Consider the following 72,089-nt stretch of genomic DNA (forward strand, 5'->3'; position numbering starts at 1 on the left):
AGTTATGTCTTTCTTCCGTTCTATTTCTCTTCTTTGGGGGAGCTGGATAAGGATGGTGTTGCATTGCTGAAACGGGTTCAGAAGTTCTCTAGGGCTCAGGACATTGGGGATCGTGCTGCTGCTCATATTTTCACCATGATAGGCTTTGCTATAACTAGAGGAGTGGGGGACCAGATTGTATCTCAGCTTCCCACTAATTATTTATAAAATGTTTGACTTTGCTAGCATTTGATTCATAGTAATAATAATAATAATAATAATAATAATAATAATAATAATAATAATAATAATAATAATAATAATAATAATAATAATAATAATAATAATAATAATAATAATAATAATATTTTGGTAAATAGAAAGATTTTATTAACCAAACCATATAGAGTACAAACAACAAGAAACAGGCCTAAGCCAAAGCATTGCAAACAAGAAGCAACAAACTGCACTTAAAACCATAGGAAACAAAGAACGACAATTAACTAGTACAAAAGTTCTGTTATTTTCCTTCGGTAATATCCTGATATGAGCAGTGATTTGAATCGTGTGCAGAATATGATGCCAAGTCCGAAAACACTTCTGAAATCTCCTTTGGTTTCTTTCCTTCCAAATCTCATACGTTGTAATACTACTGAGACTGATGCAAATCAGAATTTTTATTCTAATGGTTCTGATAGTATAAAACTCCAGCACTCTAGGGTTCGAATTTCTCTTGATATTCAACCATTTTAGGACACCTCTCCATGCTGTACTCGAAAAAACACAGGAAAAAAAGAGATGATCTTGAGATTCATTCTCTTTTCCACAAAGAATACAGGTTTGATCACACACAAACCTTATCTTTAGCAAGTTATCACAGGTTGTTAATCTTCCCAAAATAGTCAACCAAGTGTTGAAAACACATTTAGGCAGAGCATGATTATTGCAAATCATTCTCTTCCATCCAACCTTCATTGAATCACCTCTAAGATCATTATATTATTATGTGGATGGAGAAAGTATCACAGTACAAGACATTCAATCCATCAGAAAAGTTAAGAATAGTGTGCATTGCACTGAAATTTTCCGCACCACCCAAGAAGCTTGAGAAGGGGCATGCACGGATATATCTAAAATTATTATTTGACCTTTTCTTAATAAAATATTTGAAAGATATATTTCTTCTCATAAAGAAAATACATAATTAATAAATCTTGAATATACTCATTTAATTGCAATTATATCATGCTACGTATTACATACTTTATATGTTTAATATGCTAATTTGACCAAAATATCAAATAAATAAAATTTTCATTTGATATACCTATTTGACTAAAATATTACCAAAATCATTTAAGAAAAATATAATTTTCGTATTCGATATTCCAATATTTTTTTTCATACATAAACAATTTATAAAAAATGATACGGAGTAGAAGATTAAAATGAAATAAAATAGATATATATATTTAGGAAAATGTTTTTGGCGAGAATTACATCAGAAAGTGACATGTGTTATTCCTGGTGTCTGCTTTATTATAATGTACTCCCTCCATATTTTTTCTGGTCGTATTTTTTTAGGAGTTATAATTCTAAATGCTAAATGCAGCCTGGTTTTACTTGACGCAACCCTTTTTTCTTTCATTTGTTTCATTCTGAAAAAAACATAACCCCTACTTTTATTGTTTTCTCTCAACCCTTTCCCCTATTATTTTTGTTCACGTAAACTTGATTTTTTTTAGTGTAACGTGTACGTGATAAAATTAGAATACGTATTTGGATTGACATGGACGATTTTTTTGACTTGAAAGACCTTGGAATTGAGGTAATATCCGTTTTTTCTGTTTTTTTCGGGTCACTTCATGTAACTTATATGAAATCTACACTTCTATTTTGTACAGATTGAACAAAACATAATTAGCTATTTCATATAGATTGAACATAGTGGAACTAACTATTTCGTACAGATTGAACAAAATAGAGTTAACTATTTCATACAGATTGAACAAAATATAGTTAATTATTTCATACAGATTGAACATAACATAGTTAATTATTTCATATACATTGGACGAAGTAGTGTACCCTATTTCACTCATAATACATGTAATAATATACAAGATTTCTGATTTTTTTACAGGGGTGCGCCAAAGTGATTTAAGGTTGCGTTTAGCAACCGTATTTCCTTACCAAGGTTTTGAATATGAAAAATATTCTTTTACATATACAAAAATTATGTTGTGCAGAACTGTAAAAATTATTCCAAAGAAAACAAAGCAAAGTGATATTACCAGGTTTAATTCGTATAGATATAGGTATCTTTCTAGTGTAATCTTTTTGAATATTTAAATGTTGCATTGTGAATAAAATTGATTAACATTTTTAAACACTCTTGATAAAAGAAGTTTAGCGCAATTAAGTTCTCCCTTTTTTCAGATTGTATAACTAGTTTTGTTACATCACTAGTTGTTGGTCGGCGCGCTAACGCGCGCCGTCCCCCAAGTTAGCCAAAAAAAATTGTGAAATTATTATTGTCATAATATAGTAATTACAATTTGATATATTTTCCAGAGTATTAATATTACTATATTATTAATATAGTACTTTCCATAGCGGGAGCACACAACACATTGACAATGTAAGCTTTTCGCTTTCTTCTTCGCAAAACGACACAGTTTTGAAAACGTATAAGACACTAAAGGGAGTGTCATCCTAGTCAAAATCCTAGTCAAAATAAATATAGAAAACACAGGACTATCCTCTTCCGAAGCTGCCATCCCTACTTGACAAGAGGAAACATATATGAAACCCTGAAAAAATGTTTACAAACAAAAATATGTCAGTATAGTTCAGTTAAACTGAAGCACCAAGGATTCTCAATGAATACAACACCAAAAGACCAATCAAAAGTAATAAGCAGGACTGTTGCCTTAATATCTTATTTTACAAACAAAAATGCTTACACAATGCCACTACTGATTCTGGATCTGCCACGTACTGGCCGCAATGAAGCTACTAAATGAGCCACACTCGCATATAACTTGGATGAGTAATTGAATACATCTAAAATTATGGAAGCCCAACTCCTAGCTTCCACTACACCACAACAAGCTTTTAATAGCGCTTTTTTCATGAACTACAGCACTTATGAAGCGATGTTGATTATAGGTGCTGTTAAAAGAATAATAGCGCTTTTTATAAGTGTTGTTAATGATGTTTCTTTTACCAGCATTCAATATATAAGCGCTATAGATGCTCAGGGTAAGCGAAGGGGCATTACAACGCTAAATTATTGATTTTTTTTAAACTATTAGAAGCAACAACATACTGGAATGTCGCTTATCGTTTTTCTTAAACCTTTTTATATGCTAAAAAACTTATTCTAAAACAAGATTAATTTAAAATTATTAACGACAATTCAATATAAACAACAAAGCCCTTTCATTTCTCAATTGTATCAAGTAAGCATCTCATAGCAATTAACCATGTATTACATCCATTCTTGTAGATTTAAAAAAAAATTACATATAATACAAAAGAAACAAGACAAGACCACACACTAAGTTCCCACTTCATTGATTTCTTGATTACACGACCATTACTTGAAATATACATCTTCTTGAATATAGGTATGCTTGGGGACTTGTGGTTGATGATATCCTTTCATGAATTGTCATAATATCCAAACCCAATGTCAATTTTTGCTGAGAGCACTACAAAATCAACAAGACCCATTAATCTCCAGTTCATTAAAAAAAAATTAAAAACTAAGAGACAAAGATTTTACCTCTATCTGCAAACACCTGGTGGAAATTTTAATCTTCATGTGCATTTCTCTTTGCTTTAAAATAGCAGAAAAGAACTCTGCAAAACAACAAAATATGAAAAGGACTCATATCACTCATTTTCTCTCCAAGATACAGACAACCACTCTTAACAAGCCACTCTTAACAGTTTGTTCAACTTGAAAGACAATCACTACAATTAGAAGCATGACAAATCATAATCTTAAAAAATGAAACAAGAATTAAATAAATTCCACTTACTACAAAAGCTGCCTAAACTCTTGCTTCCCATGGTGAAGGTCTTCACATAGGGTTAAGACCTTGCAAAGAATCAAAACTAAAAGAAGACAGGTAAGTACATCAGGACAAATGTGACATGATAAACTAAATATAATCACCTCCTTTGTCATCAAAGGATGTTCCTTCAAAGGAAAAATGGACTTATCATCAGAGATGATGGATGTTACTTTTGCCAACAGTCTCAGTTGGATCATAATCTGATGACAATAGAAAATAAGCAGTAAGACATACCTTTCTCGCTAGAGATACATCATCATACATAAGTGTACGTACCAATTACAACCACTCAAAGATATGTATGCATAGTTTTTGGAGTGTTATGTGGGAAGATATGTTCAACTTGCTGCATCATCTTATCTGTTACCTGCAAGAACAATTTCCGAATATTAAATTTAAGCGTCAATCATTTAACATTGTTGTATTGATTACATAATACACAACCAATTTATTATGGAGTATGTATTTTGGTGTTCTAAAGAAGTTGCATGTTGTTCAGCATGCGCTTTGAGTCCGTCAATCCAACTGTATCCTACACCGTCACTGAATTGCTCCTTCTGCTTGTACAAATTTTCTGCCCCAGAGAGGCCTCTGGTTGCTAACATAAACTACTCTTTTAAACAGTTTGCAGAGTTGAATGAAACTAATTACTTTTGGCAAGTAAGGGTGCTTCTCATCATCAAAATCCTTCCTAAGAATCCATTTCTCTACGCGTCTTTCTTCTGGTGTAATATAATTAGTTAATTACCAACACTCAAAGATATGTATGCATAAAACACTAAGCTGGTTGGGAATCAAAAGAGGACATAAAAGTCTACATCCGTTCTTAGATGGATTGCACAGGATACTTGATTCCCTCAGATTATTCAGTAAGATATGGTTTGATGTTTGAGGATTCGCTTCACTGTTATCTAGGTTCATGTCGTCTAATTTCTTCCAAGATGCTTATTGGCATCGGTATTGTTTGCCTTCAGAAATATCAAGGAAAACAATATCGAAAAATTATTTTAGCTAGTACATTAACAAAGCAGAACAAAAACACATATAGCAAAAGCTGAAATACAAGATATTGCACCTATTGGTCCAGAAAATTACCAAACTTCCTATCCACTCTATCAACTTTGCCATATCATCTGAAAAGGCGCTCCAGATCAGAAGAACGTGCATCAAAATTAAAGTTTCCACAAAAGCTTGGCCTCATTTTTTTCTGAAAAATATAAAACAACAGGCTTTACAGTTACAGACTTACAACAATAACGAAATAGATGAGAGGCAAACACAAAACTCATTTTTCCATGTCAAGAGAATAGAGAATGATCAATAGCTAAATAAAATCATCCACAATGAATTGAAAACCTGATAAAGCTTGGTCTCATACTACATCAGATAGGTCTCTCATGTATCCTCCAAATCCAGACGAGGATATCCTTTTCAACAGTGTCACAAATTCAAAAGCCCGAGTCTTTCGTTATCTTTCTTTATCGATTAAAATCTACCCTTGATAAATCCCCAACATATCAAATTCCTATTCCAATTCAATAAATCCCCAACATATCAAATTTCTATTCCAACTCGATAAATCCCCAACATATCAAATTCCCCTGCATTTAACAAAAAAATAAACAACATACCACATTTAGGACTATCAGGAGCCTAAATTATCAAACACTACATTAGTACTTCAATCAGAAATCAATTATTGTTTAACAACTTAATCTGGAGTTCTTGAACCAATATATAAACATACATCTATGGTTTTTCCAACAGAAACAACACATTCAAAACCCAGCAGAATCAGCACATTCAAAACCCAGCAGAATCAGCATAATCAAAACCCCGTAAATATGAAGGTACTTACCTTTGAGATTACGTAAAAGATTCATCAAAATAGATCAAATGAAAAAATCATTATAAGAGCATAAATTAATAAATCAAATCAACATTTATACCTTCTTATTTCTGAAAGCAAAAAATCATCTAATTTGAATCTCTTTGTAACTCAAGCCTTGACCTTTAATCTTTCCCTGCAGCGGCATACAAAGAACAGATAAGTCAGTGGCAAACTTGATATGCAAACCAAATCATATAACAACAATACATCCATTGATTAAGCAAGAATTTCAATATTTTAAAACAAAAATTTTAGGGTTCATGCCGTAATTAACGAATAATAAATTTAAAAAGACAAACAAATTTCCGATAATCTAAAACAAAACACGATAGACTTTCCCTAAACCTATTCGATTACTCCTAATCAATTTTATTTAAGAAGGAGTTAAAGAACTGAAATCATAATATAATTCCAATCCACTTAATTGATTATAGTCTAGCGCGCTCGAACCTTAATCTACTTAAAACAAATGCAACGACTCTATATTAATATTACGAAACCTGCTTAAATCATAATCTACTCGGATCTTAAACAACTTAAACCAAATACAGTCTCAATCCCTCTCTAAGCCCACTTTGTAGTTTCTTCTGGTTTGACCATCCACACTCAGAAAAAATTCAACTCGTTAATTATCCATCCCCTGAGATTTTGCAGTGAATAAAACAAAGGTATAAACTAAAGGCAAGTGGCCACAAGCTTCATACAAACCTTCTTAAATCTTAATCTACTCGGATCTTAAACAACTTAAACCAAATACAACCTCAATCCCTCTCCAAGCCCACATTGTAGTTTCTTCCGGTTTGACCATCCACGCTCAAAACAAATTCGACTCGTTAATTATCCATCCCCTGAGATTTTGCAGTGAATAAAACAAAGGTATAAACTAAAGGCAAGTGGCCACAAGCTTCATACAGATGGTACAAAATTATTTAGCATACCTAGCCTGTGCTGTGATCATGAGGTAAAAAAGGTTGAGCGGCCTGACACATACACCTCCATGACCATGAAACTCTATGAAGCAGGAGGAGAGATAAACAGAGAATTATGGGAAATTTCCAAGCTATAGATGCAGCAACATTGGTAATCCAACACCGTAAGGTTGACAAACTGTATTGGGCTATCCCTGCAAGTGAAAACATGAAAATGAATCCTGGTCATTATGTCGCTTTTCTTATCACCACCACCATCAGCCACACCAACAATAACAACAACACCAACCAGAAAATCAATAATAGTGGCGGCAACAACAACCAGAAAAACAACAGTAAATGCAAAGACAACCAAAACAACAGCCACAACAAAGGCAATGATAACAAAAACAGCAGCATAAGCACAAGTGCCTGAGATGGGCGCAACACGGTGCGGATAACTCGAGTTAAGCTGCTTCAGCCAACATAAATTTTGGCTTTGGGTCATGTTTATATGCTCATCAGCAGTCAAGGTTTGTTAAGCTTTTTTTCTTTTTCTGCTTACCTTTTATGTCAAATTGGTGAATTAAATAACAGCTTCGAATTTATTGCTTCGAATTTTTTGAATACATGTATTTTATTTTATTTTTCTCCTTCCAATCAAATCCAAAAACCACAAAATCTCCAATTTGAAGCAAACAAACGCCTCCTTAAACTTCTTGCAAAATTATTCTTGAATTCTTGGCTGAATATTAATAATTCACTATATATGTAGAAAAAAAAACCTTGCATTATCGCTAAATAATAATAATAATAATAATAATAATAATAGTAATAGTAATAGTAATAGTAATAATAATAATAATAATAATAATAATAATAATAATAATAATAGTAGTAATAGTAATAATAACTACACAAGGCATTCATATCATCAGATCCCCATAAACCGAGGTCATTTGTAGTATCTATTTGTTGATGCTGAACATAGTCGATTTCAACTACACAAGCACAATTAAACATGAACAAAGAAAGCCTTAAAATTCACAAAGCAGAGCTCAAAACTTCCAAAAAATCAAAGCATATAGTACAATCTGAGATGCCCAAAGAAATCCCCACAATTTCAAACAATTCACATGGAAAAACACCCTAATTTTTTTTGGACTCAATAAATTCTATTAATTTTACAGAGATCAACAAACAAAAATCATATAAATTAAAGAGAATATACGATAACTAACAGTTATGTGATTTAACGATAATTAATTAGAGAATCGAGATGATGGCTTACCCATCCCAATACACTACATTAGCATTATTATCGAAATTATTAGCTTACATAATTGGACAAGACAACTATTTTATATATTATCTTCATCAATCAAGCTACTATTATGAATAAAGGACGAGAAAAAGTACCTGATCCAAGAATTTTTTTTGACATCATCGGCAGTAGGGAAAGCTTTACCGCCCACGGCAACCAACAAGTAAGCGGCAACAATCATCTCTGCAACACAAATTACACTAATTTAATACTTCAATAAAACCGGATTAACAACTTAGAAATCACTTGATGATGTAAAGATGAAGACATATTGATGATACCTGGTGTTGGATTTGAGTTCGAGAGAGTGGGAAGAAGCAAAGGGGGAAGAAGATGAAAACTTTATTTTAACTTATTTGTTCAGACAAAATAAGTTTTCACAAGTCTGTTTCAGAAAAGGGAAAAAAAAAGTCTTTTTCAGTTTTTTCAGATAAATAAGTGTTTTTTTGACAAAATAAGTTGAACCAACCACAGCTTAAAGGAAGTGGATAATGTCAATATGTGTTATATTACTGACCAATAACTAATTAGGGCAGCTGGTATTGCAGTTATAAGGAATTCAGTTATTATATTCATAGAACTATGTTATCAGTTATCAAAGGCAAAAGCTCGAGTGCCTGATCTTCAATGATCAATAAGCTCAAAGTGCAATTTAAAAGTTTCAACCAATGACCAGTATAAAGAGTTGGTCCATGCAGGCATTCAGCCATACACCCCATTCCAAAAGGATACCCACCCTGGTGACTGATGTTACTATCAGGAGAAAAATATGGCCAATTTCATAGTCTTACTATCAAGTGAGTAGGTGATTGATGTTACTATCATCAGTGTTGATTCCAATCACAACAAATACCTTTTTCTTTGGTTTTCCGTTTTGTTTAACAATCCCTACAGACTCTCTAGGGTGAACCAGCTCCTTGGAGCCTCTTGAAGCAGTCAATTCCATCTGAAGCATCAAAATCGATTTGTCCAATGACCTAAGCATTCTCCCAATTGGTAACATAATAACAAAACTTGTTAAAATCCATTCAAAACTTACCAATATTAGCTTAATCTAATGTCCATTTAATAGTAATTAATAGTAATACTCACTTGATTGATTCATGAGTTTTTGATACTTCTTCCATTACATCTGTATCATCTTCGGATTTCTGCATCAAATTACATACTCTCTCAGCAAATTATACTTTCCCCCAGATTTCCAATTATAGAGTTGATTTTTTGTTATTTTCTCAAAAAATTAAAAAGTGGGTATAAAATATGAACAAAATTCAATACTTGCCTTTTTCGTTCCACAATCTTCACAAATCACTTTGAGCTCTTCATTCTGCTGATGGCTTGCAATCAGCTTATTATCAGATTCTGGCGGTTCCCACAACCTTCAATTTCAAAACAAAAAAGGAAACTATTTGAATCAAATTCACATCTTATATCAGCTAAACACAAAACTCCAATTCTCAAAAGCTAATAACTTTTACAAGATCAAATCACAAAAACAGCAAACACCCAGAAATGAAAAACAACAAGGAAATCAAACTTGTTAGTGAAGAGCATGCCAATGAAGAAGAAAGAGATGCAAAAGATTGGAATCCATTTCGTGGAGATTTTACCACTGCTTCGAGTTTTCATCATTTGGGAATGTTAATCAAAGATTAACAAAACATAGCGAAGATCTGACATTTTCCGAAGAATTGAAACCCTAATTTTGCAAAAATCTTCAGAAGTTCATCGATTACTTTGTAATTAAGAATTTAAAGTTTCGATTTGAAATTGATAGTTAGGAGGAAGAACGGTTTGGTAGTTGATAGATTGAATTTTGAAAAGGAAAAATAGAAGTTTAGAACCCTATAAAATGAGGAGCTCGAATGGGTGATCGAGAGGCTGAGTGCAGAGAAGATGAGGAGAGAGAAAAGAGTTGAATATCAGGGAGAGAGAGGGGCAAGGGAGAGCATGATTTCGCCAGGTGGCTGCATCTGAAGAGAAGGGCAAAAACGAAATTGTTAAGCATAATTGAGGGCAGTTCCTTCACTATACTATTGGATGAATAGTATAAACTCACTCCTCACTTTTAAAAGGTTATAGATTCTAATTATCAATGAATTTCTAACTCCACCTAACAAACTAGAACTGCAGATACAACAATCAAATATCGTATGAATGATCCAGATGTTTGTTTGTCTCATTCGGATGAAGCATATGAAGTTACCTTACGGAGTTACGGTCCTTACCTATTTCGGATACATCATATGAAATAGTATTATCTACTTTAGACATAACACATGAAATAAGATGTACCATTTCGGATGAACGGCATGAAAAAGAAGCTATTATTTTGTGGAACTCATATGAATTGGTTTGTATTGTTTTATCCCAACTACACAAAATATGCTACTCTATTTTGTTCTAGCCATCAAATTTTTTTAACCTATTCCACCCCAACAACAAGAAACAACTTCATCTAATTTGGCCCAAATATACGAAACAATGTATTTTCATTGCAAAAACAAGGGAATACGATACTCTAAAATCAATTACATAGAACAATAATTCGTTTGTAAAAGTCAACCCGCAAAGGCAACAAACCTCCCCTGGAGAGTCGACCACCTAGAACTAGATACTTGAAAGCCACAAGGAGTAATTCCAATTCTAAATACTAGCATCCAATTCAATACGAAACTAGTTTTTTAATACATAAAATTGATTACAATTCTAAATGCAAATTCTCAATTCCAATTCAAAATACAAGTTAGGTAAATTCCAAATTACCAATTTTAAAAACATAGAAATCAATTTGTGAGGATGAATTCATATAAGAAAGAAATTATATTACATAAAATCAGCCTCAACAATACCAAAAAATTCGCGAATTTGCATCACGAAGATGATAATTCCCCTCAAAGATTGCGAATAAGATGGGTTTTATGGCCGAGCCGCGTATGGCCAATTATCTCCAACTCGCGAATTTTCCGTGTTGTTATCAAAAACTATTTTTCAGAGGTTGAAAGGTGGTTGAATTTGCAGTGTTCTAATTGAATTATTTTTATCAAAAATGTTCCTTCAGAGGTTGAGAGGAGGTTGAAGGTTGTGGGAGAGAGTTTCACCTTGAGGGAGAAACCAAATAATTAAAAAGGGTATTTCTGGTTTTTTACAGGGGTGCGCCAAAGTAATTAAAGGTTGCGTATAGCAACCGTGTTATTATAATATCACATTTAATTATATTTCTTTAATACTTGTGTCAGTAGCCCTACAAATACCGAGGGAGTAATAGATAGATTTTTTTTTTTGATAGAAGTAATAAATATTCCCTCCGTCTCTTTTTGTTCTTTACGTTTGATATTTTTCACGCGTTTTAACGAATAATTATTTTGCATTGAAATTCCTCATTTTTTTTATTTGAACGAGATAAATTACGTTTATTTATAATGTTTTCACTTTGATCAAAATTCTTATGTTGGAAAATGAGAAAAATTTAATGTCCAAAGATTAAATGACCCAATAAATTTGATTGGTTAAAATAATAATTGGACACAAATTTTGATAGAACAATAAGTTATTTATGTGAAAATATAAAAGAAAAGGCAAAAAACATTTTGAACCAAAAAGGAAAACGTAAAAAAAAAAAAAACAAAAAAAAAAAAAAAAAAAAAAAAGACGGAGGGAGTGATTTTGTTAAATCAACAAATTTCATTCCAAGACTTGTAAAAGGGTTTTTCTCAGATATTTCCGGTGAGTTTTACCCTTTTCTTGCTCGTTAATCCCCCTTTCAAATTCTCTCTTCTCTCTACGTTTTGCTGATAATTCCAGATTTTCCCTATTCAAATTGTTTAATTTGTATCCATTAATTTGCTGTGATTTTGGGTTTTGGTGATTTCTGCTTGATAAATGATGATGGGTATAATTTTGTTGATCAATTTGTATTTTTTGTTTTTCTTTCTTTTTATGATTGTCTAACTTTTGTGAATTTAAATGTTTCCGTTGATTAGAACTTTTTTGGTTGAATTTGAGTTACTTTTTTCCCCTTATTATGGTCATAGAGAATTAGGGTTTTTCGTTTGGTTTGATGATTTTGCAGAATTTTGCGGTTCTATCTGTGTTCCGTTTGGCGGGTGGAATTTATTTGTGGGAAAATAGTTTAGCATTGATCCATACTGAATTTATGTTTGCTGAAAATAATTTAGGGTTTTTGAATTGGTTGTGTATTTTGCAGAATTTATCTTGTGTTTGGGTTTGATAACCAATGATCCATGCGAAAATTGAATTTGCTGGAATGTTTTCTTCCAAACTAAACACATCCTAATGGGAAAACTGTATTTTGATTAAGTTTCAATTAAGTTTCAATTTCTGGTTAGCTTTTAAAGGGTTTTCAAATTAAGGGTTTTTGCTAAGATTGGGTTTTCAATGAATTTCTTCTGTTAAAAGTTCTTCCTACTTTTTATGAAGGTGTTTGCGGAAAGGAGGGAATATATTAATTACAATTTACAAGTCCTATTTATGATGACATGCTATAGTTTACATGTGTTTAGTTTGGTAATTTGATTGACTGATTTTAATTATACTTTTTGCAGATATACCAATTGACATAATGGGTGGAAGCTCGATTGAGGATGATTGGGACTTTCCTTCCCTATCAAACGGGGCTCGGACTATTGTTTTGGTTGGACGTACAGGTAATGGAAAAAGTGCCACTGGAAATAGCATCCTTGGAAGAAAGGCATACGAATCTAGACGCAGCTCATCTGGAATTACAAGCACCTCTGAACTTCAAACTACCATGCTTAAAGATGGTCAAGTTATCAATGTAATTGACACACCTGGTAGGTGACGACAATGTGTTTCTTGTTCTTCATATGGGTTTTTTGTTAGTTAGTTTTCTCTTTGTAGAGGTGTTATACGTTTTAATTTTGAATAGTTTTTTTGAGCAGGGGACATAAAGCTACCTGAAACTAAATACCTAAACTTTAGCTTGATACCGTTTTTTGTTTGCAGTTATCATTCGGACTGGAACACAAATATTTGATCTAGAAACATATATAAGCTCATTTTTCTGTACAGTTTGTGAAATAAAATATATTGTGAAATAAAATATCTTATTTATTGTTGAAAATATCTCATAGTTATCAATTTTTTTTTATGTATTTGTTCACGTTCTGTAATCCTTGATCTTGTCCTGATAATATCTATATTTAGCACTTAGCCTAAAAATGATGCTTGTGTGGAACTGTAGGGCTATTTGACTCTTCTGTTGGACATGAATGTATTGGCAAAGAGATCGTGAAATGTATTGATTTGGCTAAGGATGGTGTACATGCTATACTTGTCGTGTTCTCTGTGAGGACACGTTTCTCTGCGGAAGAGGAAACAGCACTGCAAAGCTTGCGAGAATTCTTTGGACCCAAAGTTACTGATTACATGATAGTAGTGTTTACGGGAGGTGATGATCTTGAAGATGATGGTGAAACTCTTGAACAATATTTGGGCCGTCAGTGTCCAGAGCCTCTGAAGGTAATTTCTTACCATGTGCTTTTGCCTTGATATTACAAATTTCGTCGATTATCATAAAATAAGTAAAGAAGTTGATATTACCTAAAAGGCTAGAACCACAAGAAAAGTTTGCACTTTATAATTTCCTTCTTTTTCATTATCTTTCATTGGTTGATTTAGTTGATTTAGTTGATGTATGAAGTCACATACTCTTATGTACTCACTCCTTTCATGCATAACTTTTGTAAATGTGAATTGAATGTCTCCGAGTTTTACATGATGTCATGCATGTGCAAGTTAAAGAATTCTTCAGAATGTGGATTGTATAAATTGTACAAGTTTTTTAGTTAGATAAATAGCTATTACTCTTGGTCCAGGGGCAGTTTGTTCCCCAAATGATTTAAGGTTAGTAGAATTTTCTTTGAAGGAGTTGTTTTGTGAATTTGAACAGCTACAATTTATGGAAGGGTCCTCCATTTCTTGTTCTCAGCGTACTTTTTCTCTTTACTGTGGTAGAGGTTGTCACTCGTCACAGATTCACAATTCTCTAGGTGCCGACAGTTTTAATTAGATTACTCTGTTTAGGGGTGGTTACAGTAGGAAATTTCTCTATTTCCAATCAGCTGGAAATTTCTCTATTTCCAATTAGTTGGATGATAATAACATCTGAAACTCATACAATAGCGAATATTGCATGAAAGTCTTTAAGTGTCCTTTTCAAATGAGTTGTGTCCACGTCATAATCTTTAAACTCTTTTGAACTTGTTTTTTGAGTCACTGCAGTTATCATCAGGTTTGCTTGGTGGTTCTTGTGAGAGCGAATTTTTTATTAGCTGATTTTCTTAGCAGAGTGTTCACTTAGAAGGTGTTCATCTTTTATTTTTTAGGAATAAAAATCTTATATGGAGAAGCTACTTCTGTGAATTACAATAGTTTTACGTCTTAGAGAAGTTGTGTGCTTTGAGAGACTACACTTCAAAACAGAATCAAAAGATCAAAACATCTTTGACGCATTGTAGTAACAACAAAAGTGGTCTTTGAAATAGTTTTTGTACTTCTATTTGTATAATTTAGTTTATTTAGCAACAAATGGCTGGAGAAGCTACTTCTGTGAATTACAATAGTTTTACGTCTTAGAGAAGTTGTGTGCTTTGAGAGACTACACTTCAAAACAGAATCAAAAGATCAAAACATCTTTGACGCATTGTAGTAACAACAAAAGTGGTCTTTGAAATAGTTTTTGTACTTCTATTTGTATAATTTAGTTTATTTAGCAACAAATGGCGTAGTTGAGTTTGATAAAATTTGTCTGGGGTTGCAAGCCAAAGTCTCCATTTTGTTTCTGATGCTTTATTTCATATTTGCAGAATATTCTTAAAATTTGTAAGGACCGCTGTGCTCTTTTTGATAACAAAACAAAAGATATAACAAAAAAGGAGGAGCAAGTGCAGAAGCTTCTTCAGCTAGTTGACAAGGTCTCAGAAGAGAATGGAGGAAAACCTTACACGAATGATATATTTAAGGAACTGAAGGTAAATCTTTTATCCTTTGTTTTTCTGTAAAAATTAATGATATATTTTTAATTGCTGCATCTCATTTTACAGAAAGGAGCAATGAAGTTCCGTCGCCAAGAAAAAGATGTTGATTCTTTACAAGGTTATGACAAGGGAGAGATATCAGCATTGAAAGAGCAGATGCATAAAACATACGAGGAACAACTCAAGCGGATCACTGAGATGGTTTGGCCTTCTTTCGCTATATCTCACATTTATCTGTCCATATTGCTGTCCATGTAGTTTCTTCAGGTAGGACCGTAGGACAACATTAATATGGTCCGGGAACGAAATAACAACTCTTCTATAAAGGAACTGACTTGACTTCTGCTTGCCACCTAGCACTTTTTTTTTTTTGGTGATTGACGCATGAAAAATATTTCACCATGCGGCTCTTCCCTTTAGGGAATTAGTATTAGATATATTACTGGTTTTCAACTCAAGTAGTCCCATAATGTTAGGCTCTCCCCTTTAGGGAATTAGTATTAGATATATTACTGTTTTTCAACTCAAGTAGTCCCATAATGTTAGGGTCGAGTGATTGATAGAAATAGATATATTACTGTTTTGGCTCTTCCCTTTAGGAAATTAGTATTAGATATATTACTGTGTTTCAACTCAAGTAGTCCCATAGTGTTAGGGTCGAGTGATTGATAGAAATTGCGGAAGTTTTGATGGACCTCAATTATATAACAAAATTGTGTTTTTAACATCGATTATATTGATAAGAATTGTACAACAATATTTGTGAGAGCTCATGTCTCTCGCTTATCTCTTTGGTAGAACCCTTGTTTCTACCCTTATATTTGTGTATCCTAGTTTCTAGATTTTTCTACACTAGTCCTATATCTAGATTTTTCTTACTAGATTTTTCTTAGGATAATTCTAGAAATTTTTCTACTATATTTTTACAAACATATTATCTAGATTTTTCTAGATTAATATTTCAACAGTGATTGCGGCTGTTACAATCAGTTCATAATTAAAGAAATTGTGTATTGATGTTATGTCAGATCCTTGAGGTATAGGATATCAATGCTTTGGTCGATTTAGAACTTCCCGAAATAGCCTGCAACTGATTTTCAGAATTATAATGGAATTAAAAACGATTTTCAGAAGAAAACAAAAAAGGAAAAGAAAAGAAAACCGGTACCGCAAGGAATTCCCGGGGCCGACATGGCGGTACTGTGCAAGAATTCCGGTGACGTGTCTGCTACACCGGAATTCTTGCACGGTACCGCCTTTTTCGCCGCGGGAATTCCTTGCAGTACCATTAATTTTTTTTCACCTTAAGGCGACAGCGGCATGGCTCTGCTTCTTCTCTCTGCGTGTGTGGCTCTACTTCCCCCCTGCGGTTTCCGGCGTGCGTTTGCCGGCGAAGGGGGCTGTGTGGCTCTACTTCTTCCCTCCTGCGGTTTCCGGCGTGTGTTTTCCGGTGAAGGGGGTTGTGTTTCCCTCTTCTTATCTCCTGCGTTTTTCTGGCTTGGTCAAATAATCTACTCTTGGTAAAATTAGATAGAGGTTTAGCATTAATTAGCATTGATAGAGGATATAAAGGACAAATATTTTACTCAGTTGGTACAAGTTTTGTATATGAGATGGAAGAGATGGGGACATAATTTTCACTTTTTAAGGTGTTCTCCGGAAAATATTATCACTTTTGTAGTTGTGACATGGGCTTTGTAGTTGTGACACGACCCATAGCTATTCCACTATGGGAAGAAAAGAAGCTATTTGTACCTTATTTGTTGTATTTAAAAAAGTGTGGTGGAAATATCTGTTTGGATAAATTCTGAAATTAAGAGTTGATTTATGTTTTTAATTTTAATTTGAATAATGATATTCCTTCCTGTGTAGGTTGAAGTGAAGCTGAAAGCGACAACTGAAAGACTTGAAAAACAGTTGGCCCAGGAGCATGCTGCAAGGTTGAAAGCTGAAGAGTCGGCCCTTGACGCGCAGGCAAAATCAAATGATGAGATTCGCATACTCCGGGAGAACTTAGAAAAGGCAATGAAGGAGACAGAAGAGCTCCGGAAAAATAAGTGTGCCATTCTTTGATTCATATGGCTTTTCACTATTTAAGATATAACTATGGATTTTCGCTTGTATATAAATTTATATTCTTATCATGGTTGATCAAGTATTAGTGTTTGGTATTGAGCGAATTAAGTGTTTTTTTAGGGCAAATGGGCGTTTCCATTGACTTGGGGATATGCAAATATATTATTTGCAGTGTCCACCTTAAATTTATATGGAAGTATATTCAACACTGTTAAAAAAGGCAGAAAAATAAAATTAAGGAAAACAACATTGACATTAGCAGTTCCAACTATGACAATCTGTTCATTTTTATTAACTCAAACCGGTGTTAACTTTTTGGAGTTTTGTAAACAAAACCGTCATTGGGACTGTTTTTCTAAAATAATATGATGTCTCTCCACCGAAACCATGAACCACCACAAAATTGAATCACCACCATGAGGTCCACGACCTACCCCGCGAGCAACAACCCACCACCAACAGGAAATTAACTCACCGTACCCAACATGAAATTACCACTACCACCACGACCATAACCCACCTCCATTGTTCATCTCTTCAAACTATTCAATTAAACTTATATTAAGACTTTGTTATAAAATATACTTCCTCTGTTCCGGAAATATCGCACCATTTGTTTTTTACACTATTCATACTACGACTTTCGAGATATTTTTGTGATTTTTAAGTAAAGAAATTTTAGTCATGTGAGGTCATGTTAGATTCGTATCGATATATTTTTTCTAAATATTAATCTTTTATAATTTTTACTTGTACAAGATTTGAGATATTAAGTGTCAAAGTAATGGTGAGAGAAGTAAAAGTCAACCATGGTGCGATATTTACGGAACGGAGGAAGTATATTAGAATGGATGACCATTATACCTTACACCTATATGCTATATGTATGTGTATATATATTATATATATGCCCAGCCCCGGTCCTGACATTTTGAGGGCCCTAGGAGAAATAAGGGATTAGAACATGATCAGCCCTAAGTCTTAAGACATGAATTGTACTGATATTTCATATGATTCATCAGTCTTAAGATCAGACATATAGAAATTGTATCATTGAAGTAGACAAGTCTTATCAAAGTCTTAAAGTGAGTCTTCAAAAATTAAGACTCAACTTAAGACTTGGTATGTGAGTTAAATTAAATAATAAAATGATATTTTACATACATTTACAAGTCTTAAATGATTTAATGGGTGAAGAGATAAATTTGATTGAATCTTAAGGAGTCTTAACAATAATTATTTAATATTAACGAAATGCTGGCATGGCAAATGAAGAAAATCTTAAGACAGGACCCCCTTGATCTTGCTCTTAGGGCCCCTTCCGAAATGATATGTCTTTAACTGAAATAATATAATTTTTTTTTTATTAAATCCATTATATTGTTGAATTCAAATCAATAAAAAATTATTATATCTCCTTTGCAGGATCCTAAAATTTAAAATCCTGCTCTAGTCGATCTCTTGAAATATTTCAATAAAATAAATTCTTACTTAATTACAAAATAATTAATATGCATAAAGATATTTAAAAAAAATTAAAATAAAGGCTCATTTTGAGCATATAAAAGTATCAGTTAATTTTGTCATCATTAAAAGTTGATATTTATTTTAAAACTTATAGACCCATAGTCCATCAAATAAACATTTTTTTCACCCACATATAGTTACATCGATTAGAACTGAGTACTAAAAGTCAAATACTACGTACATAAACTCAATGTAAAACTTAATTATCTTGTAAAGAATTAAAGGACAGAGCTAATACAAATAAAGAGTTTAACTAATTGAGACACTATATGTACAAAGTATTATAAATGACAAAATTAGTTGCTAAAAATAAATTTAAATAAAAAGTTACATAACAAGCTAACAAACAGAGAAATAAAAATTATGGACAAAGTTAAAAAAAGAAAAGTGTTGAGCAAATAAAGGAAGATGGAAGTCAATAAGAAAAATAATGAAGGAACGAATAAATAAAATAATAAAGACATAGAGGGGAATCGAACTCTAGACCTATGATAGGTATCAAAACATTAAAACCTACTTTTTACCAATGACCCAAGGAAATAACATGTATATTTAATGTGTTGTTTATTACTAGTACTAATTTACTGGGCATGCTATAATTTGGGCCCCCTTCCGCATTGGGCCCTAGGCGCTCGAGTCGCACCCCTTGCCTACCCCCTAGGGTCGGGCCTGTATATGCCTATAGATATGGATGAATAAGAACATAACCGACATACAGTTTCTCTCTTCCTCTCTCTCCCTTTCTCTCTACTTTCATGATACGTTATCAACACCATTGTTAACCGTCGATGGAAATCAAAGAAAACCGCGAATGAACAACGAGAAAAAAACAACAAGAATCATCATTATCGAATATGAATATGTTACGGAATTATAATAATCCTAATACAACTACATATTCTTAACATTAGAGTTTAGGTATACTTCCTATTTCTAAGACTTTGAGTTTACGTAGGCAGTAGCAGTAGAACATTATTCTCTAGGATTTATTAGAGTTGTATTTCTAGTTGGTTTAGGATACTCTTTACGTAAAACATTGTACTATAAATATAGCATGCCTCCATCAATACAATTCAAGTTTTGATCCTCTTAATAATATTTTACATGGTATCAAGAGCAAGGTCTCAATAAACCTGTTTTTTTTCTCTCCCAATGGCAGGCGATGAAGCCACACCGCCTCCCCCACCTAAAAGAATCGAACCAGATTCTCCGTTTTATCTAGGTAGTCAAGACCGACCGGGTGATTTCATCACTCCAACGAGACTCCGTAATCATAACTATAATGAACGGGCTAGTGATATTCAAACCGCATTAGAAGCAAGGCGAAAATTCGGGTTCCTGGACGGCACCATCACGGCTCCAATCTCACCATGCACTCAATCGGATTGGACAGCAATCAATGCCATGCTCGTTTCTTGGATTACCAACACTATTGATCCTGAGGTAAAATCTCAATTAACAAAATATAGAGAGCCCAAACGCTTATGGGATCATCTTAAACCTCGTTTTTCAGTTGTTAATGGTCATAGAATTCAACAACTTAAATCATCTATTGCTCGTTGTGAACAAACAAAGTCTATGTCGGTCTATCAATATTATGAGAAACTTAATGCATTATGGGAGGACTTAAGTAATCTTGAACCTATTATTTCTTGTACGTGTTGTTCTAATTGTTCTGCTGCAGAAAAGCACGTTCAAAAACGTGAAACGGCTAAACTTCATGAATTTTTGATGGGTCTCTATTCTCCTTATTATTCTCAACAACGTACCAATATTTTGTCTCAAGATCCGCTTCCCTCTCTTGATCGAGCATATCAATTGGTCACACAAGATGAACGTGTCCGACAAGCCAAACCCATGGTAGAGGACAACCCCCCCGAGGTCACTGCTTTTTCTGTTCGTGCAACCCCTAACACGGAGAAGGTACGGGCCGGCACTGGTGAGGTTCCTTTTTGCACGAATTGTCAAAAACAAGGCCATGATATTTCATCTTGTTGGGTTTTAAATCCTTGTATCCATTGTAAAAAACATAGTCATGCAAGTGAAAATTGTTATGAGATTGTGGGCTACCCAGAGAATCTAAAAACATCCGGCCCAAATCGTGGGCGTGGTGGCAGATCAACCCGTGGGCGTGGCAGGGGATCTAGGCCTGGAAATCGCAGCCCAATCCACACTAACACTGCCCCCACTCACATCAATAATGCTGCCTATGTTTCTGGGCAAACATCAAACACGCACACTTCTTGTGCAATGGGCTAGGAACCTTTGGTGGATCAGACCCAACAATTATTTACCCCTGAACAATGGAAGGCCATAGCAGGCCTATTTGGCAGCACACCTGTTCCGGATCATCGACTTAATGGTAAGTTTAATACCAATTTTTGGATAATTGACACCGGAGCAACTAACCATGTTACAGGTGACAAAAATTTATTGTTTGATATTTCGGATATTTATGATTGTCCTATTTCACTCCCCAATGGAAAAACGGAGAATGCAATAAAAGGGGGCTCAGTTCGATTATCGGAAAACATTGTTCTCAAAAATGTTCTTTATGTTCCTAAATTTAGTTGCAATTTACTTTCGATTTCTTAATTAAACGATGATTTACAGGGAATTGTGAAATTTAACTCTTCTATTTGTGCTATCCAGGACCGAACGGGGGAGGTGATTGGAACGGGAGTTAGACGAGATGGACTTTACTACTTCGGAGAAGCTGACTCGATGCAACATGTTTTGGTAAATGGAGCAACATCAACATTGAAGTTGTGGCACAAAAGGATGGGGCACCCCTCAGAAAAAGTAGTAAAGTTACTTTCTCCGATAATTGATCTTAAGGGTAGTTTAAATAAAGCTTGTGAAGTCTGTTTTCGGGCTAAACATTCTAGAGACAAATTTCCTATTAGTGATAATAAAGCTAGTCGTATTTTTGAGAAAATTCACTGTGATTTGTGGGGACCATATAGACATGCCTCTTCCTGTGGAGCTCGTTATTTTTTGACAATAGTTGATGATTTTTCTAGAGCAGTTTGGGTACATTTGTTGGATGATAAAACAAAAGTGTTTCGTATTTTTATGAATTTCAGTGCCATGATTGATCGCCAGTTTTCTCAAACTATTAAAATTGTACAAAGTGATAACGGCACGGAATTTAATTGCTTACGTGATTTTTTTTTCCGCCACTGGCATTTTATTTTTCTCCTCTTGTGTCGGGACTCCACAACAAAATGGGCGGGTTGAGAGAAAGCATAAACACATCCTAAATGTTGCCCGAGCTTTGAGATTTCAAGCAAAATTACCTATTTATTTTTTGGGGGGAGTGTGTTCTCGCTTCCGCACATTTAATTAATAGAACTCCCTCACCTTTATTAAATAATAAAACGCCATATGAAATCTTATTTGGTGTTCCGCCCTCCTACGATGCTATACATACCTTTGGGTGCCTATGTTTTGTTCACAATCAAAAAACCAAAGGAGACAAATTTGAAAGTAGAAGTAGAAAATGTATTTTATGGGGTATCCATTTGGTAAAAAATGATGATTGGTTTACGATCTTAATAAAAAGGATTTTTTGATATCTCGGGATGTGAAATTGTTTGAGGAAATATTTCCGTTTGTTGAGCCGGAAGACGTTAATATTGAACCTTACACGGTAGTGCCTTACGTTAGTGAAGATGAGGTAGATTTTGATTTCACAATGAGCAATGTCCATGCTGACTCAATTGAGCCCATCATCCATGAGCCCATAATTCGACATGATTCACACAATCAAGTGGAGCCCAATTTTCCAACCATTTCAGCTCACCACAATAATAATAATGCGCTCCTAATAATAATAGTCAGCCCTAGGCCTGGTTATTGGGCGGGTCGGGGCGGGTCGGGGCGGGTCATTTGCGGGGCGGGTCATTTGCGGGTCATAGTCAAATACAAGCGGGTCAGGGTCAGGGTCAGGGTCGGGTCAGGGTCATAACCAAAAGCTAATAGGGTCAATAGCGGGTCACTTGATGGATTTGCTACATTCACCTTAAAAAGAAAACTCAACAGCATCACAAACACAAATTTTCACACAATTTTCGTGTCTGCATATCACAAACATAAATTTTCATACTTTTGATGTGCTGCAACACTAAACGTACCAAATTCATTGAAACAACTTCATCCAAAACTTTAAAGATTAAAACTAAAGAAGACATACATTGTTTAGCAAATACATTCCGAAAAAGCCTAGAGTACTGGTAGAGTTAGGTATTGATTTTTCCTAAAATTATTATTCATTATCACTAAACCATCATCCTTATCCAGACAAAGTAAAGTCTTCTCTTCTGTTCCACTTCAGAAATCCCCTGGAAATATGGAAAACATTAATTAGTGAGTCATTCAACACTGAGACAGTTATCTGTAATGGAAAAACCATCACATCTACTGATGGAAATGTCAATATGTTGTCTGTAGAAACCGGAATATAACATAGCTAGACCTTGAAACATCTAAATTAACAATTAAAACATAATTCAATAGCTACTCTGTTGTACTCACATGTTTAGCCTCTAAAATGAAAGTTATACAACTAAGCAAAGTGACAGATCTTTTATGATCCTCCAGGAATTCATGTTCAAGAGCATACAGGGGAGGAATGAATGACAACTGATGTTATGCTGTTGGAAACCATATCCTTTTTTCACAACAATATGAATTGCAATCAATGCCAAAGTAATTCCTCAAAAAAACTACAAGTTGAGGAACAAAGCTAGTAACAGGACTATTAGATAAATGAGATAAAATCTGAAACATTAACCTTGGAAGGCAATTAGACCAGTAACACAACACAACACAGCAGGACTACAAATATGTTTTATAGTATTGAATCTCAGATGCAACATAGCTAATTAAGAAACATCATTACCTAGAAATAGGGGTCTGCATCATCATCTTCTTCATCATCATCTTCTTCTTCTCCTCTGACTATCTCGTCATCAAACTCAAGATCAAACTGCTCTTGATCTTCAACAGAATCTCCACGATGCCAATCTTGCAAACAAATTAAAGCTTGAATTGTTTTGGACTTCAAGGAACTACGAGATGCCGAAACGGTCTTTTATTGAGTTTCCAAGTATCATCAACAAAGTGAGCAGTGACACAAATATAATGTTGCCTAGTATGATTTGATTTCCAATTGTCGGTTGTTAAACAAATTCGACCAGAAACTTTAGACAACATATCCTTCATTTTGTCCCTCTCTAAGACATACAAGGACAATGTATCTCTTTTAGCAGTGGCACGACCAAATGGTATATACTTAGGATTAGCACGTGCCATCATTCGTTTAAATCCTTTTTCTTCAACTATTGTGAATGAATGAGCTCCGTCAACAATGAAGCTTAGAATATCTTTTCGAAGCTCATTCATATCAAACACATACTCTTCATCACTATCATCATCATTTCTAAGTTCATTAGGTCTTTCTACACATCTATCTAGGTGACGCTTCAAGTGAGAAGTCCCCTAATCACGATTTGCAGACAATAATGAACCACAATGCATACACTTAGCAATTCTCTCACCTTGATTATTTTTTCCTTCAACAAGTTCTTTCCACACTTTGGATCGTTTCTTCCTCTTACGTTCGGGAATTACATACTCTGTAAATCCGTCATCCCGTGGAGCAATATTATTTTCCATACTACAAAAAGTAAAACTAATTGTCAATACAAGATTATAGTCAAGGCTAGAATTGGAGAAGATACACAAAGATACATAGAGCATAGTCCACCTATGGAGGAATAAAATCTTTGGTATTCTTTGATTTAACAATTATAAAGAGATGTCTAACATTCAAATTGTGTTACAAAATAAAGAAGAAGACCCACACCTGCTCTCTAACAAATATATGCTTCCAAAAAATCAGAGTAATTGATATGTTTCTTTTCACTTCCTTGTTACACATGCAATGCATATGGCATCACCAATCTTCACTCTTCAGTTCATCACCCACCCTCACACAAAAGAGAAAGGAGGAAAGTGAAAGAGGAATTTCAGAAACAAACAACTGTCATCCTCCCACTGAGACAGGAGTCTCTCCTTTTCATATCCCCAAGGAAACTACCATTTTATTACGATAAAGAAGTGTGGAATTCGCAATTCCACAAAACTCAGTTATAGGTGTTATGATTATATTATTCATTTGAATAACCAAGCCTCTTTTTCCAAGCAAATAGGCAAATATTAAATAGTAAACAATTCTCATGAACATATATTCAAACTTCACAGCTTGATAAAAGGGTGTTCACAAGGCACTGATCGATGAATGGAGTAATGATATTTAAGGTCTACAATACTCCAATACTAATTTGTGAGTTGGGAAAGCTCGGTTTACACCATGACACTACTTTCCCAGGTCCAAATCTCGTGTTTATCACCACAGGAACTCACAACTCAATTTTTGGAACACAACTAATAATGAAATTATCACTTGTTTACATTCTGAAACCATTCTAAGCCATTATGAAAACCATAAAAGTTACATAAAAGTTAGAATCATAAAACCATTATGAAAACTTATTTGGCATAGGAAATGAAAAATTCTAAATTTTCCTTCTTCTAAAAGCCAAGTCATGTTAACAACTTATTCAACAGATTTCCTGAAGGAATAATAAACTCATGAAGCACTTTTTGTCAATTAGAAACTCCAGAAAACTAACTTTATATCAGACTTAATTGGGCTTAAGAGAACACCTGAAATTTGCAAAATGAAAGACAATACCTTCTCAAATAACACATGGTACTCAAGGAAAAGAAATGAAAGAAATCATGTAATACTCAACCAAAGTTGCTGAAATCTCTGTAAATCTATACAAATTAAGTACAACATCTATATTAACAATCAACGAGATTTTTATACCCCATTTTCGCCTAAAATTGAAAAAATAGCTTAAGTTAAAACCCTAATTGAACATATCAGAATTGAAAACGAAAACGATATTGAAAACGAAATTGAACACAAACGAAGACAATTTACCTTAAAAGTGACGAACTTGAAGGTGCTTTCGATCAATTTCGCCCGATGGATTGGCGAGAACGAGGAGAGAGAACGGTGAGAGCCTGATACGATTAGGTTTTTTCGAAAAAAAAATTTCGATTTTTTTTTCAGTTACGTATTTGGGAGGAGATAGAAAGAAAAGAAATTGTATTTTATTTAACCATGTGTTGACCCTTTATTTTTGTTTTAAGTTATTGGGCTTATAAACAATACCCTATAAGAGCCCTATAAGCAAAGACCCTATAAGGGCCCTGTTCAATAAGAAAGTAAAGGGTCAAGACCCTTTTAAAATTGACCCGACCCTTATGCCCATTGGGCTACCCTGTCCAATAACCAGGCCTAGTCAGCCCAATACCGTGCAACCCTCAACCGAAGCCCAAATAATTCAGCCAGCACCCCATAACTCCCCAGACCCGACCCAAGATCTCTCCCAACATACCAATGTTCCTGACCCCAGTTCATCTCCAAGCCCAACAACTAATGTAATGGCTCCTTCTTCTGATCTGGGCCGTGGTCTAAGGGACAAGACACCACCTTCTTGGCTACGTGACTGTGTTACTCACACAATAATTGCTGAAAGTCCATCTCATCCTCCGTCTCCACATCACTCCTCAGGTACTCCTTATCCTATAGCACATTATATTAATTGTGACAATTTTTCTGTAAATTATCGCACATTTCTAGCAGCTATTATTTCTGCCAAAGATCCAAAATCTTTCAAGGAGGCAATGAAGGATGAGGGATGGAAGAAATCTATGCAGGAGGAAATTCGAGCTTTGGAAGATAATGGGACATGGACGCTTGAGGAACTTCCTCCAGGAAAACGTGCCTTGGGCAGCCAATGGGTTTTCAGAACCAAATTTTTTCTCCAGTGGTGATATTGAACGACTAAAGTCAAGATTGGTTGTTCTAGGCAATCATCAAAAAGAAGGTATTGATTATAATGAAACTTTTGCACCAGTTGCTAAAATGACTATTGTTCGTGTTTTTCTTGCTATAACTGCTTCTAAAAATTGGCATCTTCATCAAATGGATGTGCATAATGCCTTTCTACATGGTGATCTTGAAGAGGAAGTTTACATGAAATTACCCCCTGGATTTGAGTGCTCCAACCCCAAATTGGTATGTCGTCTTCGTAAATCCTTGTACGGATTAAAACAGGCTCCCCGATGTTGGTTTGAAAAGTTGGTTCAAGCTCTTAAAAGATTTGGCTTTCTTCAGTCCTATTCGGACTACTCTTTGTTCACCTACACCAACGACACCGTTCAAATCAATGTATTAGTTTACATTGACGATTTGATTATCTCTGGAAATGATTCCGCTACAATTAATACTTTCAAGTCATATTTGAACGATTGCTTTAAAATGAAAGATCTGGGATCGTTGAAATACTTTCTTGGCATTGAAGTGGCACGCAGTACCTCGGGCTTATTTTTGTGTCAACGCAAGTATACTTTAGATATTATAACTGAAGCAGGACTATCTGGTGCTAATCCCTGCGGATTCCCAGTTGAGCAAAATCATCATCTGAGCCTTGCAGATGGTCAACTTCTCGCAGATCCCGAGGCATGTCGTCGCCTTGTAGGACGACTTGTTTATTTGGCCGTTACACGCCCTAATCTTGCATATTCTGTACATGTGTTGTCTCAATTTTTGCAGGAACCCCGGGTCGCCCATTGGGAGGCTGCGTTGCGTGTTGTCCGTTATCTCAAAGGAACTCAGGGTCAAGGTATTTTACTCCGCGCCGATAGAGATTTGACTCTTCAAGGTTGGTGTGATTCAGCTTGGGCTGCTTGTCCAATTACTCGTCGATCTATATCTGGATGGCTCGTTTTTCTAGGCCAATCACCTATTTCTTGGAAGATGAAAAAGCAACATACAGTTTCTCGTTCATCGGCAGAGGCCGAATATCGTTCTATGGCAGCTCTCACTCGCGAACTAAAATGGTTAAAGGGGTTACTATTAAGTCTCGGGGTTCATCATCCAAAGGCCATTCCCTTGTTCTGTGACAGTCAGTCTGCTCTACATATCGCAAAAATCCAGTCTTTCATGAACGCACCAAACATATTGAGATCGATTGTCACTTTGTTCGGGATGCAGTGACAGAAGGAATAATTGCACCATCATACGTCAATACATCACCCCAATTGGCTGATATATTTACTAAAGGCCTAGGCAAGAAACAATTTGAATACTTGTTGTCCAAGTTGGGCGTTTTTTGATCCACACAAAGCTCCAACTTGAGGGGGGTGTTACGGAATTATAATAATCCTAATAAAACTACATATTCTTAGCATTAGAGTTTAGGTATAATTCCTATTTCTAAAACTTTGAGTTTACGTAGGCAGTAGCAGTAGAACATTATTCTCTAGGATTTATTAGAGTTGTATTTCTAGTTGGTTTAGGATACTCTTACGTAAAATATTGTACTATAAATATAGCATGCCTACATCAATACAATTCAAGTTTTGATCCTCTTCATAATATTTTACAGAATACCTCTTAAGGTCAGTGGGAAATAAATGATGAATAATTGTGTCTTGCAGACAGTGCAACCACTCGTACTATACACAAGAATAAGAAATATGTCTTTCAATTGATGATGAGAAAAACTAGTGTGAGTATTATATCGGGTAGTACAAATATTATAGAAGGCTCCAGAAGAGAAAATATATTGTTGCCTATGGGAACTAAATTTGTCATCATTGATGCATTATATTCTCCCAAGTCTCAAAGAAATTTATTGAGTTTTAAAGATATTCGAAGTAATGGTGATCATATTGAGACAATTAGTGAAGGAAATGATGAATTCCTTCAAATCATGAGCATAACCAATGGCACAAAGACTGTCTTGGAGAGATTACGTACATTCTCCACTAGTTTGTACTACACGAAAATTAATTCGATTGAAACACATGCTATAGTAAACCAGAAGTTTACTGATAACTTCATAGTTTGGCATAACCAGTTAGGCCATCCCGGTTCAATAATGATGCGAAAAATCATTGAAAATTCTTATGGGCATTCATTAAAGAGCCAGACGATTCTTTCTAATAATTTTTCATGTCTTGCTTGCTCACAAGGAAAGTTGATAATTCGGCCATCACCAACTAAGATAAATTTTGAATCAATCAGTTTTCTGGAACGTATACAAGGGGATATTTGTGGGCCAATACATCCCCCATGTGGAACATTTAGATACTTTATGGTTTTAATCGATGCATCGACTAGATGGTCACATGTATGTTTGTTATCATCTCGCAACCTGGCTTTTGCGAGATTACTTGCTCAATTGATTAAATTAAGAGCACATTTTCCAGATACTCCTATCAAGTCTATTCGTCTTGATAATGCTGGTGAATTTACTTCTCAATCTTTCAATTATTATTGCATGTCCATTAGGATATATGTTGAACATCATGTAGCACATGTTCATACACAAAACGGTCTTGCTGAATCATTAATTAAACGCATTCAATTGATTGCTAGACCATTACTAATGAAATCTAAACTCCCAATTTCTGTTTGGGGACATGCTATATTACATGCAGCAGCATTGATTCGCATCAGGCTAAAAAATTATCATAAGTTCTCCCCATCACAATTGGGTTTTGGTTAGGAACCAAATGTATCCCATCTTAGAATTTTTGGATGTGCAGTTTATGTCCCTATAGCTCACAAAGATTAGTTGCACAAGGATTCTCACAAAGACCTGGTATTGATTATGAGGAGACATATTCCCCTGTGGTGGATGCAACAATTTAGATACATAATTAATCTGGAAATGAGAGAGGGACTTGACTTACGCTTAATGGATGTAGTCACAGCTTATTTGTATGGCCCACTGGATAATGATATATATCTATATGAAATCCCAGAAGATTTAAGTTGCCCGAAGCAACAAAATCAAGTTCTTGAGAACATTTATCTATCAAATTGAATAGATCTCTTTATGTATTGAAACAATCTGGCCGTATGTGGTATAACCGCCTTAGTGAGTACTTGTTGAAAGAAGGCTATAAGAATGATGCTATTAGCCCATGCATTTTTATAAAGAGATTTGAACCAGGCTTTGTTATAATTGCAGTGTATGTTGATGATCTAAATATTATTGGAACTCCTGAAGAGATTTCCATGACAGGGGAATGTTTAAAGAAAGAATTTGAAATGAAAGATCTTGCAAAGACAATATTTTGCTTGGGGTTAAAAATTGAGCACCTAAAGAATGGAATCCTTGTGCATCAAACAACATATACAAAAAAGGTGCTAAAAAGGTTCTCTATGAATCAATCACATCCATTGAGTAGCCCTATGGTTGTAAGATCACTTGATGTGGATAAGGACCCTTTCCGTCCTCGGGAAAATGATGAAGAAATACTTGGTCCTGAAGTACCATATTTAAATGCAATTGGGGAATCGATGTATCTTGCTAATCATATAAGACCTGATATATCATTTTCTGTGAATTTGTTAGCAAGGTTTTGGTAGGTTATGACAAATATAAACAAAATATTTCATGCGGAAAAACCATAAAGCCAGGAATCCAAATTAATTGCCACCTAGTGAATTAGCTTAATTAGGATACATACAATGTGATGCGTGCCTTCCCTAGCCGCTTCCGAACCGAACAAGAACAAGTTTAGGACTCCAAATGTCGCCCCTCCGTAGATAGTCCATAGCACGTTCGGATCCGCCTTAGATTCAATCAAATAGAATATTATCTAAGGTTTTATGTTTCCTCGGAAAGCTTTATTGTAACCACCCGCCCTTAACGAGCTGCTTGCAAATTACAATTAACCTTAATTTAACAAACTCAGCATAATTACAACTTTAAATTCTGCTAAACAAATCTTAATTCTTCAAACAACTTCAAAGATTTAATCACGGGTTTAACCTATCTCAAAGACACTAATCAAGACCCATAAACTTAATTAGTAATTAAAAATTTCGGCAGCACTTCCCCTAAATATGGACAACCTAAAATACTATTTAGGAAATTATGTCATATGTTTTTTCACCTGCTTCAATTACATCATCCCAACATATAACATATTCCAAAACATCACCAAGGCGTCACTGCAACAACCTACACTTAATAAGCTACTTCTAAGCACCCTTAACTTTAAACCAACGAACTTAACTTAACTACGACTCCAATACAGATATGTAATCCATAAATTATAAACCAAAAAGCTTTAAGAAGAAATTATACAGCGCATTAACAAACTCTAGGAACTAAATTACATTTGGCGAATCCATAATCCAACCTTGGACACATAATGCCATTGGAGAACTCTACGAACCTTGAACCTGAACCGAGACCTAACTCTTGCTACCTGCAAAACATTTTAACTCTGCCCCCACCAGGACAGGTTCAAAGAACAAAATCAGCGGAAATTTGAGTACACACATCCAACCTAAAATGCATTTGATAGGTGGCTCAAAATAGTTTTAGCTTTTATGTTTTATTTTGAAATGTAACTTAGTTACTCAAAACACCTGAAAACTTTACTTGAAGAAGATTTATAATTCCTTTGAAATCAATTTCGTGAAATTCGTATGATTCAAACAATTGTTATTCTTTTAAAAGAAAACGCAATGCAACCATATCACCATAGAATAATCACTATTGTTTACGACTTTACTTAGTATGTCACGTGACTCCCAATTTACAATCACCTCAATAATTTAGCTAGCATCTTATTACCCATCTAGTTATTATCATACTCTGACTCCTTTCCAATCATAACTCTAATATTCATTTACTCATAATATACATATTTATTCATAGCTCAATACGAAACTCACTTCCACAAAGTTATCACGTCGCATTACTTTGCTACATAACAAGCTCACAAACACCATTCCAACTCACAATGCATGTTCGATATAATTTCATAATTCTCTTCATAAAGCTCTCATAACAATTCAAATGCAGATATAGACATAAGTAAGAAATTTATAACTCGTTGCGGAAACATACAACTCAAACTCAGCATAATAGCTTACATAGTCACAACATATTAGCTTACTGTTGGGGAAAGTGAACACGAATAGAGAGGGGTTATTCAACCAACTGTCTCTATTTGGTGGGGGTTGTCACCCTCCTGAAAAGCATACACTTGCAAGACTTAACTAGGACATGTCCCTAATTATGGGTCTATCCCCCCTCTACGAGTCTACTTTTGTAGCACTCGCTTTACGGCCAAACCGCTTTAACGGGTCTATTCCGCCGAACTACGGGTCTATCCCGCCTCTACGAGTCTACTTTTGTAGCACTCGCTTTACGGCCAAGCCGCTTTAACGGGTCTATCCCGCCGGACTATGAGTCTACTATTGTAGCACTCGCTTTAAATGTTTCTCATCACCGAAGCATGTGAGCACTACGGCACACATACTCGGCTACTTTCCCCTACTTAAGCAATTTATTACCAATTTAAGAAATCTTGTTGTCAAAATATCATTAACATTCCCTTACTCATGCATTAATTCTTCCTCAATTAAATTCAACTCAGCTTCTATCATATATGACTTTTCAACCCAATTTCAACCTCAAACTCAAGACTTGCTGACACTTTCTCTTATACTTAATCAAACCGTAACAATATAATTAAAATCTGGACACTCTTCACAACTATTCCCTTTTAACTTAGAATCACTCTTTACCCTTAGTTATACTCAGCCCATTAATTAATAATTGACTGCTAGTGGGTAACACTCATTTACGATCCCAAGGTTATCAACAACTTATACTCTCCTCAAATCCGAATTCATTCTTTTATAACTTAGTGTGCCTGAAATGTATTTTATAAACATTTATATAGAACATAATTACTCAAACATAATCTTTATTATTCGTTGAAATGTCCTTTCGATGGATTTCAAACTATTAGGTTATAAGAATATGAAAACTTGATTATTTATTTTAAAGTATATTTTTATAATAAACTCTTTTTAAAACTTGTAATGATTTCTTTACTTGCAAACTATTGTCATTTAGAGAAATCAAAATAAAACTGAAAATATCTTCCGTTATAACCTTTCCAACCTCTAAGTTCATTAAACACTTCAATATTGTTCAAAGCTAGTTTAAGTTCCATAATTCATAGTTTTTAGGAAAAAGATGTGGATTTTTAGGAAATTCTAAAATAAATATGGCTTATTAGGAAAGATTATAAAACCTTGAAACGACTTATTAAGTAATCATTAAAAACTCCGCTTTTGTAACTCCTAAAATAGTTTAGGGATTCTCATTTACTACATTAAAAGAATTCTTTTATTATTAACCCTTTATTAAGAAAACATGTGTCCTTTAAGAAACAAGTATGACCCCGTTAAAAGAAAACATAAACCTTCATTGAAAACAAGAATTTAGAATTAAAGGTGGTGTCTTTGGTTCCACCAAATCTTACTTTAGGATCTCTTATATAGTTTAACACTAAGACCTCAACTCCTTAGAAACTCATGTAGGACTACTTCCATTATGAAAGAGCTTTTACCTGATCATTAACGTTTTCACTTATGATTAACTCTTAATTAACACTCCTTAACCTTTTGACTCTTGCACATATCTCACGATTTCCAAGTTCAACCTCAAGATACTCAATGAACTCAATTCTCTAGCCGTTCAATGCCTCAACTCAAACCATCTCTCACTAGGGTTCTCATTGACACAACATTCATTTTACGGAATCATGATTCTTAAAAGCATTATAATCAAATTCAATTTGCAAAGAACAAATCAATTTGCAAATACAATTCAGCTTTGCAAAACACAATTTAATTCGCAAAATAACATTCAATTTGCAAAACAACATTCAATCTATACATTATATATATACATAATACTTAAACATAAGATATATTTTTCAAATATTGAAGTTGGTTGGACGATGTGTACCTTCAATCTCCAATACATACATTCCAAGAACTACACTTTGATCATCAATTCCCGCTTATCTTTCTAATCCAATTCTCCAATAATTCACCTCGACAAATAAAGGAATGAATTAATTAAACTCCTCATTCAAATCGAATTACAAACTTAGTTGAAATCCTTTTAGAAATCTCTTAATTAATTTTGAAAAATCATTTCAATTTAATTAATTTTCAAAAAATCATTTCAATTGAATTATAAACTCGATTTGGTGTTTATAAGTACAGACGTAGATTGTCAAACTAGATTGCGATTCTAATTATATTACTAGTTAGAAAATCTTTCCGAAAATGAAATAATAACCTTGAAATTTACTCCATCAAATAATCGAATTTTTCTTAATCAACTAATAAAATTATTTACACATTATCAATAATAAAACAATGATTTCTTGAAACCATTATAATTGAAATGAGGATACATTGAAGTACATGGGAAAATGAAATAGGATTGAGTTTAAACCCTGAAAATGAAGCATGGAAGCAAAGAAGTAACAATAAACAACAACCCAAGGTTCTCAGCAGCGGCAAAGAAGCACGACAAAGAAGCAGCAGGAACAACAACGTTCCCGGCAGCTCCGACGAGCAAGAAACAGTGACAACTTCGTGGCCCAAGACGACCATAAATTCCAGGAAGAGAGGGAGAACCAAGGAGAGAAGAAGGGAAGGCCGAACACACTGTCAAACTCCACAGCACCGGCGACACCAATGACAGAGAAGGCGGCCACCACCATCGCAAAAGGAGAAAGAAAATCTATAAGTTAGGGTTTTAAAATTTGGGGGTCTTAACTTATTCAATCAATTAATTGGTAAGAGTTTAAAGAGATTACCATATAAATGGAGTAGCATGGATGACGAAATCACGACCACCGTCGGCGGCAGGAGGGTGGAGCAACGGCGAGAGAGAGAGGAAGCAAAGGAGAGAGAGGCAATCGAATAACTATCAACAATAACTGTACTAGCAACACCGGCGAGGAGGAGTACGGCGGCGGCGCCGCATCTGTTCCGGCGACACAACACAGAGAAGAGAAATTGAGCTGATGGGAAAGGGAAGGGGGATGAATGACAGGGAGTGAGGAGAGAAATTGCGTGAGAACGTGTAAGGAAGAGGAGGAGTTCCCTATATGTTTCTAGAATTTTAATTAATTTATTTATTTCCTTTTTTTTTGAATTAGAAGTGGTTTCCTAGAAGGTGACTGCTCAAAGAGTAGTGGGATACTTGGCAAGAGAAGGAGGAGTTGGCAATGCCAACATATGACACATGGTGAAAAGGAAGAAGAAACATGGCTTGCTTAACATAAGAAAAAAAAAAAATTTAATTTCTAAGCTTAAATGATTATTATAACTATCTGAATTAAATAAATAAAAAAAAAACATTTTTCAGCAAGTTCACATTGCTATTATAATATAAAAAAAAAATAATTGAATAAATAAAATTCGAAGGCTAGCTTTATCATAATATAGATATAAATAAATAATTGAATAAATAAAATTCAAATTTATTCACCACTTAAATAAAGATTTTAATCTCAGGTTAGATTTAAGAATAATTCTAATAACATGTTTAAGACGGTAATTACTCTTAATATGATATTAAGAGTTGCTTAAAATCAGGGGCTGTTACATTTATTATTAATTTAGGAAAATTATTAAATTCTCTCTTGAACTTAATGTATGTGAATACTTATTGAATTGCATTATAAATTATGATTATGAACCACCTATTTATAGGGTAGAAATAACGGAATTAGAATTCTACTAGGATTCCAAACTAAATCCATTAGGATTCTAGTTAAATTATATCACTAGAATTTAATATTTAATCAAACACCTAAGTATTTCAGATTTAACAAATTATATAATTTGAGTAGAATTAGGAAAACGAGATTACTTCACAAGGAAGTAATCCTAACCGGCCAAGGGACTGGCCATGGCACCGCACAGCCCACCCCTTTGCACAGCCCGCAGCACGCAGGCCCAAGGGCGCTGCTGCTTGCTCGCTGGCCCTAGGGCGCTGGCAACAAGCACGCGGCCCACTAGGCGCTGCTGCTATTCGACCTGCTTGCTCGGCACGCGCGCGAGCTTGCTGGGCGCTGGGCTTGGCTTCGTGCTGGGCCTTGTGTCTTGCAAGCTCGTCCGTCGATCATTTGGTACGTCGCGCTTCCGATTCGTTTTCCGATTCCGGAATTCATTTTCGATTCGTACAAATATTTAATATTTCCGAATTCGAAATTCATTTCCGATTCGAACAAATATTTAATATTTTCGATTCCGACAATATTTCTGATTCCGGCAATATTTCCTTTTCCGGCAATATTTCCGATTCCGGCAATATTTCTATTTTCGACAATATTTTCCGATACGTACCATGTTTCCGTTTCCGGCAACATCTACGACTTGGATAATATTTATATCTCCGTTACGATCCATATTTCCGTTTCCGGCAATATCATCATTTTCGGAGTATTCTTTATTTTACCTTTTGACGATTTCAGCTCCCACTGGAATCGAGATCCGTCGTTTCCGAATGTTCATAAATAGAGTATTTAATTCACTTAAACACTTGATCCGTTCAAGCACTATTTGTGTGACCCTATGGGTTCAGTCAAGAGTAAGATGTGGATTAATATTATTAATTCCACTCGAACTGAAGCGGCCTCTAGCTAGGCATACAACTCACTTGATCTCACTGAATTATTAACTTGCATAATTAATTAATAATGAACCGCATTTATTAGATGTAGCATTCAATGCATACTTGGACCAAGGGCATTATTTCCTTCAAGTTTAGCTCATGTCCAACCCGGAGGCATTGTAATGAGATTAAGCATGTACTTCGTTATCTACAAGGTACGAAAGATATGGGTTTGTTCTTTCCTAATTATCCAAAGAAGGTTTAGTTGGTTTTGCAGATGCAGGGTATTTATCTGATCCTCATAATGGCCGATCACAAACTCGATATCTATTTACATGTGGAGGTACTGCAATTTCTTGGCATTCTATGAAGCAAACTATTGCAGCTACTTCTTCTAACCATTCTGAGATTTTAGCGATTCATGAGGCTAGTCGTGAATGTGTATGACTACGGTCTGTGATTCAGCATATAAGAGAAGATTGTGGTTTATCCTCCGGGAAAGAGGCACCAACATTTTTATATGAAGACAATACAGCATGTATTGCACAGCTCAAGGAAGGATACATCAAAGGTGATAAAACAAAGCACATCTCACCAAAATTCTTTTTCACTCATGAACTTCAGAAGAATGGCGTTATAAATGTCATGCAGATTCGTTCAAGTGAAAATTTGGCAGATTTGTTTACTAAGGCGCTTCCTGCTGCTACATTTAAAAAGTTGATTCACCTCATTGATTTGCGCCATCTCAAAGATCTTCATTGATATTGTCATTGAGGGGAGTAAATGAGCGCTGCACTCTTTTTCCATTAACCATGGTTTTTCCCACTGGGTTTTCCTGGTAAGGTTTTTAATGAGACGGCATTTCATGCGCATTATAAGACATTGTATTGTTTTGGATAATGGACATCCAAGGGTGAGTGTTATAAAATATATATTAGAATGGATGACAATTATACCTTACACCTATATGATATATGTATGTGTATATATTATATATATGCCTATGGATATGGATGAATAAGAACATATCCGACATACGGTTTCTCTCTTCCTCTCTCTCCCTTTCTCTCTACTTTCATATTAGACTTTAAATTCTTCACAATTTTTTTGTATTTTCTGTAAGTATTACTATGTAACTGGATTTGTTGTATATTTATGCAAATTAAAGCTAATTATCCATCTTCAAAACCTTGATGTGAATTAATTTTTGTTTTTCACGATTAATTCAATACGACGGCATAAACATTTGCAAAAAATCATCACTTTAATACCAATTATAATTTGCAGAGCAATTTTGATTTCGACTCAAATTTTCCGAAAATACGACTTTTGAATTCTCGATATTCAGGGTGTACATTCTCATCTTCACCATTATGGTGTTGAGGGCCAATCGAAAAGAGAATTTGTCATAATGGAGGATATGATTATATTAGGGAAGATAGGTATTATGTAATAAAAGTGTTGGAGAAGGGGGAGGCATGAGAAGACTGGTGGCATCAATTAAGAGGAGCTACTTGAGTACTTGGTGGTGGTTATGCTGTGGACTGTGGAGGGAGGGAGGGAGGGAGGGAGGGAGGGCGTTGTTTATGGTGTACTTGGATGTGAAAGATCAAAGGAGAGAGAAGATGAAATAAAGAAATTAAAAACACCAACCAGTTTAGTAGGTTATAGGTCACCGAGATCGATTAAAGAGAATATATGTCCTAGTTGGGACTGCCTCAAATTCACCTTATTAATGACCTCATTACTTATTTCAAATCTTATCAGATGAGATCAGATTATTATTACTATTATTATTATTATAATTATTTATTATTATTATTATTATTATTATTATTATTATTATTATTATTATTATTATAAAAAGTTACAAGATTAACAAGCTACAAAGATCAAGTGAACTACAAGAAGTTGGAAGGGAGCCGAGATACAATCTGGGCCCCCACTCCTCTAGCTATGGCGAACCCGATCCTGCTGAAAATGTGGGCAGCTGCCCGCGCCCCAATGTCCTGAGCCCTAGAGTACGCCTGGACCCGCTTCAGCAAAGAAACAGCCCCTTTCTCTAATTCCCCAAAAGAAGAGAAGGAAAATGGAAAGAAACCGTACCCCAAAGCCCTACAACGTGCCGCATACTTATCCTGCTTCCGCTGCGCTGCAACCGCCACAACCCGTCCCGGAACGAAGCCTGACAACCCAGATTGCGTCATAGGGGAAGACCCAGTCAAGTCAACACACACATCTAGACCGCCATCCCATGAGTAAAGCAATATATCTGCAGGACGAAGAGCTCCATCACTCTCACTAGTCAGGCCAACATCAACCTCCTTGCGAGCAGAAATCCCCGACCGATAGAAAATATCCAAAAGGGTATCACGAACAACATTATGTCGATGTTTGATACCTACAATCCCAGCACAAGACACGGCATGATCCCCATAAATGTCCCCGTCGAAAACCCGAGAGCAAGCAGAACATGGCGTCGAATCAGAGAACAACGGAATACCCAACCGATAGCAAAGAACCGAACGATAAGTCTTACCGTTCATAGTCTGGTCTAAACCGAGATGGGGACTGCCCGCAACCAAGCTGAGGAGTGATCCCCCTGCTGAGATTTCCATAGGGCAACAAGACGTGAAGATAAGGAGTAGGCGGATTCCGCATCAGCAGTAACCTTCGTGAAATATATGTCTGCCAATTTCTTCATGAGTGTGGGGGCAGCGATCTCACTAGGGCTACGCATAAGGTCGGTCTCCACGGTCCTATTGAAAAGACCAAGAGCATCATCAAAGGCCGGTCCCCGACCATCAACACCTGTAAGCCGAAGAAGCGAATCCTGCAAACCAGAAGACTGCAAACGGGTTGCAAGAAAAGCATAATGCCGAACATCACCAGCTGAATAAACACCCAATCCTCCATAAGAATAAGGCAAGGTGGCAAGGCGCCATTGCCAGTCCCCGAACCTAGGTCCCGAAGCAGTCACCATGCGCTCTAAAGAAGCCCGCAGAGCCACATCAAAAGATAATTGGGCCGCTTCGAAAAGATGAGGCGGACAAGTGCGCATAGCAAAGTAGAGTTTAGAAACTCCAGTACACGCACGAAGAAGCAACAACTCACACTGGGGATCATTAAGCTTGGCTACAGCATCCATCAACACAACAGTCTTCGCCACACGCTGCGAAACCAACTCCTTACAAAAAGAGGAATCCGTACTGACTGGGCCACCAAGCAACTTAACACCAAGCACAGGACGAGCAATATCCGTAGGATAGACACCCTCTAGACGACTGCGTGGGTCCTCCGAAGGCCAGAAAACCTCCGTCTTCTCAACATTAACATGGAGACCTAAATGAGGACCCTCCTCCAAAATCAACTCCAAGACCTGTCCAACCACCAAAGTGTCACCAACGATAGTGCCATCATCCAAGTACCAAGCCTGAAGAGATAGATCAAATGAGTCTCTGATTCGACACACCAATGGATGTAGAACCAGAGAAAAAAGCAAAGGGCCGAGAGGATCCCCTTGCTGCACACCCTGACAAGACCACAAGGTATGCTTCCCATAATATAGCCGCGCTGGAGAAGAGTAGCAGAATTCAACCCAACGCGAAAGAGCAGGACAATGTAGCCGAACCTCACGCAACAAAGCCGATCGATCAACTAAATTGAACGCATTCTGAAAATCCACCAATAACATAGAGAGGCCAACATCGGCCCCACGAGCCTCAACCAACCGATTGACAGCATGGAGAATGGCCTCACCACCTGCTGGAACCCCAACTCCAAACTGAAGACCCCCAAAGTAGTTTCCTAAACGCGGACCAACCAAAGCAGCCCCGACCTTAGAAACAAGGCGCCTCCAAATAGTGCCCACAGCAATAGGCCGAATACCCCCACCAGGCTTAACAAGTGGCGTAAGAGGAGCACTAGCAATGTATCCTCCAAGCTCAGCAGGACACTTTCCAGCAAGAAAGAGATTAACTACCTGAGTGATAGCATCCACCAACTCATCAGAAATAGCTACAGCAGCACCACCCAAGCAATCCAAAAGGTGTTGAGCACGCAAGCCATCTCTACCGCACGAAGTACCACGCGGAAAGCCCTTAATCTGCTCCAAAACAACGGCGGAGGAAGCAGTAAGGTGATGATCAACAGGGATATCCGGTAAGGTAGGGACCGGTACGGAAGGGTGCTTTGCTTGCAAATCTGCAAGAGTAGCATCATTGTAAGGGGCAAGACCTGAGAAAGAAAGAACCCTAACGGCAGCAGTGTAGTGACCATCAGAAATCTTTCTCTTGCATTGCTTAATATTACGCTCCGCCAAATCATGGTCTTCGTCAACATCCAATAGAGGGGGAGACACGCTAGCCAATGTGTCTATGACAAGTTGCTTAGAACCACCGGGCACACCCCAAGAACGAATAGCATAGGTGATACTCTCTTCCTGTTGTCGCCGCCTAACACCGGAGGAACACTCACAATTACTTCGTGGAGAAAAAGTCTTGAGGACACAAAGAGGTAACACGAGCAACTGAACCCAACAAGCAATGACATCTGGTCTGCAAATCACCTTATCAAGCGCCCCTTTCAGAACTCGCGAAAAACCCAAACGACATTTGGGAGGGATGGATTTCACAGAACGCAACCGCTTAGACCATAAAGTGTTTAGAAGAGCAACATCAAAAGAAAAATGATGTTCTCGAGGCGCATCAGAAGTAGACAGCTCGGAAGCAGGAGCTTGTGGTTTTTGAATACCGTAGAGAGTAAAACGAATAGTACCATCCCCAGAATCAGGTGGGTCCACAAAAACCGTACTAGAACCACTGCCATGTCGACACCTAATACGATGAGTATGCGTCTTGAAACAATCTCCACATAGACAAATTCCCATACGACGAAAGGTCACCTCAGCCGTAGAAAAAACCTGCAAATTGGTAGTAAGGGAATGACGGGTTACATCCCGCACACCAGTGCAACAATGACGATCCCGTAAGTGAGTGATCAGAGAACTCCTGACCAGACCACGCCCACCTCCATCCTGGCACCCGCTAAGACCCACAAAAGGGCAATGAAACCTCTCAACGGAACTAGCCATAGCAAAGCACTTCAACCGCACTGAACCTGAAACGGTACTCACCGAAACTGCCAAACTGCCGGAAACTAACACAGACCGAAACTGAAATGTCAAACCAGATACTCTGCCGTTACAAACACCTATGGGCGGAACCACTACGGACGTCGCTGAACCACCAAAGCTCCACCAAGAAACGCCACCAAGAAACGCAACAAGCACACACAGCCACCCAACACAACACACTGACCTGCACCTTCGGAACAGCACCCCCAACACCACCGAAACACCCTCTGACCTGCACCTTCGGAACAGCAATGCAAGACCTGAATTTGCCCCTATTAGTCGCCTGAATCTGCCCCTTAAAGCCGCCTGAAACTGCCCCTGTTAGCCGCCTGAAACAGCCCCCAAATTGCCCAAACCAACACTCAAAACTGTCGCCGAACAGCTCCCCCTGAACGGAACCCTCAACAGACCACAACTGCCCACAATTCCGCCTGAAAACCGCACCCCAAACGGACCTTAAACTGCGCCAATAACAACCCCGATTCCCCGACGAACGTCGATCGGAAATTCACCCAAAACCACTGCCAAAAAACCGCACCAAAAACTGCACCAAACTACACCAAAAACTGCACCAAACTGGACCAAAAACTGACGGTAAACCGAAACACTAACCTCCGTGATACCGCCGGTAAAATGCCGCCGAACCGTCGGGTAGTTGCCGTGGAACCACCGCCTAACTGTCGCCGGTGATGCTGACGTGAACCATCGTGCCCTAATCGCCCTATTTGAGAGAATTTTATTATTATTATTATTATTATTATTATTATTATTATTATTATTATTATTATTATTATTATTAGAAAGAAGCGATTACACAAAGTTGGATGGGAGCCTAGCTACTAATTGGGCTCCAACACCCTTATTCAAAGCAAAACACAAACGATGAAAAAGAAAAGAACGAATATTAGCGGCAGCCGTGTTACTCTGAGCAACCCGTGAGACTCTAGCCATGAACTCGAGGGCATCACACCCTAGTTCTCCAAAGGTGGAGAAAGAAAAAGCGATAAAACCATATCCGTTGTCTATGCACTTCGCTTCATACTTCTTCTTCTTCCTGGCAACAACATTAGCGACAGCAACCCCAGGAGCAAAAGCATCAACTCCTGGCCCGGTGAAAGGAGAGATACCTGTGACATCTAAGCATACATTTTTCAGAATCAAAATCGATCATTATTAATCAAAATCGATCTGACTAACTATAGCTATATTATGTCCAAATCAGAATCAATATGTCTAACCGATATGTCTAAATCATGTATAGATTAGATCCCAGATATTTAGATCAAAACCGATCTGTGTAGTTCAGAATCGATATGTCTAGCTCAGAATCGATCTGTCCAGATCATGTGCAACTAGAACCGATCTATACAGATCCTGTCCAGATTAGAACTAATATGTCCAGCTCAAGTCTAGGTCATAATCGATATGTCCAGATCATGTCCAGCTCATAATCGATCTTTCCAAATCAGAACAAGTCTGTCCTTATCTATCCAGATCATGTCCAGATCATAACCGATTTGTGTAAACAATTTGTCCAAATCATCTCCAAACCAGAACCAATATATTTAGATCAAAGCCGATGTGTCCATATCTTGTCGAGATAAAAACTGATATGTCTAGATCGAAATCGATCTATCTAGATCATAACTGATATGTGCAGGTCTCCAGATCAGGTTCAAAATTATGTGCCTATTTTATATGGATTTTTACCCCGTCCCTGGTTGATTATTGGTGTTAATTGCGCTCTTCAGAGCCATTTTTAGTACTAATGTGCTACTTGTAGTGTGTTTGTACTTTCAAGTCTATCATTGTAGGAATTTTGATATTTGAATGCATTCCCTACTCATTTGAACCACTACAAGAGGTGATGTACTTTTGAGAGCACAAACATCGAGATGGAAGAGTTTTGAAAAAAAACGAATAATGAAAGAAGTAGAAAAATGATTGTTGTCCACTATTTTAATCATAACTCAAGTTCTACAATTACAAATGCAATGATTTTAATTGGGTTGGATTTAGACTTCAAGAACTTTCCAACGAGTGGTCACTCACCTAATTTCGACGAATCACGAAGGAGATATGGCGTTTTGAAGATAGAGAATCGTGCCGTTTTGCACGTACGCGCGCCCGATCGGGCAGATGGCGGCCTGATCGGGCGGTTGGTGATACATCAGCTACCAGTTGATCCCAATGCCCGACCGGGCAGATGTTTGCTTGATCGGGAAATGACTACCTTTTTTTGTGTTTTTTTTAGTTTAATGGCTCGGTTTTTCTTAATTTTTAGCAAGACTATAAATACTAAGTCTTAAGGACTTAGAAAATACTTTAGATTTCCAGCACTTTTATTTACTTAGTTTTAATTTTCTCTCTAAAACATTGGTTAATTACTTTGCAATATCAATTCAAGCTTTGATGTTTCAAGTTAATCATTCGTTCTTTAATCGGTATTATTTTATTTTCTATTTCATTATTCAGTTTCATTTAGGTATTCATTAAATATGTTTGCTTTGTTTAATTTTTATATGAGTGAGTAGTTTAATTTCTAGGGTTTAGGGGATCCATGAATGTTGATTGGGATTGGATTGATATTGATATTTGATTTTTAATCGTGATTTCTATAGTCTGTTTAATTGTTCGTCAATTCTGTTTTGCCGGACTATTTTGATTGAGTTTGATTAACCTTAGATTATGCGCCGAGAAGTATAAATCTGATGTTTATGATCTATGACTATTAGATAGGACTATTGCTAGTAAATTGCGAGAGCCTACTAGTTGTATTTCCTAAGGCATTCATAAGATTCAAGAGATGCATGTTTTCCTAGTTATGATTGTTAATTGATTGTTATTGTCTGTCGTCCAATCCTAATATACATTTGTGGTGAACCGCTACACTAGATTCTTTTAATATTGATATTATCGTTATTAAATTGTTTCTGTAGTATAATTACACAAATCAACCTTTTTTCCTGTTACACATAGTCAAAGCCTGTTAATTAGTAGTAGGAAGAACGTTGTTTCCCTGTGGATTCGATCCTGACTTCCCTTGATATTAAATTTTTGGTATATTTCTTTTTCTTTCTAGCTTAGTTTATCATTTTCAAACAAAAAAATAAAAAAAATCCAACATACGTGTTGATGGATGAGACTGGAACAATTGCTTCCTTTGCCCCTAATGGTTTTAAATGTCCTGATGATTCGAGGTGATATGACATGGTAGCATTGTTGATTAACTGACTCTGAAGTGAATTTTAGTTGCTTTGACCCTATGTAGAGGTCAACTTTCTCCCACTTATTATGTGCATAAGTGTAGACACCTACTTTTGTCCCCATTCTCGAAAGGGAAGGTTCGATAATGAGAACATAAATCTCCACTTGGCAACGCATCTCCTATAAAATAACGAATCTCAATCACCCTTTTCATTTCACCCGAAACCTGCTATTTATAGAAACCTGCTATTTATGGAAACCTGCTAAAAATAGTAACTGCCGTAATAGGTAGTTGTCAAAAGTGGCAAGTCATAAAAGATAGAAAACTGTCAGAATTAGGTGTTGCACTCCAACATAAATCCTAAATGAGATAGAAATTGCAAAAGGAATCCTATTCCTAATATGATTCGAAAATAAGAGTTACGTATTAATTAAAATCCTAACGAGCCTAGAGTTCGTAACGGGCCCAAACGCATTCCGTCATAAAGTTAATACGCACTAAAAGACTCAACTAAGTCTCAAACACTCCGGATTATAAGAGTCCAAATCTGACAAAGAAAACGGCCCAGACCCTATTTTCAACGCCTGGCTCTAGGCGCCGAAATCTTCGGCGCCCAGCCCTGGGCGCTGAAATTACCTGGGACGTGTTCTTTCCTAATTCTTCGTGGATTAGAGCTCTATAATTCTATCTTTCCACGAACTCTCCCCTATAAATACAGTCCTAAATTCGACGTGAAACAACACACACAATTCATTATTCTGAGTATTGACTCCAACCCCTAAGCCTAAGCCTCACGCTGCGAAATTGATCATGCGTTCTGTCACAATCGATCCAAAAATCGAACAGAACGTATCCTGTCCCGTAGTTTGAGATTCGTTAAATAAAAGGAGAAATAGCAAAGTCAAAGTGGTTAGTTTTCTGAGAACCGTGACGCACCTCTCAAGGGTGAGTCGTAATGTGCCCCTTCGCGTGATTTAATTGCTTTCCTCGCCCTTTTATGAACTGTTAAACTAATCAAATATGATTGTTCTATCACGCCTAATAAAGATAATATGTTGGGAAATTGGATTATCATGCTAGGTCCCTGAAAACAATCTAAATCAGATAATCGCGATCGATCTTGTATTATATGTTGCATATTGTTAAAATCAACTCAGATTAGTTTAATAGTTAACGCATGTCCCTTCAATTATTTATGCTGAGCTAGTAAGGATATCCTGCCTCTGGAGTTATCGAAGAGCGAGTACTCCTCTCGGTAGTTACAGTCCCCCGAACCCTCAATCTCTACCTTGCGGGTGTATGTTGAGAGATCCCCACACCAGGGATCACAAGGGAACCTACGGCCGTCGTGGTCAAACATAATTGCACTCTATGTCACGATAACCGGGTTTTGTCAGTTTTTCTCATTGTCGTTAAAAACTGAATGGCGACTCCTATATTACTAGTCAATTGGGTGTAAACTCACAGGAAATCCAATTACACTTGATTTGACAAAAAGAAACGTCACATCCACGAGGGACGAGGTCACGCATTAGCCTCGTGCTTTTTCGACCCCCTCACAGTGGCGACTCCGCTGGGGATAGTGAAGGAAATACTCGTGCTCGTAGGTAATCAAAATAGCCGAAGGGTGAAACGATCCTACCCTGCGTTTATTTCCCCATCAAGTTGGGACGACCTGAAAATCAGCATATTAATGTGAACGGACAGAACCGCATAACGAATCTTGGCTCCCTCAGGGAGTTTGGACTAAGGATACCCATCGCCAACCGGGGGGTGCATACGCTTCGAATGTTGTCCACTCAGCACTTTCGCTAGTAGTACACCCGTCCCAAACCCAATCGCTCGCCCATTAGGTCCCTCTCATTGGTGCATGCCCCCTTGGCTTACATCGTGATTGGCCTCTTGGGCGAAATTCGTCTGTTGAAGGCACTACCTCGACCGGGGCATGTGTTGGATCTGCGATAGAAGCGGTACCAAGCCAGGCGCAAATACTACCCATAGAAGCTTATCATAAAACTACATGACATGTTATTATTGCCTCATGATGTAATTTTAGTTATGTGTAGCGAAATATATGAGTGTGTGTGACAAACAATCCTAGAAAACCAACGACCTTAAAAAATTGCCCAAACATTCATAAACCAATTGGCCAAAGAGTTATACCAAAATACGTGTTCCGCAAACCCAGACGATCGCCACAAAAATAAGCGACGCTCGGGATGGCCGTAACGAATCCCACAACGCTGCACAACGCGTAAAGGACGTTATTAGGCAAGCACGCAAAATTAAGTCGCATATACAAAAAAATATACGCGAACAGAATACGAGTACCAGTCAGGGACGCATTTTCAGCGCCCCTGGCTGGGCGCCAATATTTCTCACGCCCACCGCTGGGCGCTGATGTTGCTGCCTGGACTTTTGGTCAGGCACAGCAGCCTCGGTGCCCGCGCATAAAAACTACGTAGCAAAAAAAAACTTTTCGTAAAAATTTTTTTTTTGCTGCAAGGGCGTATGAAAAGGCACTCGATTCTAAAAAGCGACTAAAAAATAATAAAAAACTCTTTGTGTCGTTGTTAGGCCTCCTATGACGACAATGTTCGGCACCAAAACTGAGCATGCTAATTAAATGACCTTGAATGTAACATGGGCAAAGTATTCAAAAAAAAAAATGTTCAAATAGAGTTTTCAAGGAAAAATAATGTTTGAATAAAAAATAAATAAATCCGAGTCTAGACTAGGCTATGCCAAAGTACAATCTAAATCCTAAGTCTTAGTTGTCTTATCCATAGAATCGGTCCTAGTGCTTGGTGTCGTTCTGCAAGTTAAAAGGTTAAACCATATTGAGTCTCCCTTCCTAACATTTAAATCAATAAGCACCCATATATAATTGTCATCCCTTGCTAAGAATCTACGGCCTCAATACTCTCTCTCACCAATAAAAAGAATATATTATAGTATTTGCAAAATGGAAACAGTCACATTCTGAAAATCATTCCCCCATAGTCGCACAACCCCCAAAGTGAACCTAAGGTGTCAATACCATTGGCAAAAAAAAAAATTATTAATGGCCTCAAGGCTTATGATCACATTGGGTTACGACTATCATAGTCCGCTCGAGCCACTCGCTCCTTGAAGTACCCCTAAGTACGGACTAAAAGATTTTCCATGAATTCAACATGACGAACCATGAAAATACCCAAATCGGCATGCCATAAGGCTACAATTGGGGTAAAAGCAATACACACTAAGAGAGAAGCCGCACTAATGATTCTAGTCTTGCAAAAATGAAAATTCGATCTCCCCAACTAACTACCTTGCCAACATTAAGCAAAATGGCGCATGACAAATGAACACCCAAGGGTTAAAATCTAAAGTGTCAACCAACGAAAGTTATGGTCCGATTAGCCTAAGTCTGAGAGTCGCTTGGTCAAGTATTATAGGCTTACACCTCGTCATTATTTTGAGTCTAGGCCACCTCCTTGTATTCATAAACGGGTTATAATCAGAAAAATTAATGAAAGTTCGAGTCTAAATCACAACTTCCAATTAAATCCCGGAGACTGGAATCTGAAAAGAAGCAAAAAAAATTATTTTCGATGTAATTCTTTCGTTAAATTTCAATAAGGTAAAAGTAACATTTTGAATCTACGCTATTTGCACATTTTAAGAAACGACTAAATACGCTTGCAAAGTAAGACAATTTAAAGGTCCACCCTAGGCCTACTAAAGCAAAAGGTCCACCCTAGGCCTACTAAAGTTAAAGGTCCACTATAGGCCTACCAAACGAGGCTCACTCAGTCTCGCCTCGTGACTCAAAGACCACAACCATCTACCTTTTAGCCCACATAAAAAAAAATTTGAAGGATTTATGTTGGGGAGAAATCCCAAGCAAAAAGAAAAAAAAGAAAAGAGAAAAGGGAGAGCGAAAAGAGCCATGAAATACTTAAAGAAAAAGAGAAAAGGGAGAGCGAAAAGAGCGAGTCATGAAATACTTATCCCGTACCTCCCAGAGTGCAAAATTTACCCAAGTAAACGAATGAAAAGAATTGAGTCGACCATTCCAAATCATGCCACAAAAACTACATAAAGTTCTACGATGTCTACGGTGTCTACCCTTTCCAATCCTTATGTTCTTAGACGCCTTCGCTCTTGGGCCCTTGTTCAGCTCATCCATGTTCTCATTTCCATAACCCAAGAAACCATTACCTCGACTCTTGTTCTTGAACTTTTTATCAACTGCAAACCACGTACGGCCATTGACACATGTGTCATACCCATTATTTCCAAAGCCCAAACCTGCCCTTACACCACCATTAGTATAAAGACCATATAACTTATTTGGATACATCCTTGAGCCATCCCCATACTATTCATTGGCCTTGGTTGATGTAATCCTCGTGCTTGACTAATACCTATACAACTCATTCAACCCATCTTTCAAACCGTCTTGAGTCACGAATAAAAAAGAAGACAAATGAAAAGTACAAAAAAAAAAAAAATATAAAAAAGCAAACTTTGCAAAGCGCCTTTAAAAGTTTGTCTAAAAAGAAAAAGAAGCATTAAGCGCAACAAAGAAGATCTGCCCAGAAATCATTTTCAGCGCCCACCGCTGGGCGCCGAAATCTTTAACGCCCCAGCCTGGGCGCTGAATCTCTTTGCTTGCCAAATTTTGTCCAGAAGTGCTCGTCATTTTATCCGCACATGCACGGAAAAATAACGAACACTTGGAGGGGTACAACACGTATTCAGATATACGTACCAAAAAAACACATGGAAAGATATACGTACCAAAAAACACATGAAAAGATTTTTGTGCAAATACATGTACTTAAAAAATAAAACAAAATTTTGGCTTACGGCAAAGCGGAAGATTAAAATAATAATAAACTTCACTTATTCTACCGTTTCAAATAATATGTTTCCACCTCAGAACGTACTTGTTTAAAGTCGGCATTCTAAGAAACCATTTTCTAGGCTAAGAACTACGCATGACCTGATTCCAAATTAAATCTATTTAAGGCGGATACGTAGGCAATCCATGATTCGGTCCAACCAATTTGCAAAAATATTAAAGCCTACAGAAAAACAAGAATAAAAAATAGAAGTCCCTTATTGAAATTTAATTACTTGCAATCCAAGTCAAAAGAAAAATTTAAATCAAAAGAAGAATCCAAGTCATCAAGATGCCAAAATGAGCACACATCGAAAAATAATAAGGGCACGTACCCTTGCCAGAAGGAGCACTCACACTCCTAGGCACTTAGCCAATACTCAAAAGATCGCTTCGCCTCAATTGAATGGGGGCTAGCGCGAGCGTCCATGACCTCTAAAGTACTCGACTTGACCCTCCCTAAAGCAAAGATCCTCACTTAAAGACCTTCTTTCACCACTAGACATAGTCGTTCGCTTAAAGACCTTCTTTCACCACTAGACACAGTCACAATCGCCAACAAGTAGTAAAGGCAGTAAGCTTGCAATAAAGAGGATTGTTCTACGGCGTCGCCCCATCGTTCCTTCGAACTCAGGGCACCCGTTCATGGTAATCCAAATGCTTGCGAATCCCCTTTGAAAAAAAATCAGACATTGTCAATAGGACTTGGCACTTAACCAAGGCGCACCCTACTCAGACATATGACATGGGCATCTAAAATCGAAATCTAAAAGCATCATTAATGGGAAGACATAATAGCAATTGGGGGCTAAAAATTGAAACGAAAGAGCTAGGGAAAGAACTAAGTATACCTTGACCTTTTGTGCAGACATACACCAAGTAAATCTAAGTCGATTTGAAAACGGTTTATATTCCCGCAATTCTGGAAAAGATGGCCCTAAAAGCCTAACGCATATGCCAAACGGGCACAAGTAGATCTTGACGCCTGCACCCTGGCTTCCAGCAAATCCTTAGACAGCGTTCCAAAAATCGTAACAGTATTTTGATTCACTCATGTAATCCTGTACGAACCCTTCTATAAGTCAACCTACTTAGGACACCTCGGATTGTACACAGTAGGACTCGGATTTTAAATAATTTTCAAATAATTTTCAAAAACTTCTTCGAATATAATAAAGTGTCGTTGGTTTAAGCTAAGTATGCATTTATCTCGATGTTGCAAGTGAGTCAAAAAGATTTCTAAATATGATTATGGGTAAAGAAAGGCACCTAGCTTTTGGTCAAGGCACACTTCAACATGTGACTACCTTGACCATGGCAATGTCGCACAATAAGACGTTTACAAGAGAAGTAGCAAATCACTACTCGAACTTACCTCGCACTAAACGAGTCTGGTTCAAACTATTCATGATCCATGTCACCATGAATGCATTAAAACGTATGCCAAGCATTATAGCACCAAGCCAATCCCGTAGCTACAATTGGGGGCTTGAGAAAAACTCTCTAAAAATGCTCGAAATGACGATTTTATCGCAAATTCTCGACGCTAATGCTTTACACACGTCATAGGGGACAATCCTAAAGGTTTAATCGTGTAAAACGAACCTTAGAATGGCTACAACCCCTCCCAAATTCTAAGCACTACTTAGAATATATAAAGTCACCCCACTAACAAGGGTAACTGAAAATCGCGAGTCACCAAAACTCCGATCAAACTACTGCACATAACGCTTGCCCTACAAGCGCCCGTTACACAGTCTACGTCGTTCCAAAGCAAAAGCGAAAGAAAAAGCAAGGATAAAAACTGTCAAATTCTGCCCAGAAATCATTTTTAACGCCTAGAGCTGGGCGCCTATATCTTTAACGCCCCAGCCTGGGCGCTGAATATCTCTGCTTGCCAAATATTGCCCAGATATAAAAACAAGAAAGAAACATCCATGAATCCTCGCATCGAACGAAGTAATAAGCCGTGCACACCCACGCAGAAGGTGCTACACTTGTTCGAGCACCTGAACAAGGCGTAACGAAGTACTCCAACGCAAAAAATAATAATGATATCCCAACACCTGGAGAAATGTTCTAATACATGCGGTTAGGCCACACAAGCCTACGTCGCACCATAAGTTCAACCATCCCTCGGTACGAGTCTAAGAAAAAAGAGTAAGGCATATTGCACCAATGCGGGCACGATCAAGAGTAAGGGGCAAAGGCTACTTATCGCCCAAATTCAAAATGCAAGCCCCACGACTCCTACATTAAGGATTAAAGGTATCGAAATATTACCACGGAAGGGATAGCTCGCACCTACACGAGCGGAACCCCAAGGCATCTTTTTCGAAAGAACCTACAAAGATCGTACGCCAAAAGGAAGCATCCCAACATGTATACTTGGGGGCTCCAAGCTACGAAACGACCATAGCAAAATAAAAAATCTCAAAGAAAATGTTTGAACGATTGAAAGGGCACGATGCTTGAGCCCATTTCATGAACGGGCCTAAACCCTATCAAGCTTCTAAGAAAACTATTCAAAATCAGTCATTGCTCAAAAAAAAAATGATTCAAACAAACTGATTAATGGACCGCACACAACGGCCATTCTATGAACGCTCGTTCGCACATACACATCATCTTTCTAAGTATCGAACATTTACGAACGCGTTCAAAAGAAAAAAAAAAGAAAACGAACGAACAAGAGGCCAACTATGTCATCAAGAAACCTCGCCAGAAATCATTTTCAGCGCCCAGCGCTGGGCGCCGAAATCTTTAACGCCCAGGCATGGGCGCAGGAAATGATCCCAGACCCAAAAACGCGCCTGACTTCTATAGGGCCCTGCCGTATCCATTTGACTCGAGAATTACCGATCTCCTTATTGAAAGTCGCACTCCACGACTTCGTCAAAATAGCATACCACTATAAAATTCGCTCGCACATACGAGCACGATCCCAAACATGATTAAAGGACGTTATAAAATACGTACCTCTCCTGGCAAGAAATGACCATCAAGCATGAGTGCTTGGGGGCTCGAAAGAAGATATAAACTTCAGCGGAGAGTATGCGAAGTTAAAATCATATCCCTGGACTACGCTATTCACAGTCCCGTGTTTGGATAATATAAAAAAAAACGGATTACGACCTCAAGACAAAGGTCGCCGTTGATACTTATACATAGTCCCCTAATCAAGGACCCAGGTAGTGGAAAAATTGAGCCGTAAAGACTAGCTCAAAACCATGAAAGAAGATGACCACAAGACAATGGTCCGTCTAAGCACGTTGTCAACCCACATTCAGGTTGCAACTAAATCCGAGCATCCCTCGAAAGAATTCGCTCCTGCGAGAATGAATAAAAAAGAAATTCTCAAAAGAAATCACGATGAACAAAAGAAATAGGAACTTGCCCATCTTCAGCGGGAAAGATCGCGTCACGAACCACGCGAGTTCCAAATCGAAAAAACGAATTCAAGGACGTCCACCCTCAGCGGACAGGGCTCGCCCACCTTCAGAGGGCGGGGTCTGCGTCACTAGCCGCGCAGGTCCTCAGTGTTCGAAAAATAAAATCTTCAAAGCAAAAAACCAGGCTCGCCATCTTTAGCCGGCGGGGTCTGCGTCACTAACCACGCAGGTCCTTAGTTGCTGCAGCAATAACTTTTTTTGGTTTTCCCTTTTTTTAAAGGATTGGTTTTCCGTTTTTCCAAAAAAAAGAACGATGTGAGTAGTTATCCTTTTTTTTAAAAGGATTGGTTTTCCGTTTTTCCAAAAAAGAAAGATGTGAGTAGTTTTCCCTTTTTTTTAAAGGATTGGTTTTCCGTTTTTCCAAAAAAGAACGATGTGAGTAGTTTTCCCTTTTTTTAAAGGATTGGTTTTCCGTTTTTCCAAAAAAAAAGAACGATGTGAGTAGTTTTCCCTTTTTTTAAAGGATTGATTTTCCGTTTTTCCAAAAAAGAACGATGTGAGTAGTTTTCCTTTTTTCCAAAAATTAAAGGATTGGTTTTCCGTTTTTCTAAAAAAGAACGATGTGCTGGATTTTCCTTCGTTTTACGTCCCATAAAAACAAGGGGGTTTTCTCGTTTAGCTAACCCTGAAATTGAGAAATCTTTAAAAACATTTTTACCTCGTGATTGGGCTTGGCCAGGCCCAATTACACTTTATAGCTTTGATTTCGAAAACATCTGTAGCTACTTCCAATGACAAAGTGAGGGAGTACCTACACATCTTTAGATACTTCCAATGACAAAGTGAGGGAGTTTCTATACTCTCCGTTGATAAATCCCAATGACACGTGAGGAATATGTCGACACTTCAAGTGACGACCCTTAAGTCAAATGTTATTACTCGGGGGCTCGTGAGACCCTCGCAAAAACAGGTCAACATGGCTTGTGTGACGCACTCCGTCTAATACTTTGACCATCGTCTTACTCCAAGACTCAGTCAAAGTGGGGGCTAACTGTAGACACCTACTTTTGTCCCCATTCCCGAAAGGGAAGGTTCGATGATGAGAACATAAATCTCCACTTGGCAACGCATCTTCTATAAAATAACGAAACTCAATCACCCTTTTCATTTCACCCGAAACCTGCTATTTATAGAAACCTGCTATTTATGAAAACCTGCTAAAAATAGTAACTGCCGTAATAGGTAGTTGTCAAAAGTGGCAAGTCATAAAAGATAGATACCTGTCAGAATTAGGTGTTGCACTCCAACAAAAATCCTAAATGAGATAGAAATTGCAAAAGGAATCCTATTCCTAATATGATTCGAAAATAAGAGTTACGTATTAATTAAAATCCTAACGAGCCTAGAGTTCGTAACGGGCCCAGACGCATTCCGTCATAAAGTTAATACGCACTAAAAGACTCAACTAAGTCTCAAACACTCCGGATTAGTCCAAATATGACAAAGAAAACGGCCCAGACCCTATTTTCAACGCCTGGCTCTAGGCGCCGAAATCTTCGGCGCCCAGCCCTGGGCGCTGAAATTACCTGGGACGTGTTCTTTCCTAATTCTTCGTGGATTAGAGCTCTACAATTATATCTTTCCACGAACTCTCCCCTATAAATACAGTCCTAAATTTGACGTGAAACAACACACACAATTCATTATTCTGAGTATTGACTCCAACCCCTAAGCCTAAGCCTCACGCTGCGAAATTGATCACGCGTTCTGTCGCAATCGATCCAAAAATCAAACAGAACGTATCCTGTCCCGTAGTTTGAGATTCGTTAAATAAAAGGAGAAATAGCAAAGTCAAAGTGGTTAGTTTTCTGAAAACCGTGACGCACCTCTCAATGGTGCGTCGTAATGTGCCCCTTCGCGTGATTTAATTTCTTTCCTCGCCCTTTTATGAACTGTTAAACTAATCAAATATGATTGTTCTATCACGCCTAATAAAGATAATATGTTGGGAAATTGGATTATCATGCTAGGTCCCTTAAAAAAATCTAAATCAGATAATCACGATCGATCTAGTATTATATGTTGCATATTGTTAAAATCAACTCAGATTAGTTTAATAGTTAACGTATGTCCCTTCAATTATTTATGCTGAGCTAGTAAGGATATCCTACCTCTGGAGTTATCGAAGAGCGAGTACTCCTCTCGGTAGTTATATTCCCCCGAACCCTCAATCTCTAACTTGCGGGTGTATGTTGAGAGATCCCTACACCAGGGATCACAAGGGAACCTACGGCCGTCCTGGTCAAACATAATTACACTCCCTTTATGTCACGATAACCGGGTTTTGTCAGTTTTTCTCATTGTCGTTAAAAACTGAATGGCGACTCCTATATTACTAGTCAATTGGGTGTAAACTCACAGGAAATCCAATTACACTTGATTTGACAAAAAGAAACGTCACACCCACGAGGGACGAGGTCACGCATTAGCCTCGTGCTTTTTCGACCCCCTCACAATAAGACCTGATCTGTGTCAGCTGTGAGGTTTTGAGCATGTGAATTATTTTCCTAAGTGCTTAATTCCTGGTGGTGCATTGATCTGAGTATTTGACTTGTGCCTATTAGTATGTTTAATACACTTGCACTTTGCATATGATGAAAGGACATTCTTTAGGTAGCCTCCAGATGATTCTAGATACATTTGTTCCTGCTTTTTCATTCCCATGCTTAGCCTTGACTATTCTTTTGTTTAACTCCAAAAAATAACCCCTATTAGCGCCGTTGGTTACTTGTCCTTCCAAGTCTAGCTTGGGCGAGCTATTGAAGGAAATAATGCCCTTGGTCCAAGTATGCATTTAATGCATGTAATGCTAAGTCTAATAAATGCGGTTCAATATTAATTAAACATGTTAATTGTTCAGTGAAATCAAGTGATCTGAATGCCTAGCTAGAAGCCGCTTCAGTTCAAGTTGAATTAAAATATTAATGCCACAACTTACTCTTGACTGAACCCGTAGGGTCACACAAATAGTACGTGAAGGAATCAAGTATTTAGGTGAATATGTTATTCAGTAAATACTCTAATCATGGACATTCGGAAATGATGGATATTGGTTCCAGTGGGAGCTAAAATCATCAAAAGGCAAAGAAATAATATTTTCCGAAAATTAAGATATTTGCCGGAAACGGAGTTATGGTTCATGACGGAAAATAAATATTATCGGAGTCGATTATATTACCGAAAACGGAAATATGGTTCGTTTTAGAAAATATTAACGAAAATAGAAATATTGTCGGAATCAGAAATATTGCCGGAAACGGAAATATTATAGGAATCAGAAATATTGTCGAAATCAAAAAATGTTGTCGGAATCGGAAATATTATCGGAAACGTAAATATTGTACAGAATTGTGGAGGAAACTCTAGAGTATTGATGTCCCTCCCAAAGTGAAGATGTTCTTGTGGAGATTAGCTAATACTGCCCTGCCAACGAGCAAACGCTTACATAAAAGGATTGAGAGCATCTCTCCTTTGTGTTCCAGATGTGAGAGAGCAGAAGAAATCGAGCTGCACGCATTATGGGAGTGTCAATATGCTACTGATATTTGGGCTTAGTCGAAGGTGCATGATGTGTTTGAAGGAATGCGGGTAAGGAGCTCAATTGACTGGGTGGATTGGGTGTTAAAGAACTGCACAGTACTTGAGGCTGAAGATATTACGGTACCGACATGGACAACATGGAATGAGCTTAATGCTACCTTTCATCGAAGTCGGATGCGCCACCCTGCAGAGATTGTTGCTGCTGAGTCATATCTTGTCGCGGAGAGTGATGGAGTTGGGCGTACTACCAGGAGTGACTGACGGGTTAGACTAGCGTGGCAGCCACCTAGTGTGGGCCTTAAGAAAGTGAATGGTGATGGTGCTAGCTTTGGTGAGAAGGGATTTGGCTTGGGTGTTGTAGTGCGAGACAGTAATGGTGAAGCTCGTAGGATAGCTTGTAGGAAAATCAATCAGGTACTGAAGGTGAACATTATTGAAGCAAAGGTCATTGTCCTTGGTTTGCAAGTGGCATTACAATGCAATGCTACGAAAGTGGCAGTGGAGAGTGATAGTTTGCAAGTGATTAAAAAGCTCAAGGAGAGAGAGCTAGATGGGTCTTACTTGGGGGTTGTTAATAGGGAAGCTTTATCTATTGCTAATGCTTTGGATAGTGTTGTTTTTGAACATGTTTGTAGGGAAGCTAATGAAGTGGCTCATGCCATAGCTAATCTTAGCCCATTAGACTACTCTACTAGAGTGTGGGTGGGGGGGATATCCTTCGATTGTCGAAGATATATGTACTCGCTAATGACTTTTGTTTAGCTAATAATAATACTTAGCTGCTGGCTGTTCTTCTAAAAAAAAGTGACAACTTTAAAAGGTGGTTTTATCCGAAAAATTCTATAACCAACGACGAGCGTAAATTTTTTACACACATGCACTATACCTACCCTTTAAGCGAAGGACCTCCTAATATATGTTGTATCTTTAACTTTTATAAAAAACATGCACTCTACATATAGTCAATGCACAAGCACGATATGTACAATCGATTGTACCGCACAATTTCAAATGTCTAATAGGATATGTACACATAGTTACTTCGCACTCCTGATAAAATAAGAATGCAAAAATCATCCAGGCTGCTACTGTGCCACGAGTCGGGGCTGGTAAACAGCGGCTATTGGCGAAAAAATATATAGCGGGGGCGTCGTCGTCATTTCGCACGGGATAGTAAGGGCATTATGGTAACTTCAAGTTGGTTGGTAGAAAATGAAATGGGGGTTGACTTCGGTGCTGGGTTTGACCCCGTTATCCCGTTTTATTTTGAAATTTAAATTTTCGACATTTTTGAATATCTCTGATTCCTTCTCTCTCCTATTTCAATATTTTGGATCTACTTCTCTCTCTTTCGTTATTCTCTTTCTCTCTCATTGTTCTACGTTCCTTCGTCGTCCTGCAATTCACAATTCATCAACAAAGGTATGTAATTTTCTTAATGATGTCTACTTCTATGCTGATTTCAATTTTGGTAGTTCCAATTTGCTTAATCATGTCTACTTCTATGCTGATTTCAATTTTAGTAGTTCCAATTTCATTACTACTTCGCTCTCCTTCTTGCAATTCATCTAAATTAATGAATGATGTTGATGTTGATGTTGATGTTTGATTTAACTGAATTGTAAGTTTACAATCGAAAACCCTAAATTCGATTTCTGATATGAACCCTAAATTATATTCTGATACGAACCCTAAATTAAATTCGAGGAATTTAAAGATATCATGGGAATCGTGGGAATAAGTTAAGGTAATTATGGAGTAAAGGTGGAAAGTAACTTCCCAATTGAATTATGGATTAGTGAAGTAATTTTCATGTTTGCATGTTTGTCTAGGGTTTCTATCTTGGGATGAGGTCCAGTATGAAGAGGCCATTGAATCTCCCAGCGGAGGTGCGAAGCAGGAAAAAGTGGGGGGGTGAGGTTCACAATTGATTTGAATTCTAAAACAATTGACTAGAATTTTGCTTTAGAAGTGCTTACAGTGGTTGTGTTGTGATTTCAGAGTTCTGTGAGGTCTGTACTAGGCGCAACTGAGGGGGAGAAGCCTAAATTGAAAGTTGATATGAGGAAGAAGAAACAAAAGACTGATGAGGTAAGCGACAATTCGGAGGAGGATTCACACATCCACTCATCTGATGAAGACAATGACAGTTCATCACTTGAACAAGATCTCAAGCTATTGCTTAAAAGGGTGAGAGGGAAGAGTAAAAGGCACAGAAAGGGAGGAAATGAGTGCGTGCGCAAGAGGCAGAAGGTGGAGAGTGAGATCCTCAGTGCTGGAGAGAAGGTTAAAGCTCGTGGTGTTGTCATTAAGACGCAGTTTTTGAATACTAGGAAGGTAATGGTCCTTGTATGTATGTAAGCTTGTTAATTGACAAGCATTTGTTGATCTGATACGTTTGGTTTTATTTTATAGCAGCAACCGAATGTGATATGTCGAGTTGAAGCATTTTCCACCTTGTTAGCTTCATTTGATGAATCTAGGAGAGAGGTAGTCAAAGGAATGGGGTTTGGGGGACTGTTGGATTTAAAATTGACCTACTTACCGCGACAGTTTTGCTACTGGTTGATGACTAGAGTTATTGACGGTGTCCTGTATTGTGGCGATGGTACCGGGTATACTCTGGATCCAAACCAGATCAGCTGTGTCCTTGGGCTTCCAGTGGGTTCCAAGCCATTGCCGATATGGCTGAAAGATAATGCAATGGAGTTGGAGTTGAAGCGGATTGGGGCCTTGTATGAGGAAAAAGAGACCATTTCGGTTGCTGCAGCAGAGTCATCTCTGTTAGATTTTGATGAAAGGGGGAACTTATATGCGCTAGTAACTGATAAAGAAAAGAGGGAGTTCAGGATTGCGTTCTTAATAATTGCGTTAGCAGAAATACTGTGCACAACAACGAATGCACAACAATTGTCAGGACCATTGCTACCGTGCTTGACTGTGGCGGATGAAGCAAAGGACTATAATTGGTGTTCTTTCGTACTGGAATTGACGCTTGACGCGGCAAGAAAATTCCAAAATAAGTTTGACAGAAACGGATTTGTTGCTGGATGTGGGGGCTGTTTGTTATTCTTGATGATGAGTAATATTTGTTTCATACCACTAGTAATTGCTAAATTTATCATGTTTTGAATGTTTATCTGCTTTACAGTTTTATTACTTGGATCATCTGAACCGGCCTCCGGTGAGTGGGGGTGTGTATCCCAGGATAAAGGTTTGGAACCAAGATGCTGTTAAGCTTGCTTTGGAAGACAACAAACTAGAAACAGATGACTATGGTGGACTATCGGTGAGAAATGTAACCTAATTTTGCCTTTGAATTGTAATTATGGAGGTAACACTGATATTTTTGATCTTTCTTTGCAGTCTATAGACGTAGCCTATGGGGAGCCACATCCCAGGCTTCCAAGGGACTTTGGCGGACATGGCTTCCAAGGAACTTCGCAAATAGATGTAGGCGTGGTTGCAAAACAGGTATTAACTCATCATTAGTCATCGTTAGTTAGTATGGTTTCATATTTGTGGCTGTGTGCTTAATGTTTAAAACCCTGTATGTAGGTTTTGGAGTTATTAACCCCATCATTAGATAGGACAATAAAGGAGGCTATTCAGGCAGCGATGCATCAAGAACGGAATGGAAAACGGGCGAGCAGCTGGAAATCTGATGAATTTGTGGATCAAATAGAGCGAGGCATGTCTAAAACAAGTGGATCTATTAGTAAAGCAAGGGGTGAGTCAACGGATGTAGATGAAGATGACCATGATAGTGATGAAGACGTAAACAATGAGATAGTTATTGATAGTGGACATAAGCGCATCTTGAAACCACGCGTATTAGATGACTTCCGGGTATCCCCGAAGTGCCATGTACTAAAGCAAATGGACAGACGGGTGTTGCTTTTTGTCAGAGCGTGGAAAGATGATTCTCGCTAAGTATGATAATTATTATATGTTTGTGTTTGAAGTGTTTTCGAGTGACTTATATATTTGTGTTTGTTTACAGTCCTGGCCGGGTAGTTATTGCATGTGATGGAATGGATGCAAATCAGAGGGATTGCTATGGGGTTGTGGGGCCGGAATCGCGTGTTAGTGATGGGTATGTCCGGATGGCTTCTGTCATGTATACGAAGGCATGGGAAACTGAATTTTCCGGAAGAAGCAAGCGCATCATGCTTGACCCCAGCTATGCAGTATGTTTTCTATTATGATGAATTGTGATTGCAAATGGATTGTGTTTGTTACTGATTACTTTTGCTGCAATAATTCATTCAGCTGAGGATTATGTTAAAGAAGAATGACCATGCGGAAAACGGTCGGAAGTATGGCAAGGCTTTGCTGAACCACCCATTGTCTGACATTAAGCAAGGTGAGTAAACGTCATGTACTTCTGTGTACCAGGTTTTTGGTTTAGTTTAGGGATATTGTAGTAAATAGGGTTAACTATGGGTTATTAGTTGACTATGGCCTTATGGGTGGTCTTTCAGTTGTTCGTTCCCGTGTTAGAAGCGCCTCGGGATAATCCTGGAGAAAGTCATTGGTGGTGCATTGCTTTCGACTTTAAAGCGAAGGCCATATGGATAATTAACTCATTTTACAGTGACCCATACTCACAGCACGCTGACATTATATCAAACCTGGTAAGTCTTGTTCCAATAAATGGTGTTTGTATGTACATTGCCCAAAATGAATAAGTCAACTTTTTGTCACACATCCATGCAGTTGAGGTGCTTGTGCAGTTAAGTGATGCCCATTGGCAGGTAGGGCAGATGTCTAAATGGGAAAAGCACACTGTTGAGGTGCTTGAACCTAGAGACAAGTAAGTCTGCTTTACTATAAAACTCAGTAACACCTTTGTCAAATGGTTTGTTGTGATTAATTGTGTGTGATTAGTTGTGTGTATGTGCTCTACAGCTCGTCATGCGGTGTGGTGATGCTGTAGGGTATTAAGACATGTGCTAGCCGATTTGTTAGCAGGTTCGGAGTGGTGAGTAAGCTGTAATTAAGCTTTTGGATTTTCGTCTATGTATGACAGTGGTAAGGATTTATCCTTGTTTGTTAACATTGTTTTCCTTGTTCATTCTGATACAGTCCAGGATTATAAATGCAAGGACGAACTTGCTACTTGAAGATGCCCAGTCAGACCTCAATGAAATCAAGAGCACCTTTGAGCAGCTGCTCCCAAAAACAAAGAAGCGAAGGAGAGTTACATAGTGATGTTCTAGTTTGTTGGTAACTTAAAACAATTTGTGTTTATGCATGTAAAACAATTAAATATCATGCCAGTTAAATTTTTAGTTTGGGTAGTTGTTACTTGTATTTTGTAACAGTTGTAAACCCTAGTAACCCTAGTAACCATAAGTAAACCCTAGTAACCCTAGTAACCCTAAGTAAACCCTGGGTAGTTGTGACTTGTATTTTGACTTGTATGACTTGTATTTCCTAATAATGTTTATGACAAGCACGGATTATGGCTAAAGTTCCATAGTAAGTAATATTCCTTACATTCATGGTTCAAATTTATTAAAGGTCTTACAGTAAAATTGAAATGAAGATGATATTAATAATTGTGAAACGAAATTAATAATCACAAATTAAATGCCGTAAACCCTAAGTAATACTTAACGTAATATAAATGTCGTAAACCCTAGTAACCCTAAGTAATACTTAAAGTTGATAATAGTAGATGTTTAATTAAACAATGAATAACGTAAAATAATTAAACAATGAATAACGTAAAACATACTAGTAATCTATACCTAGTATTTAAAAAGGAACACCATAGATTATTAGAAGCCATGTGGCATCTCATTACTAGAAGCCATGTGGCATCTCTTTTTTCATCCATCATTTTGTTTTGTTTTTATTTTCAATTTTTCTTTATTGTGTCTATGATTTACATCTTCTAATGCCTCTTCCACTACATTTTCCTTATTCAACATCAAATTATGATTAGTCTAATATACTCATTAGTCTCTTCCACTCCACCCCTTTAACATCCAATATTTATTCAACATATAATTTTTATATTTTTCCAACCTTGAAATTACACCTCTATTTAATTCATATATCACCAAAAGTCAGAAGTACTCACTAATTAAAACTTCAAAAAGCATCTGAACAACCACTATACAACCGCCCGTTCTATGAACGGGCTCAAAAGCTAGTTATATTAATAACGACATACTAGTAATTATATTAATACTTAACATTGATAATAGTAGATGTTTATTTAAACAATGAATAATGTAAAACAATTAAACAATGAATAACGTAAAACAATTAAACAATGAATAACGTAAAACATACGAGTAATTATATTAATAACGACATACTAGTAATTATATTAATAACGACAATCGTCTTCTCCATCATCACTAGTGGACATTCCTTCTGTGGAGTTTGATACACCGTCTTCATCGTCTTCTACACCTTCATCGCCACTTTCATCACTAGTAGTCGACATTCCTTCCGTGGAGTCTGATTCGTATTTATGTTGATAACGGCGCCTCGCATCTTCAATCGCGTACACGTACCCCACGGGGTAGTCATCTACACGAAATGGGCTGTCTCGTACCAGATTTAGATTATCCTTTTCACTGTACCCGTTTTCAGTGAGCATCAATTTCACAAACCACCTGTACTCACCTTCATGATCGACCAAGTGATATGGGTCAAACGATATAAGTGGGGAGAGCCATTTAATAGTGGTTTCTGCATCCTTTGTGACTGAGAACTGTCGTCCAAGCAATAATAGTCCCCATGGCCGCTTTCCGTCTCTACACCCATCTTGTTTGAGTAGGTTGTCAATCATGGCAACCCACTCCTCTAATGGCATGAACAAATCAAATAGACGGCGCATATACCTTTGGTAAAAAGGGTACGTTGAACAATCTTTTAAGGTTTGTTGTAGTGTAACATTGTTGACGGACAGGGCTATTTTGCATAGATCCAACAAGTAAAACATAAAACAGTATGCCTCTTTGCGGAAGTATCGGACTTTACCTAGCTTTAATGGAGTTAGAAATGGGTAATCTGGGTGGAAAAATATACCTTGAACCGCAGCAAGATCACGACGCGCAATTGTTGCTAGTTGGTGGGAGAACATCATGCCTTGGCTTCGCTTGTACAAGAACATGTCACGAATTATTCCGTTTATGTCATGTTGCCCATCATTCTTGAGTGCCTTCACTTTCTTCATTAGTCCCTTCGGTGTTTCGATCTTCTTCCGGAAACTCGTGTATAACTTTGGTACTTTGGTATTTTTAGTGAGGGATGTCATTGTTATGATAACAATGAGTAACAATGAATAACAATGAGTACGTGAATATGATTAGTAAGAAAAAGAAGACTATATTATTTGAATATTCCCCAATTTAAAATAACTTATAAAGATAGCTCAAGTAGTACATAAATTTAGGTGGTTGTGTATTTAAGTTTAGTTTGTTGACAAAGTAAGACTTTGCGCAACATAGAGAGGAGGGCATGGCTATTTTACTGCACAACCCTAGTCAATAACAACTCATTAGTCTATAACAAGGTCTAGTCTCGTCAAATAAATGTGAACGTACTATTCTTTACAACTCATTCGTATACACTCTTTAGTGACAAACCAAGAGTTAAAACTTATACGACGGTGTATAGGGTACTTGTTCAGAACGGCTTTAGAAACGTACGTCTCGTCAAAGAAACTTAAAGTTAGTCACACTTGTTCAGGACGGCTTTAGAAACGTACATCTCGTCAAATGAACTTAAAGTTAGTCACACTTATCTATGTGCAAGTCGTGTAATTAATTCTAAAGTTAGGTGTCTCGTCTCGTCAAATAAATGTAGAGTTAATAGTTGCACACTAGGGTTGACTAGGGTTGTAAGAAATATATAGTGTGAAAATAAGAATGAGTAACAATGAGTAACAATGAGTAACAATGAGTACGTGAATATGATTAGTAAGAAAAAGAAGACTATATTATTTGAATATTCCCCAATTTAAAACAACTTATAAAGATAGCTCAAGTAGTACATAAATTTAGGTTGTTGTGTATTTAAGTTTAGTTTGTTGACAAAGTAAGACTTTGCGCAACATAGAGAGGAGGGCATGGCTATTTTACTACACAACCCTAGTCAATAACAACTCATTAGTCTATAACAAGGTCTGGTCTCGTCAAATAAATGTGAACGTACTATTCTTTACAACTCATTCGTCTACACTCTTTAGTGACAAACCAAGAGTTAAAACTTATACGGCGGTGTATAGGGTACTTGTTTAGAACGGCTTTAGAAACGTAGGTCTCGTCAAATAAACTTAAAGTTAGTCACACTTGTTCAGGACGGCTTTAGAAACGTACATCTCGTCAAATGAACTTAAAGTTAGTCATACTTATCTATGTGCAAGTCGTGTAATTAATACTAAAGTTAGGTGTCTCGTCTCGTCAAATAAATTTAGAGTTAATAGTTGCACACTAGGGTTGACTAGGGTTGTCGAAAATAGGGTTAATAGTTGCACACTAGGGTTGACTAGGGTTGTAAGAAATATAGTGTGCAAATAAGAATAGTAGAAAACAGTAAGTGGATCCAACTACAGCAGAAACTATCGCAACCTTCCATTGTACCAAATCTTCCATTGCACCAACTACAGCAGAAAACAGTAATGTTAGGGTTGTAAGAAAACAGTAAGTTGATCCAACTACAGCAGAAACTATGGCAATCTTCCATTGCACCAATCTTCCATTGCAGAAACTACAGCAGAACACAGTAATGTTGGATATTCACTAATGTATTAATGACCGGAACTCACTAATGTATTAAAGAGAAGTGGTGCTGAGCATTAATGACCGAAACTCGCCGAAGGACAAACTCACTAATGTATATTTACTATGTACGGAGTCCTTGCAAAAGATAAATGTTGGATGTCTAGGATTGCTAGGATTGCTAGGATGTCTAATTTCATAAATGTTGCGTATTTCAAATAATATCTTGCGTAGATCTTGTTTTAGATCTAACAAGATCTAGTTTTATGATTTTTATGACAATTTCTTATTCGTATTAAATGGTGTCTTAACTCGTCTCGTCAAATAAATTTTAAAATAATACTCACACTTATCTAGGTGCGATAGGTTCTTGTTGAAACCAACTATAGGATAATTATATTGAGTCTTAATTCTAATAATTCCGTAATTAATTTAATGTACTAATTCACAAGGTTGTCGTGTAATCAACGTACGTTACTAGTTAGCTTTGGGTAATCAAGGTTGTCGCGTAATTAATATTAAGCGGTGTCTTTGCTCGTCTATGTTTACAACTCATTAATAGTACAACTCCTTCATCTATGTTTACACTTTATCTGAAACGGTCAAGTTTTGATATATTCTATGACTAGGGTTGACTAGGCTTAATATTTGCACACTAAGGTTGACTAGGGTTGTAATCTAGTGTGCAACTAATACTAAAGGGGTGTCTCGTCTCGTCAAATAAATGTAAGGCTAAAGCTAGTCACACTCTCTTATTCGTATTAAATGGTATTAAATGGTGTCTTAACTCGTCTCGCTAAAGCTAGTCACACTTTCTTATTCGTATTAAATGGTGTCTTAACTCGTCTCGTCAAATAAATTTTAAAATATTCACACTTAGTCGTGTAATTAATAATTACGTGTACTAATTCACAAGGTTGTCGTGTAATCAACGTACGTTACTAGTTAGCTTTGGGTAATCAAGGTTGTTGTGTAATTAATATTAAGCGGTGTCTTTGCTCGTCTCGCAAATAAACTTAAAGTTAGTAGTACAACTCATTCATCTATGTTTACACTTTTTCTCAAACGGTCAAGTTGTGATATATTCTATCACTAGGGTTGACTAGGGTTAATAGTTGCAGACTAAGGTTGACTAGGGTTGTAAGAAATATCTAGTGTGCAACTAATACTAAAGGGGTGTCTCGTCTTATCAAATAAATGTAAGGCTAAAGCTAGTCACACTTTCTTATTCGTATTAAATGGTGTCTTAACTCGTCTCGTCAAATAAATTATAAAATAGTCACACTTAGTCGTGTAATTAATGCTAGGCACACTTCCTTACAACTCATTAATTTATGTTTACTCTTTGTCTCAAGATATCAAATAAGAATAGTAGAAAACAGTAAGTAGGATTCAATAAATTAATACGATTCGTTAATATTATCGAATACTTTGCTTAACTCGAATACTTTTCTTAAATAGGATTCAATAAATTAATACATTAATAAACAGTAAGTAAGTAAGATTCAATACTATACCGAGATTAATACAGTAAGTAATTAAATAAGTAAGTCGTAAGAAGTATTTATTTCCCGAAATTAATACTATACCGAACTTAGGTGCAAGTCGTGAAATTAAGACAAGGCGGCTTCTTGTCTCGTCTCGTCAAATAAATACTAAGGGGGCTTCTTGTCTCGTCTCGTCAAGTAAATGTAAAGCTAATGCTAGTCACACTTTCTATGGTGTAAGGACTAGTTGGAATTAATACTAATGGGGTGTCTCATCTCGTCAAATAAATGTAAACTTTTTCGTAATAAGTTAGTAAGAACTAACTAGGTGCAAGTCAAGACTTTACAACCACTTTTAAAAAACGTATCCCCTTTACTCTTTAAACTATAATTAAAACTTCTCTCTCTATTCCCTTTCACTCCCTAGTAAAACAACATGCCACGAAACATAGTGTCCCAATGTCATTTAGGCCAAATTTCATCCCGACGACGGAGGTTGGTTTATCATCCTAAAACTGTGTGTTACTTCAGACGTTCAGGTCCTTCGGAGGGAGACGAGTTTGACCTTAATACCACGAAGTACTACGATTCATATGCTGAAATGAATTTAGGTTATAATGTGCCAGAGGATGAAATCAAAGAAGAGCTACTCGCATCTACAGAATTTCGGAAAATGATTACCAATCCGCACAGGGTGATGAAGCTTTCGGATAACTCGGCCAGTCTGGCGTACTTGCCCGTCCTTGAAGATCTGGCAAACATTTATCGAGGGGTTTGTTGTTTCGTGAACTGGTACTGTCATTATCACCACGGTACTACGGATGTAGTACCAAGGGAACTTGCCCCAATCATGAACATGAAGCCTAATATTGACCTGGCCATCATCCCCACGTACACCTTGCCCAAAGGGGCAGCCACCATATTTGTCGGTCCTTACACCGACGCCGTTCATTTAATGCAAGTATCCGACACGATCGCTGAAGTTGACATTGAGGTGCATCTTTGGAGAACACCAATTATGGATAGAAGGTACTACTACATTAAAATTTCATCACAGCCGGATTCGAAGGACGACAACAAGCTTGTGGTTCCTAAGGGGTCGATGTTTATTTGTTGGAATGTCAAAGACATGAAGAGGCCCTCATTTGTTGATAATTTTCAGATGTTGGTAGTGACACATTCCCCGTTGGTATTTGTCTCGACTGAGTGTCGCATTTCCAAAGACATGATCAACGACGCCCTCGCTACACTAGAGGACCGGTACATGTACCGTGCTGAAGTGTTCGTGGACGAGTACTGTGTTGGAGGTCCCGGCGTGGCTATTGTTATGTGGAAACCATTCGATATTTATCCAGAATTTTGGCTTACAGGATATGGGGTTGAGGGTTCATTGCTCGGAGCTATTTTTAAGGTAATAATTTCATATTCTATTTCTATTTTAATTCTATTTTTAATATTTATTGTTTATATTTATTGTGACTTCTATTGTTAATATTTATTGTTTATATTTATTGTATAGCTATATTATTGTTTATAGTTACAGTATGATGTTTTAATTTTAACAACGTGCTTGCTTGTGGCTTTGTTTATTGCATACTTGTTTACTATGATGTATGTTACTTGATTAGCATAAATAAGTAAATTTAAAACATCTTAATGGGCAGTCGTTAAACCAGCAGTGAGCAATAGGAAGGATCCCTATCCCAACCCCCGTCGAAGAAGAATCACCCAATTTTCCAGACATTGACTTTCAGACTTATCTGGATGAGGAAGAAGAGGAATCACCCGACTTTCCAGACTTTGACTTTCAGACTTATCTGGATGAGGAAGAAGGGTATGATATCATGGCGTCTTGGTACAGGGACTCTGGAGTTGATGATGACCCCTCAATACATGATTGGAATATCTAAACGGGGATCCGATCGACTGCGGGTGGATGCGTTTATTAATTATGCTACTTTTACCTCTTGTTATTAATCACTCTTATTATGAATTACGTACACTATCTTTTATGTTATGAACTATCTTTTATGTTATGAACTAAATGCAACGTTTATTAATTATGTTTAATAATTATGGTAAACTAATGAATTGTTAATAGTTATTTTAATTTGTTTTCACCGTTATTATTCACACATAAGGAAACACCAAAGTTAAATATGGAAATCGTCAAGGACACCTCCCTATTTAAACACATCTATCTTTTTAAGACATCTTTCTATTTAAACACATCCATAACTCCCTCTTTCCTTTTTAGCTTATCTCCACTTTCTTTCTCCCTCATTTCATCTTTATCCACATAATGACTACCAGTTCCAGTTTCATTGTTGACTTCAACAACTACATGTGGAACTCCTTGGTAAGTAACCTAGAAAATTCTGAACTTAGTCTATACAATTTGTCTAATTAATATATAAACTTTATTTTGTAATGAATGAAGGTTATTCCACGTACTTTCAACCCAAATCCCACCGACCAACTGTTCGGTAGTCGTTTGCTCTGCCCAAACACGGACGCTTTTTGGAATGTCAACATCACATATGGCATAGATTCCCCATATACAATCGTCGGTGATGGGTGGGAGCGTTTCCTTAGGGATAACCGAGTATGCGTCGGAGACAGTCTTCACTTCCATTACGCCGGCTTGGATCAGATCATGGTGGATGTTGTTACCCCCACTGGTGTGTTCAAGATATATGGAGAGCAACTCGAAGAAGAGGAATCGCCTGAGCCGGTACGATGGCATTTTCGTGGACGTCTAAGGGTATGTCCGTAATTAATGTTATTTACGTGCGGTAATATGTTAACAAAAAAATTATTTATGTGTTTTTACATCATTACACATTTAATTTGATACTACTCCCCTATAAAGAGTTACATTTAATTATATAGTTATTTTATTGACAGTTATTATTTAAACGCTAAATACAAGTACCAATCCCCCTTGTTGTTATTAGTGGTTTTTCAGAATATCCCCCTTTCATCTCCCCCTTTCAAATTTCTCCCCCTTTCAAATTTCTCTTTCAGAGTCTCCCCCCTTTCGTCTCCCCATTTCCATCATCCATGGGTTATCATAAAAAACAAAATCAAAACATAGCCTCCCAATCTGCCTTAACCAAAATTTCATCCGAACGTATGAGATTGTTGTATCATCCTAAATCTTTGTGTTACTTCAAACGCTCAACGTCAACCGAAGATGAACTCGATTTAAACAACACACGCCACTATGATTCATATTATCACTTAAACGTGGTGGACCAAGTTCCAAACGCTTTAATTCGTGGTGAACTTCAAGCATCAACGTTGAAACTCTGAATTTTCACTAACCCTACCAGAATTATGGTGCAATTAGATGGTACGAAGGGTCCGTCGTACGTGCCACTTCTTGAAGACCTCTGTGGTAACTTTCATCCTGCCGTCCCCCTCTTCGTGGAATGGTTTTGTGACTACAACGATGATGTTGTTGTCGTACCATATGATCTTGGTCCTATCATAGCACTAAAGCTGAATATCAACCTAGACGCTCTGGTTTACACACTCCCCATTCGAAAGGCCTTCGTATTTATCGGCCCTTATACCGACGCCATTGATCAAATGAAAGTACACCGAACTTTGACGGAAGCCACCATTGATGTGTTCCTTAAATTCACTAAGACAACTAAACGACGGTATTACATAGTCAATTTTTGTTCCAGTCGGGGTAAATTAGAGGGGGGTACAAATGTTGTGCCGAGAGGGGCGGTGTTTCTGTGTTGGAACGTGAAGGACATAGGCAGGCCATGATTTGTTGACAATTTTAGTCTTCTTTTTCAGAAATACTCACCTATGGTGTTTGTTTTAACCGAATCTCGCATTAGTAACGAAATGATGGAGGATGTTTTAGATCAACTACCGGGGTTATATAGTTTTCGTGTATTTGGGGCACAATCATGAGGCCCGGGCGGGGTTGTGATACTCTAGAAAAGGTTTGAAGCGCACCCGCTCTATGCTGATCGGGAACTAGGTCAGATGGCGAATGTTACTTTTAAGGTAACTTTCATTGAACATGAAAGTGTTGTTGTTCGATTTTATTGTGATTGAATTTCATCAAGCATGCAGGTGTAGTTGTTCGATTTTATTGTGATTCATTCTATGTCGTTTCCCATTTTAGATTACTTCTGTTTTATATTCATTCTATCTATATTCATTCTATTCATTGTATTGACATTCTATTTGTATTAAGTTTTGGACGTTCATTCTTTGTTGTTTTATGATCAAGCGTATGATTTCAATTATAATGCTACTATTTATTCTTTGGACTTTACAGTCTTTGAATCAACCTGGGGCAAGATCAAGGATTCCTATCCCTACCGTGTCATCTCGTCCCTCCTGGAGATTGGGACAAGAGGAGGTTGACGAAGAACAGGAATCCGATCCACCAAGCGAAGACAATGGTCTTTTTGAGGGAGAGGAAGATGAAGACGATCTTTTTGAGGGAGAGGAAGAGGAAGATGAAGACGAAGAGGAAGAGAAAGATCAAGACGAAGAGGAAGACGCGAGCATGTGTAGCACTTGTCCAACCCCTTGTTTAAGTGACGTAAGTTCTGAGCATATGGACGTCGAGTAAAGGGATCTCGGGAGTGTGCCCTTGCGTTTAGTTAAAGTTTTGTATTTTGTTTTTAATGAATCTATCGTGTTTAACGCGTCTATCATGTGTATTTAAAGTTGTGTATTGTTTGTAGCGCATCTATCGTGCTTAGACAAACTTTTGGTCATCCCCTCTATCATGTTTGTAATCTTCTTTTTATTATTACTTTAAAACTTAAAGTGTAGAAGATTTAAAGTTTTATGTATTAAAACTTATAGTGTTAAAGATTTAGCTTAGAGGTGTATAATTGTGTGATAAATCGTAAGGACTAAGTACGTAAGAACTAACTAGGTGCCAGTTGTGTAATTATGTACTAAGGGGTGTCTCATCTCGTCAAATAAATATATAGCTAATGCTAGTCACATTTTATTATTCGTAATAAATGGTAAGGACTAAGTAGGTCCCGTAATCAATAATAAGGGGTGTCTCCGCTCGTAATACTCGTATATCGTCAAATAAATTTAAAGTAAACTCTTTTTCGTAATACTAAGGGGCACCTCTCGTAATAAGTAAACTACCCTTTTATTTGTTTTTGAATGTAGTGCACCTATGGTGTTTTTAATGTAGCGCATCGATTGTGTTTAGAAATCC

The 72,089-nt window shown here is 37.1% G+C and overlaps 2 protein-coding genes and 1 long non-coding RNA gene across 4 annotated transcripts; 2 read left to right on the forward strand and 1 right to left on the reverse strand.

The window, feature by feature from the left end:
- Positions 1 to 3,423: 3,423 nt before the first annotated feature.
- On the reverse strand, positions 3,424 to 8,419 carry LOC130459993 (uncharacterized). The gene is made up of 7 exons (XR_008919791.1): positions 8,283 to 8,419; positions 6,894 to 7,078; positions 6,014 to 6,088; positions 5,160 to 5,271; positions 4,029 to 4,431; positions 3,770 to 3,846; positions 3,424 to 3,695 (listed from the first exon to the last, which is right to left on the reverse strand). It is a non-coding gene; the product is annotated as an uncharacterized lncRNA (long non-coding RNA).
- Positions 8,420 to 11,788: 3,369 nt separating this feature from the next.
- Positions 11,789 to 17,386, forward strand: LOC110794171 (immune-associated nucleotide-binding protein 9). 2 transcript variants are annotated; one of them, XM_021999117.2, is made up of 6 exons: positions 11,789 to 11,913; positions 12,753 to 13,001; positions 13,412 to 13,689; positions 15,036 to 15,200; positions 15,273 to 15,407; positions 17,079 to 17,386. In XM_021999117.2, the coding sequence occupies exons 2-6, from the start codon at positions 12,770 to 12,772 to the stop codon at positions 17,277 to 17,279; spliced, it is 1,011 nt and encodes a 336-aa protein (XP_021854809.1). In that variant the 5' UTR covers positions 11,789 to 11,913; positions 12,753 to 12,769; the 3' UTR covers positions 17,280 to 17,386. The 2 variants fall into 2 exon arrangements, with proteins under 2 accessions (XP_021854809.1, XP_021854807.1); XM_021999115.2 differs by lacking the exon at positions 11,789 to 11,913 and adding an exon at positions 11,926 to 12,079.
- A 2,538-nt stretch (positions 17,387 to 19,924) lies between these two features.
- On the forward strand, positions 19,925 to 21,901 carry LOC110794170 (uncharacterized). Its single transcript, XM_021999114.2, has 2 exons — positions 19,925 to 21,171; positions 21,462 to 21,901. Exon 1 carries the CDS (start codon positions 19,962 to 19,964, stop codon positions 21,066 to 21,068), a length of 1,107 nt encoding a protein of 368 aa, XP_021854806.2. The 5' UTR covers positions 19,925 to 19,961; the 3' UTR covers positions 21,069 to 21,171; positions 21,462 to 21,901.
- The last annotated feature ends 50,188 nt before the right edge of the window (positions 21,902 to 72,089 follow it).

This window comes from Spinacia oleracea, chromosome 4 (assembly GCF_020520425.1).
Source record: "Spinacia oleracea cultivar Varoflay chromosome 4, BTI_SOV_V1, whole genome shotgun sequence".
NCBI classification, from domain to species: Eukaryota; Viridiplantae; Streptophyta; class Magnoliopsida; order Caryophyllales; family Amaranthaceae; genus Spinacia; species Spinacia oleracea.

Bases quoted from the DNA above. Each gene is read 5' to 3' on its own strand.
- LOC110794171 (XM_021999115.2), top strand. The intron at 13,690-15,035 runs GTAATTTCTTAC...TCATATTTGCAG, and splicing joins AGTGTCCAGAGCCTCTGAAG to AATATTCTTAAAATTTGTAA. The intron at 15,408-17,078 runs GTTTGGCCTTCT...CTTCCTGTGTAG, and splicing joins TCAAGCGGATCACTGAGATG to GTTGAAGTGAAGCTGAAAGC.
- LOC110794170 (XM_021999114.2), top strand. From the start codon at position 19,962: ATGGCAGGCGATGAAGCCACACCGCCTCCCCCACCTAAAAGAATCGAA.